At 45.2% G+C, this 72,089-nt stretch overlaps 3 protein-coding genes across 7 annotated transcripts; 1 reads left to right on the top strand and 2 right to left on the bottom strand.

Moving 5' to 3' along the window:
• Positions 1–16,547: 16,547 nt before the first annotated feature.
• On the bottom strand, positions 16,548–20,758 carry LOC123453148. Of its 3 annotated transcripts, none has more exons than XM_045129918.1 (3): positions 19,273–20,758; positions 18,467–18,591; positions 16,548–16,926 (listed from the first exon to the last, which is right to left on the bottom strand). In XM_045129918.1, exons 1-3 carry the CDS (start codon positions 20,571–20,573, stop codon positions 16,922–16,924), a joined length of 1,431 nt encoding a protein of 476 aa, XP_044985853.1. In that variant the 5' UTR covers positions 20,574–20,758; the 3' UTR covers positions 16,548–16,921. The 3 variants fall into 3 exon arrangements, with proteins under 3 accessions (XP_044985853.1, XP_044985851.1, XP_044985852.1); XM_045129916.1 differs by having other exon boundaries at positions 18,467–18,645; positions 19,273–20,740; XM_045129917.1 differs by having other exon boundaries at positions 18,482–18,645; positions 19,273–20,734.
• A 10,339-nt stretch (positions 20,759–31,097) lies between these two features.
• On the top strand, positions 31,098–34,532 carry LOC123453147. 3 transcript variants are annotated; one of them, XM_045129913.1, is made up of 3 exons: positions 31,098–32,484; positions 33,025–33,181; positions 34,071–34,532. In XM_045129913.1, exon 1 carries the CDS (start codon positions 31,184–31,186, stop codon positions 32,303–32,305), a length of 1,122 nt encoding a protein of 373 aa, XP_044985848.1. In that variant the 5' UTR covers positions 31,098–31,183; the 3' UTR covers positions 32,306–32,484; positions 33,025–33,181; positions 34,071–34,532. The 3 variants fall into 3 exon arrangements, with proteins under 3 accessions (XP_044985848.1, XP_044985849.1, XP_044985850.1); XM_045129914.1 differs by having other exon boundaries at positions 33,006–33,181; XM_045129915.1 differs by lacking the exon at positions 33,025–33,181.
• A 3,153-nt stretch (positions 34,533–37,685) lies between these two features.
• On the bottom strand, positions 37,686–40,604 carry LOC123453146 (EEF1A lysine methyltransferase 3). The gene is made up of 7 exons (XM_045129912.1): positions 40,496–40,604; positions 40,311–40,393; positions 39,300–39,433; positions 38,540–38,682; positions 38,351–38,422; positions 38,164–38,268; positions 37,686–38,077 (listed from the first exon to the last, which is right to left on the bottom strand). Exons 1-7 carry the CDS (start codon positions 40,572–40,574, stop codon positions 37,923–37,925), a joined length of 771 nt encoding a protein of 256 aa, XP_044985847.1. The 5' UTR covers positions 40,575–40,604; the 3' UTR covers positions 37,686–37,922.
• Between the last annotated feature and the right edge of the window lie 31,485 nt (positions 40,605–72,089).

Genomic DNA, 72,089 nt, shown 5'->3' with positions numbered 1-72,089 from the left:
TTTATGGTCATGCACCAAATGTGAGAGGATTGTTCATATTGAATCTTGATAGCGATACGCATATACATAACATCGAGACCAAAAGAGTTAGAGTAAACAATGATAGCACCATATTTTTATGGCACTGCCGTTTGGGTCATATTGGTGTAAAGCGCATGAAGAAACTCCATGCTGATGGACTTTTGGAGTCACTTGACTTTGATTCACTTGACACGTGCGAACCATGCCTCATGGGCAAGATGACTAAAACACCGTTCTCCGGAACAATGGAGCGTGCAAGTGACTTGTTTAGAAATCATACATACAGATGTATGTGGTCCAATGAGCATAGAGGCACGCGGCGGATATCGTTATTTTCTCACCTTCACTGACGATTTAAGTAGATATGGTTATGTCTACTTGATGAAGCACAAGTCTGAAACATTTGAAAAGTTCAAGCAATTTCAGAGTTAAGTGGAAAATCATCGTAACAAGAAGATCAAGTTCCTACGGTCTGATCGTGGGGGTGAATATCTGAGTTTCGAGTTTGGTGCTCACTTAAGACAATGTGGAATTGTTTCGCAGTTAACGCCGCCTGGAACACCACAGCGTAATGGTGTGTCCGAACGTCGTAATCGTACTTTGTTAGAGATGGTGCGATCTATGATGTCTCTTACTGATTTGCCGTTATCATTTTGGGGTTATGCATTAGAAACAGCTGCATTCACTTTAAATAGGGCACCATCAAAATCCGTTGAGACGACACCATACGAACTGTGGTATGGCAAAAGGCCAAAGTTGTCGTTTCTTAAAGTTTGGGGATGTGATGCTTATGTCAAAAAACTTCAGCCTGAAAAGCTGGAACCCAAAGCGGAAAGGTGCGTCTTCATAGGTTACCCAAAAGAGACAGTTGGGTACACCTTCTATCTCAAATCCGAGGGCAAAGTGTGTGTTCCTAAAAACGGAGCTTTTCTCGAGAAGGAGTTTCTTTCGAGAGAATTGAGTGGGAGGAAGATAGAACTTGACGAGGTTGTCGAACCTCTCATCCCTCTGGATGGTGGCGCAGGGCAAGGGGAAACCTCTGTCATTGCGACGCCGGTTGAGGAGGAAGTTAATGATGATGATCATGAAACTCCAGTTCAAGATTCTGTTGAACCACGCAGGTCGACGAGATCACGCGCTGCTCCAGAGTGGTACGGTAATCCCGTCTTATCAATCATGTTGTTAGACAACAATGAACCTGCGAATTATGAAGAAGCAATGGTGGGCCCAGATTCCAACAAATGGCTAGAAGCCATGAAATCCGAGATAGGATCCATGTATGATAACAAAGTGTGGACTTTGGAGATACTGCCTGAGGGCCGCAAGGCTATTCAGAACAAATGGATCTTTAAGAAGAAAACGGACGCTGACGGTAATGTGACCGTTTATAAAGCTCGACTTGTGGCAATGGGTTTTTCACAAGTTCCAGGAATTGACTATGATGAGACTTTCTCTCCCGTGGCAATGCTTAAGTCCGTCAGAATCATGTTAGCAATAGCTGCATTTTTCGATTATGAAATCTGGCAGATGGATGTCAAAACGGCGTTCCTTAACGGTTTCCTTAAGGAAGAGTTGTATATGATGCAGCCCGAAGGTTTTGTCGATCCTAAGAGTGCTACCAAGGTGTGCAAGCTCCAGCGATCCATTTATGGACTGGTGCAAGCATCTCGGAGTTGGAACAAACGCTTTGATGAGGTGATCAAAGCATTTGGGTTTATACAAGTGGTTGGAGAATCTTGTATTTACAAGAAAGTGAGTGGGAGCTCTGTGGCGTTTCTAATATTATATGTAGATGACATATTACTGATTGGAAACAACGTAGAGCTTTTGGAGAGCATAAAAGGTTACTTGAATAAAAGTTTCTCTATGAAGGACCTAGGAGAAGCTGCTTACATTCTAGGCATTAAGATCTATAGGGATAGATCAAAACGCCTGATAGGACTTTCACAAAGCACATACCTTGATAAAGTTTTGAAGAGGTTCAAAATGGAACAGTCCAAGAAAGGGTTCTTGCCAGTGTTACAAGGTACGAGATTGAGTAAGACTCAGTGCCCAGCAACTGATGAAGATAGAGAGCATATGCGCTCCGTCCCCTATGCTTCAGCCATAGGTTCTATCATGTATGCGATGATGTGCACTAGACCGGATGTTAGCCTGGCCATAAGTATGGCAGGTAGGTTCCAGAGTAATCCAGTAGTGGATCACTGGACAGCGGTCAAGAATATCCTGAAGTACCTGAAAAGGACTAAGGAGATGTTTCTCGTGTATGGAGGTGACGAAGAGCTCGCCGTAAAAGGTTACGTCGATGCAAGCTTTGACACAGATCCGGACGACTCTAAGTCGCAAACCGGATACGTATTTATTCTTAATGGGGGTGCAGTAAGCTGGTGCAGTTCCAAGCAAAGCGTCGTAGCAGATTCTACATGTGAAGCGGAGTACATGGCTGCCTCGGAGGCGGCTAAGGAGGGTGTCTGGATGAAGCAGTTCATGATGGATCTTGGAGTGGTGCCAAGTGCACTGGATCCAATAACCTTGTTCTGTGACAACACTGGTGCCATTGCCTTAGCAAAGGAACCAAGGTTTCACAAGAAGACAAGACACATCAAACGACGCTTCAACCTCATCCGCGATTACGTCGAGGAGGAGGACGTAAATATATGCAAGGTGCACACGGATCTGAATGTAGCAGACCCGTTGACTAAACCTCTTCAACGGCCAAAAACATGATCGACACCAGAACTGTATGGGTGTTAGATTTATTACAATGTAATTCACATGGTGATGTGAGGGCTAGATTATTGACTCTAGTGCAAGTGGGAGACTGTTGGAATTATGCCCTAGAGGCAATAATAAATGTATAGTTATTATTATAATTCTTGTATCAAGATAATAGTTTATTATCCATGCTATAATTGTATTGAATGAAGACTCATTTACATGTGTGGATACATGGACAAAACACCGTCCCTAGCATGCCTCTAGTTGGCTAGCCAGTTGATCAATGATAGTTAGTGTCTTCTGATTATGAACAAGGTGTTGTTGCTTGATAACTGGATCACGTCATTGGGAGAATCACGTGATGGACTAGACCCAAACTAATAGACGTAGCATGTTGATTGTGTCATTTTGTTGCTACTGTTTTCTGCGTGCCAAGTATTTATTCCTATGACCATGAGATCATATAACTCACTGACACCGGAGGAATGCTTCATGTGTATCAAACGTCACAACGTAACTGGGTGACTATAAAGATGCTCTACAGGTATTTCCGAAGGTGTTAGTTGAGTTAGTATGGATCAAGACTGGGATTTGTCACTCCGTGTGACGGAGAGGTATCTCGGGGCCCACTCGGTAATACAACATCACACACAAGCCTTGCAAGCAATGTAACTTAGTGTAAGTTGCGGGATCTTGTATTACGGAACGAGTAAAGAGACTTGCCGGTAAACGAGATTGAAATAGGTATACGGATACTGACGATCGAATCTCGGGCAAGTAACATACCGAAGGACAAAGGGAATGACATACGGGATTATACGAATCCTTGGCACTGAGGTTCAAACGATAAGATCTTCATAGAATATGTAGGATCCAATATGGGCATCCAGGTCCCGCTATTGGATATTGACCGAGGAGTCTCTCGGGTCATGTCTACATAGTTCTCGAACCCGCAGGGTCTGCACACTTAAGGTTCGACGTTGTTTTATGCGTATTTGAGTTATATGGTTGGCTACCGAATGTTGTTCGGAGTCCCGGATGAGATCACGGACGTCACGAGGGTTTCCGGAATGGTACGGAAACGAAGATTGATATATAGGATGACCTCATTTGATTACCGGAAGGTTTTCGGAGTTACCGGGAATGTACCGGGAATGACGAATGGGTTCCGGGAGTTCACCGGGGGGGGCAACCCACCCCGGGGAAGCCCATAGGCATTGGGGGAGCCACACCAGCCCTTAGTGGGCTGGTGGGACAGCCCACAAGTGCCCAATGCGCCAAGAGAAGAAAAATCAAGAGGAAAGAAAAAAAAAAGGGAAGGAGGTGGGAAGGGAGGGGGACTCCTCCCACCAAACCAAGTCCAACTCGGTTTGGGGGGGGAGTCCTCCCCCCTTTGGCTCGGCCGACTCCTTGGGGGTCCTTGGACCCCAAGGCAAGGCCCCCCTCCCTCCTCCTATATATATGGAGCAATTAGGGCTGATTTGAGACGACTTTCTCACGGCTGCCCGACCACATACCTCCACGGTTTTTCCTCTAGATCGCGTTTCTGCGGAGCTCGGGCGGAGCCCTGCTGAGACAAGGTCATCACCAACCTCCGGAGCGCCGTCACGCTGCCGGAGAACTCTTCTACCTCTCCGTCTCTCTTGCTGGATCAAGAAGGCCGAGATCATCGTCGAGCTGTACGTGTGCTGAACGCGGAGGTGCCGTCCGTTCGGTACTAGATCGTGGGACTGATCGCGGGATTGTTCGCGGGGCGGATCGAGGGACGTGAGGACGTTCCACTACATCAACCGCGTTCTATAACGCTTCTGCTGTACGGTCTACAAGGGTACGTAGATCACTCATCCCCGCTCGTAGATGGACATCACCATGATAGGTCTTCGTGCGCGTAGGAAATTTTTTGTTTCCCATGCGACGTTCCCCAACACCACATACCTCCACGGTTTTTCCTCTAGATCGCGTTTCTGCGGAGCTCGGGCGGAGCCCTGCTGAGACAAGGTCATCACCAACCTCCGGAGCGTCGTCACACTGTCGGAGAACTCTTCTACCTCTCCGTCTCTCTTGCTGTATCAAGAAGGACGAGATCATCGTCGAGCTGTACGTGTGCTGAACGCGGAGGTGCCGTCCGTTCGGTACTAGATCGTGGGACTGATCGCGAGATTGTTCGCGGGGTGGATCGAGGGACGTGAGGACGTTCCACTACATCAACCGCGTTCACTAACGCTTCTGCTGTACGGTCTACAAGGGTACGTAGATCACTCATCCCCTCTCGTAGATGGACATCACGATGATAGGTCTTCGTGCGCGTAGAAATTTTTTTGTTTCCCATGCGACGTTCCCCAACACCCCCACCAACCCCAAGTTCCTCAAATGGTCTCAGACTGCGATCACCTTCGACCAGTCGGATCATCCGGCACATGTACCCACCCCGGGGAGACAAGCTCTGGTCGTCGACCCGGTGGTGGAAGGAGTTCGACTGCGCAAAGTCCTCATGGACGGCAGCAGTGGCTTGAACATCATGTATGCCGACACACTCAAGGGGATGGGCATCCCGATGTCCAAACTCAGCGAGAGCAGCATGCAGTTCCATGGAGTCGTCCCTGGACGGAAGGCCAAGTCACTCGGCCAGATCACGTTGGACGTCGTTTTCGGCTCCGACAAGAACTTCCGCAAGGAAAAGCTGACGTTCGAAGTGGTTGACTTCCGAGCGTTTATCACGCAATTCTGGGCCGCCCAGCGTATGCACGTTTCATGGCCCGTCCATGTTACGTATACCAGAAGCTGAAGATGCCAGGCCCGAAGGGTGTGATCACCATCACAGGCAATCGGCAGCGAGCCGAAGAGTGTGTGCAGCAAGGATCAAGAATCGCCGACCAGCAGATGGCCGTCCTCGAGCTTGACGAGTACAAGAAAACAGTCGACCCCGCCGACCTGATGCGCTCGAAGAAGCTAGCTTCAGAGTCTGCATTCCAGTCGGCAGGAGAGACGAAGAAGGTCAGCATCCACCCGACGGACGCCACTGCTGCCCCGACGAACATCTCCACCACCCTCGATCCTAAATAGGAAGCCGAGCTCACCCAATTCCTCCGTGAGAACTGAGACATCTTCGCATGGAAACTCTCTGACATGCCAGGTGTATCCAGGGAGTTGGCTGAGCACCGACTGCACGTGGATTCCACCGCTCGGCCTGTCCGACAGCGCCTGCGCCGGTCCGCCGCGCACAAGAGGAAGGCAATCGGGGAAGAGGTGGCCAAGCTGCTGGCGGCCAACTTCATTCGTGAGGTTCACCACTCCGAGTGGCTCGCCAATGTTGTCATGGTGCCCAAGAAGGATAAGTCGCTCCGAATGTGCATCGACTTCAAGCATCTCAATAAGGTCTGCCCGAAAGACCATTTTCCGCTCCCCCGCATAGATCGAATTGTCGATTCGACTGCGGGTTGCGAGCGTCTGTCATTTCTTGATGCCTATTCGGGCTATCATCAGATCCGTCTGTATGGTCCCAATGAGTTAAAAACAGCCTTCATCACCCCATTCGGGTGCTTCTGCTACATCACTATGCCATTCGGTTTGAAGAATGCAGGAGCTACCTTTATGTGCATGATCCAAAAATGTCTCCTCGGCCAGATCGGTCGGAATGTGGAGGCGTATATGGATGATATCGTAGTCAAGTCACGCAAAGGTTCCGACCTGCTGACTGACTTGGTAGAAACATTCGCCAACCTTCGTAGGTACGATATCAAGATCAACCCCGCCAAATGTTCATTCGGCGTTCCCAGCGGAAAGTTACTCGGTTTCTTCGTTTCCGAACGAGGGATCGATGTCAACCCCGAAAAGATCGGGACCATCGTCCGAATGGAGAGGCCGGTCAGAATACACGATGTTCAACGGCTCACAGGTTGCCTAGCGGCTTTGAGCAGGTTCATCAGTCGACTCGGTGAGAAAGCACTTCCTCTGTACCGACTCATGAAGAAATCAGATACTTTCGAGTGGACAGACGAAGCCCAAGTCGCATTCGACGACCTCAAAGTCCTACTTTCCACCTAGCCGGTTCTTACTGCTCCGCTCAGTAAAGAGCCCCTTCTTCTGTACATCGCGGCTACAAATCAAGTCGTCAGTACTGTTCTTACAGTCGAACGAGAAGAAGAAGGCAAAGCATACAAAGTTCAGCGGCGAGTGTACTATGTCTCCGAAGTCCTGACTCCTTCCAAGCAGAGGTATCCCCACTATCAAAAGCTTATCTACGGGATCTACATGACTGCGAAGAAGGTGGCCCATTATTTCCAAGACCACTCGGTGTCTGTCGTTTCTGATGCTTCGTTGTCGGAAATTCTCCACAATCGAGACGCGTCAGGCCGAGTGGCGAAGTGGGCGATGGAGATGTTGTACTGCGATATCAAGTTCGAGGCCAAGAAAGCTATTAAGTCTCAAGCTCTGGCTGACTTCATAGCAGAATGGGTAGAACAACAGCAACCGACCCACATCTACTCGGCCCATTGGACAATGTTCTTCGATGGGTCCAAGATGTTGAATGGCTCCAGCGCTGGCGTTGTGATCATATCGCCAAAGGGCGACAAACTCAAGTACGTGCTACAGATACACTTCGATTCCTCCAAAAAACGAGGCAGAGTATGAAGCTCTCCTCTACGGATTGCGCATGGCCATCTCACTCGGCGTCCGTCGCTTGATGGTCTACGGCGATTCGGATTTGGTGGTCAATCAAGTGATGAAAGAGTGGGACGTCAGGAACCCCACCATGACCACATACTGCAATGCAGTGAGGAAGCTTGAGAAGAAGTTTGAAGGTCTAGAACTTCACCATGTTCCGAGACTGAAGAACCAAGCAGCTGATGAGTTGGCAAAACTCGGATCCACTCGGAGACCAGTCCCGAGTGACGTCTGCCTCGAGCACCTTCACCTTCCCTCATTCAAAGAAGATCCTTTTACAGAGGAACCATTACAACCAAAGAGTTCAACAGATTCGACTGAAGTCGATGTACCTGTTGTGGTTGATTTGATCATGGAGATTCTTGCTGTCATCCCGATTGGACTGTGCCGATCATTGCATATATCCTGAGGCAGGAATTACCAGAAGACGAAGTCCAGGCCAGGCAGATAGTCCGAAGGTCGAAGTCATTCACTGTCATTGATGGCCAATTGTACAAGGAAAGCGTTTCAGGCGTTCTTCAACGATGCATCTCTCCAGAGGAAGGGCAGCTGATCCTGGAGGATATTCACTCGGGAACCCGCGGTCATCACGCCTCTTCGAGAGCAATCGTCGCCAAGGCATTCAGGGCTGGTTTCTTCTGGCTGCAGGCAAACGAGATGGCTAAAGATATGGTTGACCGATGTGAGGGCTGCCAGTTCTACTCCAACAACTCCCACAAGCCGACGTCTGCGTTGAAGACAATCCCTCTTGTGTGGCCGTTTGCAGTGTGGGGATTAGATACAGTCGGTCCATTCAGGACAGACCAAGGTGGATACACACATCTGTTGGTGGCAGTCGACAAGTTCATGAAATGGATCGAAGCCAAGCCCATCAAGAAGCTCGACGCCTCAACAGCCGTCAAGTTTGTCGGGGACATCATCTCCAGATTCGGTGTACCTCACAGCATAATCACGGACAACGGGACAAACTTTGACTCGGACAGATTCAAAGGTTAAGCCAAGGTATCCGAGTGGACTTTGCTTCCGTGGCGCACCCGCAGTCCAATGGACAAGCAGAGCGGGCGAACGGACTTATTCTGCAAGGTTTTAAGCCCCGACTCCTGCGAGAGGTAGGACACGCCGCTGGCGCTTGGGTCACCGATCTACCTTCAGTGCTTTGGGGTCTTCGCACAACCCCGAACAGATCTACAGGGCGATCACCGTTCTTCCTCGTCTACGGAGCAGAAGCAGTCCTTCCGACTGACTTACTTCACAACGCTCTACGAGTCGAACTCTTCTCCGAAGCTGAAGCAGAACAAGCAAGGCAAGACGGAGTGGACCTTCTAGAGGAGGAGCGCGAGATGGCACTGACTCGCTCAACCATTTATCAACAAGATCTGCGGCGTTTTCATGCGCGACACGTCAGGAGTCGTACGTTCCAAGCAGGCGACCTGGTGCTCCGAGTGGATCAGCAAATACCTCACAAATTGGCTCCTGCCTGGGAAGGACCCTTCATCATCTCAAAGGTGTTGAACAATGGAGCATACAGACTCTACAACGTCGACAGGGAGATAGACGAGCCGCGAGCATGGAACGGAGATCTCCTGAAGCACTTCTACACGTGACCGCCGACTGAAGCAATGTAAAGAACAAGTATTGGTGAAATAATATAAAGCAGATTGAGTTTTTTGCAGGTTCAAAGTTCTTCCACGGTCGCAGACTCCGGTCTCAAAAAAAAACTTAGCTGCGATCCAGAATCGCCTAAGTATTAACCCTCTCCGAGTGTGCACTTAACGTCACACTCGGGGACTTAGCTGCGATCCAGAATCGCCTAAGTATGAACTTTCTCCGAGTGTGCACTTAACGTCACACTCGGGGACTTAGCTGCGATCCAGAATCGCCTAAGTATGAACTTTCTCCGAGTGTGCACTTAACGTCACACTCGGAGACTTAGTTGCGATCCAGAATCGCCTAAGTATGAACTTTCCCCGAGTGTGCACTTAACGTCACACTCGGAGACTTAGCTACGATCCAGAATCGCCTAAGTATGAACTTTCTCCGAGTGTGCACTTAACGTCACACTCGGAGACTTAGCTACGATCCAGAATCGCCTAAGTATGAACTTTTTCCGAGTGTGCACTTAATGTCACACTCGGAGACTTAGCTGCGATCCAGAATCGCCTAAGTATGAACTTTTTTCGAGTGTGCACTTAACGTCACACTCGAGGACTTAGCTGCGATCACGAATTGCCTAAGTATTAACTTTCTTCGAGTGTGCACTTAACGCCACACTCGGGGACTTAGCTGCGATCACGAATTGCCTAAGTATTAACTTTCTTCGAGTGTGCACTTAACGCCACACTCGGGGACTTAGCTGCGATCCAGAATCGCCTAAGTATGAACTTTCTCCGAGTATGCACTTAACGTCACACTCGGGGACTTAGCTGCGATCACGAATTGCCTAAGTATTAACTTTCTTCGAGTGTGCACTTAACGTCACACTCGGGGACTTAGCTGCGATCACGAATCGCCTAAGTATTAACTTTCTTCGAGTGTGCACTTAACGCCACACTCGGGGACTTAGATGCGATGCAGAATCGCCTAAGCACCCACATGCCTTCGACTGTATCCTACAGGTACACTCGGGTAATCAACTGACAACTACATGAGTTGCAGACCCTCATTGAGGCTCATGTGGATGTCAAAACAACTGACAACTACATGAGTTGCAGACACTCATTGAGGCTCATGTGGAGGTCAAAACAACTGACATCTACATGAGTTGCAGACCCTCATTGAGGCTCATGTGGATGTCAAAACAACTGACAACTACATGAGTTGCAGACCCTCATTGAGGCTCATGTGGAGGTCAAAACAACTGACATCTACATGAGTTGCAGACCCTCATTGAGGCTCATGTGGATGTCAAAACAAATGACAACTACATCAGTACCAACTCGCCCCGAGTGCGACCTGATAGTCGCACTCGACAACCTAGCGGCGATCCTACCGATCCACTCGGTGACAATATAGATCCAATCGGAAATTCCACGGACCCTCAATGAGGCTCATGCAGATGTCAAGACAATTGACATGTTCTGAATGTTTGCCTTTGGCTTCACCAAGAAACGCCAAACAAAAACTCGAGTCAAAATTGCAACAGAAGAGCAAAAGATTCGATTGAAAGTTCAACCAAAGATAGTGGCTCGGTGTGGATCAAGCTTACCCACACCGAAACAAGAATGTGACGGCCAACAGCAGTGGCCAAAGTTTCTTACAAATCAACACTCGGCATACCAAGGATCAAGTTTTCTTACGCGTCGTCTGGAGTAGCGCCAGGACTGGAGGGCTCCACGAAGGTGTCCAAGTCGATTCCGTCGGTGATGTGGGTGGCACTTTCAAGGAAGGTTTCCATGAAGTCTTCGAATCGAAGTTTCTTCGTGTTGGCGACCTTCAACGCTTTCAGCTTCTCCTCGCGCACCTCCTTACAATGCACTTGGACCAAGGACAGAGCAACATCTGCACCACAGCGAGCCGCCGATTTCTTCCATGACTGCACTCGGTTGGGGACCTCCTCCAGTCGACTCATCAAGTTCTCCATCTCCTGCCGCGACTCATCTTCCGGCCAAAGCTCCTTGTCGATCCGGCCGACGACTTCTCTCAGTCGACCGATGAAAGGACCAACTTTGCCCACGCGAATGTGTGCTGCGAACAGATCTCGATTGGCGTCCTCGCCGAGTGGAACGTTCACACAAATCGACCGCTCCACATCAGCTGTTTCAGCTTCAACGTCAATGCAAAAATCTGCAACAACAGGACAAGCAAACAATAAACGCCGAGTGTGACGCACATACCACAACCACTCGGAAAAAGCAGGACTTACCAGCCAGATGCGTCATCATCTGCCGAGCCCAGTCACTGACGTATTTCTCCTGCGCTCTGCACCGTTTGTTCAGCACGTCCATTTGTCCCATCAGAGCAGTCCTTTGTTTCCCCATCTTCTCAACTTCCTCAGTCAACACTTTGTTCGCTTCACGAGCCTCCTCCAACGACTTCTCTCGTTCCGCCAGAACCTCCTTCATACCAGCCATTGCAAGCAGTGCCGCATCCCGCTCACCAGCAAACTGAATCTTCTCCGTCCTCACAGTCTCATATGTTGTCCCCATTTCACAAGTTTTCTGCCAGCCAGCACCAAGAGACAATCAGACAATTCAACAATAAAACTCTAAGTTCTTCAGACCCCTGCCGACGCAAGCAGTTGACAGCGGCCTCGGGGACTACACCCAGTGGGTTCACTAAGAGTGACCCCACTGGCATGCAACTCAAGCAGGCCCGCCCTATTGAGATACATGTTACCACCTACGCCTACGAGGCTCATACTACCCGACCTGAGTAAAATTACTCTCGGAGACTCTTACAGTAAGTGCACCCCGACTGCCACAACTGTTTCCAGTCGACCATATTATTTCCAGATCTGACCAAGGCAAAGACAATATGTATAAAGACAACTGATGGTGCAAGCACTCGACAGAAGTCTCGGGGACTACACCCACTGGGTTCACTCAGAGTGAACCCATTGCAAACATCATCCGATAACCGAGAACACCCAGTGGGTTACAAGAGAAAAGTAAATACTTACTAGCCCACTTACTCGGATATCTTCCCGTAGCTCCAAACTCCGCTGGTACAGGGATGCGATGGAGTCGTATGCTTTTTTGGCTTCTCCCACCATCACCTCCGCCTGCACCATGGCCCCCTTGGCCGCTCCCACTTGCTCCTCCGGGAGACGCTGGATGTTGAACTCGACATTCGACGAGCCTGGCATCGTTGGAAGTTCCTGGGGCATCCCAAGACCCGCTCCGGTAGGTTCATCAGCCACCAGCGCCGTTTCAGTCGGCGGCATCGCCCCAGTCGGCAGAACGTCTGCGGCGAGAGCAGTGACTGGCGGAGCAGCCTCAAGAACAGGCTCTGCAGCTTGCTCAGGTCTCCCCTGGTCGCCCTCGTCCACGCAAATCGCCCCTGATAGACCTAACGACACGAGATCTCAGAAAAAGAAAGAGGCAAGACTTAAGATGGAATTCGCGACACGATAGTATAACACTCTCGGAGTCTCTACAACGCACCTGCCTGGGACGAGACGACGTTGTCCGCGTCCATAGGATCATCCTCCTGGCGCGCCGGAGAGGTGGCAGAGGTGGCAATCCTGTCGAGTGAAATTCATTCGACCTTCAAACAGGAGTTCGACCGAATATCATAAGAAGTTGGAGGAACAGAACACTTACGTCGAGGTGACAGGAACGACGACCCTTATCCGCGGCAAAGCCTTCCGAGGTTTAGACCCACTCGGTGTGGCCACCTTGGAAGGCTGACCCACGGACTCGACAGCAGCGTCCCTGGCCCTCTTGTTGCTCCGAGCACTCGGAACCATGGGAGCAAGAGGCGGAGCACTCGAGGATGCCAGAGGGGCTGAGGGAACCATAGGTTCATGTCGGCGCTTGGTCCGGTGCTCTGGCAGCGGAGGCGGCGAGTCCTGCTCTTCGTCATCCTCCTCTTCTTCACCAGACTCCTCCTCCGTCTCCCCACTGTCGGAGACATACTCGCCGCTCTCCACACTGCCCTCCTGGCTACCTTCTTCCTCTTCCTCGTCCGGGTCCCCGTTCGAGACAGGAGAAAACCAGTTGGTCCACTTTTGCGTGAAATACAGTCGGCGACATCAAACGACAGGCAGAGGTTCAAGAAAACGACGAAACTAAAACAGATACGTGAACTCGACAAATGGTACTCACCTGGTTCGGAGGAGGATTGTCCGCGCTGAAAGCCCTCACTCGCCGAGACCCTCTGGGTTCTCACAGGCGCCTGTGATCTGGAGCACCCACGACGCCACATTCTCCTCGGTCACGCTCAAGACGTTGGTCCGAGTGGAGTCTTCGGGCCCCGTGTAGTGCCACATGGTGTGGTCGCGAGCCTGCAGTGGTTGTATGCGCCGACCAAGGAAAGTCTCCAGCAAATCCATGCCGGTGACTCCCCTTCTGACGACGTCTACGAGTGCGTCGACCAGGGGTTGGATGTCGATCTTCTCCGCCTTCGTAAGCGCGAGCTGCTTAGGTGGAGCGAGACGATCTAAGCTAAAAGGAGGCAACCCTGTCGAGGCATTCGGGCAGGCAATGTCTTGGCAGTAGAACCACGTCGACTGCCAGTTCCTAACCGACCCACTCAGCTGAAGAGCAGGATAACTACTCCGACTCTTTTTCTGGAAACCTAAGCCTCCGCAGAGTTGAAGAAGATGTGTTTTATCATCCGACTGACTGAGTCGTTTGATAGTTTGAGATCTAGCAGAGAATATATGTTTGAACAACCCCCAGTGGGGAGGGCAGCCGATGAAGCACTCGCACATAACTATGAAAGCAGAGAGATGGGCAATAGCATTCGGGGGAAGTGGTGAAGTTGTGCCCCGAAGTGGTTCATAATGCCCTTGAAGAAAGGATGCGGGGGCAGAGAGAAACCTCGATAGACATGGCTGAGCAGCAAGACACGCTCCCCCTCCCGGGGCGCCGGCTCGACCTCATTCTCCACCGGCAGCCTCCAAGACTTGTGCACGATCATCCCGTGCTCCACCAGCTGCAGCAGATCCCCCTCCGTCACCGTGGAGGGGAGGAAGTCGCCTTGGATCCACCCCGCCGGCAACGGCCGCTGCCGCCGCTCAGCAGGAGCCACCGCCTTCCCCTTCTTCTTCCTCGCCTCCATCTTGCTGGTCTGACCCTTGGTCATGGCGGAAGCTACGAACCCGCGGAGAGGAAGGAAGAGTGGAGAGGTTAGGTGCGCTAGAGGCGGCGAGGAGGACGAAGCAAAGGCAAAAGATCCGGCGGACGTAACGAAAAACCCTCACCACTGGGATTTAAATAAGGTTCCGACTAGGCCGCTGGCAGGTGGCCCCGAAACCTTATCCCCCGACCGACCGCGGCGATATCAGTGGAGAAGTTGAAGGCGCGAGAATCGAGGCGTCAGGCACTACTCGAGCGCGCTGGCGTCATCCCCGCTGAGCGCGCGGAAACCAAAATTTGAGGATCCCGGAAAATCCGCTGCTGTCAGTTGACTGGTCACGTCAAGAGATACCCTAGGAGCACTCGGTTTCCGACAGTTTGTTCCACAAAGATTTCCACTCGGATCGTTGGTCAGAGAAGATAAAATGGATCGAGGCAGACAACGCCAAAGTCGCATCCGTTCCAGTCGGATCCAAACTTCAAGCATCGCTTCGTCGTTCCAACCCCAATCCATTCGGGGACTAATGATGGGGTTATAGTCCTAGGGTAGGGTCATAGGCCTGCCCTGTAAGTCCTACCAAAGGACTACCCCTCATAAGGGACAAGGCCCTTAGTCAGTTCCGACTGAATTAAGGAGTCCCCATCGTCCAGTCGGCAACAGGTCCTCGACCATCCAGTCGGAGACTAGCATTAGGAGAACATCCAATTAACCGACTGGCTGCCACTCGGAACATCGTAACCCCCCTAGAGGGAAACGGTCGTACATTTCCCTGTGCATTTATTAGCATTTAGGACGTACGTTACCGGTAACGTACGCATTCAATCGCCACTACTCCACCCCTGTACCGGAACCGTTGTGGAGGGCAGCGCCACTCTATATAAGCCACCCTCCCCCTCTGGTGCAGGGGTTAGAAAATCATTGTATTCCATATTCCACTCGACAACAAGCTCCCAGAGCATTGAGACGTAGGGCTATTACCTCCACCGTAGAGGGGCCTGAACTCATACAACCTCGCCGTAGCTAGGACTCTGCCCATCCTTTTCGTACCCTACACATCTACTGTCAGGCTTATACCCACGACAGGGGGTGAATGGGTGGCTGGTGGGACCCACCAAACCTCCCCTCCCTCATTTAACCAGACTGTGGTGGCAGTAGGCACTTATCCACGTCAGCTAAGCAGACGACGCCGTCTACGTTGACCACTAACATACCGCCAAACGGAGGGCGGTAGCCTGTGGTCTCCTACCGCCACAGCGGATGGCGGTAGAAAAAAGATCGAATCCGAAAATATTTTCCTCTTAGGGTCAGATCTGCCTGAACTTCTCCAAAATGGTCAAAAGAGTGAATTTGACCCCGGCTAGCTACCACCAGGGAGCTGCTGCTGCCGGTCTATGGCTGTTTCCTGCTGCTTGAGAGGGTCGACAGGAAGTTGAGGAATTAATCCACGAGGAAGAGAGAAGCACAAGCGCAATTCCGTAGTAGCTCGTGGCTAACCCACCTCCTCCCGAGCGTAGGAGGGTTGCCGGCTGCCAAGTCGTCCGCCGTCGGCTGCAGGTCGGGAATAAGCGCCACCGAGAAATACCTGGACGAAGAGGGGAAGTGGATATGATTCCAGATAGGGATGAAAACAGAGCGGAAACAAACGGAATTGAGTGCTATCACATTTGTTTTCATTATTTTTTTGCAGAAGTGGAAACAAATATAAAAACCCCGGAAATGAATACGGAAACGGATACTACAACAATCAGACACGGAGTGAATACAGAACGAATACAGAAACAGAAGTGGGCGTTGACCGAAAATTAAAAAACCCCTTAATCATAGAGCAATACATACAACAACAAAAAATAATGACTTGTTAACATGGCTACAATATAATTTGATTGTGTTAGCAACATACCCTAGTATTGTACTAGTACATGATAATTATGTATACGGTCTAGTGTGTCATCGTGTGTTATTTGGTGGTTGAGCTACAAAGCAGCCATAGGCCTATAGTAAAAATAGAAAATTCCATATTTACGGAAACATGAAGTTCCATTTCCATGTATGTTTCACCGGAGAACACACTTCCGTTTTTGTTTCCGTTTTCGCATTAAAAATTCCATTTCCATTTTCGCTTTCATATTTCCTTTCCGTTTTCATTTTCCTTTGAAAAAGCAGAAAGTTTCCATTCCATTTTCATCCCTAATTCCAGAAACGGGGTTTGGTGGTGGAAATATCTCCATGGAAAAGCGGCGGAGGGAAAAGAAGACTGACTGTGCAGCCGCTAAAATCTCAAAGAAGTTAGAAAAAAGAAAAGATAGCAAACATGCGTCATGCTCTCCTACGCATATCTATTCAAACACGTGTCAACCGAAGAGTCGATTCAAGCACGTGTCAACCGAAGAGTCAAACACATGTCAACCGAAGAGAGCTCATGTCGAAACACTTGAAACTCACAAGATTGTGTATCAAAAACAGGTTCACACAGCAAACGGGCCCTGAACCGTTCAATGTTAGGCATCATTGACCCTGATACCGACTCGGCAGCTAAGTTGCATCATAGAATCCTACTTGTTGCGACACTATCCTTCAGACCAGCTCTTGAACATCATTCCCTATTTCACTTCTTCGGGGTGCCAAAGCCTCCACATTCGGTGCCTTAATTCTTGTCTACATTTAGTCTTCTGGAATCTAAACTACAATACCATGACAAAAAAGTGTTTCCCAACTGCGGAGAAGAAAAGGATCCTACTCAAGGCGTTGATGACTGATGAAACATCCGGCCGGACCGTCAACCTAGCGCATAGCAACAGATTGGGATGTTAGTACAACTGATATATATACATATAAAGCAAAGCTCCTGTAAGAGGGATGTAATGCTAGCAGAATAAACTGAGTCAGGCAGATTACAATACATTATGAATTTTACATAAAAAGAAACATTTCACACATGCAACGGAACATGCAAAATGATTTATACAAACCTCTAAGACTGATGCAAAGAATGTCGCATCACAGGAAAGAGCAGAACAATGACAGTCTTTTCAGAGCATGGCAAACATTGCAACCGCGTACTGAACATGGCAAACATTGCAACCGCGTACTGAACATGGCAAACATTGCAATAGCATTGGTAAAAAAGAAGAAGAAAACAGATCAAATGCTGAATGACAACAACACGTATCTAGCTACTTGTATACAAATCAGTAGATGAGTATTGACTATCGAGGCAACATGAAACATGCAGTTGCAACATCTAATGCCGTGTCTCGGGCATATCTTGGCAATTTCAGAACTTAATATCTGGGTGAACCACATTTTACAGACAGTGAACAATCTGTTGCTAGTCTCTTTTTTTACACAGGTTCAACAGAGACCTGACATTACCAAATTTGAAGCGTCTACCTACAACCCCAAGGTTATTTACAGTATGTCTAGGCTTGTGTTGTTACCATTTGAGTTTCCCCTAGTAAACGAGTATATCAATGTTCCTGTCAAAAAACACTATTACCCATATTTACTCTAAGAGGTAGAAAACATATTGATACATGACCACCAATTCTATTAAACGATTGAAAACTCACCAAGAAGAGATCCATACAAATAATTAAGTCGTCCAACTTAATCATTATAGCATGATGATGATGATGATATATTGGTTCGTTTAACACCAACTAATCACATTATTGCATAACTTATATAAGGCATGATTTAAAAGAGGAGACCTTATGTAGTAAATCTATCTTCTGCGAGTACACTATTTAGATAGATGCATAGATGTTCAAACTGGCATTGCTATTCCAAGTCTATAGGCAAGAAAGGTAATAAAACATACGTATGTATAAATGTAAATGGCTGACATGTTGCACCAGACACAAGTCCAAGATATGGTCAACCCATGGCACAAGTTTTTTTGAGAAATGAAAGCATTTTCTGCTTTCAGAAACATCATCTACTATCTATTAGCAAAACTGCACTGATTAAATGGTCTTCTATGGAATGTCGACGAGAATTCAAGAGATAAGTATAAATAGCAAACAGTTCCTCCTTCCAAGTCCCAAGCAAGACTACTAGTAGTTTGCATATGCAGGATTACATGGACATTTTTTTCTGTGGGAGTATATGACTAATTGGGGGCAGTGGCAGTGCCTCTTTAAAATTGTGGGTCCTGTTGATCCCAAAAGTTACTTGTGAAACTATTCCATAGAAGTTAAATTTCACGCGAAATCTTGGGAGAGCAATGCAAACTTCAAAGAAAATAAAGTATTTCACCACGCAGTTGTACCACACTGGCAGCACTGCTGGTCCAAAGGAAGGGACAATGATAATACAGTGCCTTCTTGAGAATCACCTTTCTCCGAAGATGGGGCAGCATCCTCAACATTGCTATCAGAGGTCTTTGAGTCCTCAGCATCATCTTTGCTGGCTGTGCCCTTCACTGATTCTTCATTTGATGCACCCCTGGGAACATCATCCAAAGAATCATTCACCTCTTGAACTTTGCGTGCCCAAACCCTAGGTGAAAACAAACATACATTTTTATTGGTCTATAATTGTTGAGTTTATAGACAATACAAGCACATGAAAGTTACTGCAATCTGAGGTAGAATAGCACAGCTAAAACTATTCCATCAACCATTTTGATGACACGAGGTGGTAACTGTGCTCTGTTCACTGATGTTTATAACAAGAGACTAGCCAGAAGCAGAGGTATATAACTCTTCCCAAATAGGATAATACATATCCCTCCAATATATATACTTTGATTTGATATTCGTGGCAATGCATAAATCATAACAAAAGATGTCAGGTCCTAACTCTCAAGTACTGCCATAAAAAAACTAAGGCTAGTTCGACCCGCTGAATCACTCAAACGCAGTTGGGGTCGCTGCCGAACAAATGAAAGAAAAACATTGCTTGGCAACCATTTTGTCGCAGAACATCTAAAACCGTTGTAAACTCATCTTCCAAACTAAAAGACTCAAAGTCCCAAAGTAACTAAGGGCACATGGAAACAACCAACAACTGATCCTAAAGAGTACCGAACTAATGGGAAGTATTTTTCCCACAATCAAATCCATACACATGTTTCAGCATTGCATAGCTCAGAACAGGGGAGGCATTTGGGAGTAGATCACTCACATGATATCGAGGTCATGGCTGACAAGTTCAAAGGCGTTGATAAATCTACCCTCCTTGATAGTATCAGACCCCTTGTCAAGCAGCTGTTGTGCCTCATCTACTGTTTTCTCCTCATCATCACCTACCTCCTCTCTAGGAACCGACGGCAGAAGATCCTGGTATTCGAGGCAGTCCACAGGAGTGTAGAAGCTGACAACTGGAATCAAATTACAGAAGCCACGATTATCGCACACCTTCTTCACCTGCACGGATTGTAGGTCGATTGTGTAGAGGCCAGCAATCGTGTTAACGAAAATGACATTCACTCCCTCGGCAAATCCCAATACCACCACTTCATGCTCTGCATCCATCAGAGCACCAGCTGGGAGCAAAATCTCCAGGTCGATGACCCGGCTAAGTACCCATTCTTCATCACTCTCCTCCCTTGACCACAACATGAGCTGGGAACTGAAGTCTTCGCTAAGACCTATTCCACCATCCTCCGCCACCATGAGGTTAAACATCGACGCCTGGCCATTGCGCATGTACGCCGTGTCGAACCCAGTTAGGACGTTGCTGGCCAAGTTATAGCACATGATCGTCCCATTGTCGGACAAGAAGTAGAGCAGAGAGCTCCCAATGAGCAGGCTGGAATGACGTGTAAACGTCAACGCGTGGCATAGGTGACTAATCGAGCACAATTCACGGGACCAGGTGCCAGTCTCTGACGAGTAGACGCACACCGACGTGAGACCGGGCCACATGATCACACGTCGGACCACGGTGAAGACGAAGACCACGCGGAAGGGACCCCCGTTGCAGTCGCGGTGGTCGCATCCGTCCGCTGAGCAGAGCACGGCCGCGGTCGGCCACTCGTAGCTGCTGTGCATCGGGGGCACTGGTATGCGCCGCCGGATGCCCGTGCTCAGATCCCACACAAGGAGTTCCTGAGCGCCAGATCCCTCTGACTCGGGCTGGGAGAGGAAGAGGGCGCGGCCGTGGCGGCAGTCGAGGGCGAGCCAAGAGGCGCGGGCTGGGGCGGGGAGGGAGAAGGGCGAGGCGGTGGTGGAGATGAAGCGGGGAACGCTCTCGTCCTTCCAATTGTGGAGGAAACCGATCAAGGGCGGCGCCCGATGCCGATGCTTCTCCATGAAGCGGACGCGGAAGCGGGGCTCGGAGACGGCGCGGCCCCAGGCCTTGCAGGCGAAGGAGGCGCGGAGGAGGCAGGTTGGGTCGTCGGGTGGGAGGCGGAGGAGGATCTCTTCGACGAGCTCGTCCGGGATCACCGGCGGCGAGGTGCGGCGGCGTGGCGGTGCGGCCATGGCGCTCCGCTCGCTGGTCTCGTCTTGTTGGTGTGGATCTGGATAGAGGAAAGAGGGGTGAAGTGGTTGGGCTCAACCACAACCAGATTCAGACTTCATCAGATCAGAGGGTGAAACGAGATTGTTTTCCTTGTGCAACAACAAAAAAAGGAACTGGAAAAACATAGTACGTATCAACTTACATAAACTTTTCCTTTTATAGGCATCAAAGAGATGGGATTATAGAGATCATATGAATTTTGAAAGAATTCTCACACCATTTATCTAAAGCGTCTTAAGATCCAAAGGGCCAACTGATTATAGAGATTATACATATTGCTATTCACCTCCTATACAAAGTGAAAAATGGATAGAAAAAATACTATGTGCCAACGGATGGTTGTATATTATCATTTTTGACCTCAAAAGACTTCTTTATTCAATCAAAGAGGTACAATAAAAGGGTAGGGTCATCCAACCAGACCCTACTGGCCTGGAACTTAGCCAACTGGGCTAGTTCATGAGCTACAAAATTCATTTCACTTTCGCATGTTCGCACTTAATTCGGACAAATTCTGGCTCCATAGACAAAAATCATAAAAAAAAAGGAGCAGCAATACCTGTAGGAGGCCTCTCATCCTTCGTAATTTCTATTAATTCACTATTATTAAAACTCACAACAACTCTATTACAACCCATGAATTCGGCTAAGAACAAGCCATACTTGAGAGCCAAAGCCTCAGCCGAAAGAACATCTAAAACCACATCCAAATGTGCATTACACGCGGCGATGAACTTTTCATTTTTTTTATCATAAATGACTGCACCTGTAGTTCCCCTCAACATGTATGGATCAAAGGAAGCATCAATGTTTATCTAACACAATCACCTGATGGTGGAGCCCATATCTCCTTTCTCACCCTTGCATTAGGAGCTGCAGCAGACCTAAATTTAAGGATCGCACTTTGATTGCCATCGCAAATCTTTTTGAGGACTGTACTTGAATATCGCAGCTAATTTTCCTCCCGCCCACCATAAATACCAACATGCCACCGCAACAAGCTCGGGGAATGGGGCATGTCCCAAATTCAGTGAATGATTAGGGCTTGAGTACAACAATTCCTCTAGGACAGATTGTCCTGGACGATGAACAAGATTTTTTTTTCTCAATTAAGTCATGAACATCGAGTGCTTGCCATATGTGCTTTGCTTAGCTACACTTGAAGAGGGGATGCTTAATGTCTTCCGCTCGACATTGCCCGCTCACTTTGGTATGGCGGTTCGCCAGGGCAACCCAACAAGGAACAATATTATGCATAGCTCTCCAAAGGAAGATTTTAACCTTCACGGGCACTTTGAGACTGTGGATTTATTTCAAATTGGATTCGGATTGATATCAAATGCTTGATGGCCTATGTTTAACCTTTGGCCATATTGGCACTCCCATTTTTCATAATATGTTGAACGCACAGAGAAGGTGTTCGTACGAGTTAGGTTTCAAGCAACAAAGCCTTGCATGCGAGAAGATGATAAAGGGATAGCAAGAATCCTTTGAACATCCACTTGCCACAAAGACTGCTTCATTAGATCCACATCCCAGTGATTTGTGTTGGGATCAATAAGGTTCATGGATGGTTGTATATTCCTTGCAGATTCAGGCACTCTGTAAGGATGGAGACACGGCTCTAAGTAGAAACTAGATGGTGTACTAATCCAGTTCAATAACATAGCAGACTTGCAGTGAAATTAGCTATGTATGATGTCTACTTATAGAGCAACTTTGGACACATTGGAAACACTTGAGCTGGATTGGAATCATAATGTAGGACTGCGGACATGAAATGGTTAGGCATGCTAACGATGTTAGTCATTTTCTAACAAAAAGGCACCGCTGAAATATACTCCCTCCGTTTCTAAATATAAGTCTTTTTAGAAGTTTTACTTGGGAACTATATATTGATGTATATAGACATATTTTATAGTATAGATTCACTCATTTTGCTTCGTATATAGTCTCTTAGAGAAATCTCTAAAAAGACTTATATTTAAGAAGGAAGGAGTATAAAATAACCTTACAATACAACGTAGGAAGTAATTCTTCTCCTGCCCGCCACCTCAATAAATGTAGCATTTTCTAACACAAAGGCATCGGCTGAATTTGCCTACCATGGCTGTAGATGCTCTAATCTATATGTTTTCCCACTTCCAACCCCCGTTCAAGAATTCAGTCAATTAACCAGTTAATATGTCGACTAATGTGTATTTGTAGGGTTATCGAGTAGTCGATAAACTGATAATTCGGCAGATTAAATTGATCAATTGATCGATTAACTAATGTCAATTAACATAGCAGACTTGCAGTGAAATTAGCTATGTATGATGTCTACTTATAGAGCAACTTTGGACACATTGGAAACACTTGAGCTGGATTGGAATCATAATGTAGGACTGCGGACATGAAATGGTTAGGCATGCTAACGATGTTAGTCATTTTCTAACAAAAAGGCACCGCTGAAATATACTCCCTCCGTTTCTAAATATAAGTCTTTTTAGAAGTTTTACTTGGGAACTATATATTGATGTATATAGACATATTTTATAGTATAGATTCACTCATTTTGCTTCGTATATAGTCTCTTAGAGAAATCTCTAAAAAGACTTATATTTAAGAACGGAAGGAGTATAAAATAACCTTACAATACAACGTAGGAAGTAATTCTTCTCCTGCCCGCCACCTCAATAAATGTAGCATTTTCTAACACAAAGGCATCGGCTGAATTTGCCTACCATGGTTGTAGATGCTCTAATCTATATGTTTTCCCACTTCCAACCCCCGTTCAAGAATTCAGTCAATTAACCAGTTAATATGTCGACTAATGTGTATTTGTAGGGTTATCGAGTAGTCGATAAACTGATAATTCGGCAGATTAAATTGATCAATTGATCGATTAACTCATCCATTAGCCTATTAATCATTTTCTCGCCCGCCAACCGAACAACTAGCAGTTGACGATTTTATCAACAATTCTTCCAACAATGTTGGATCGTGATGCACTTTTTTTTCCAATTTTTCCAACAATTCTACCAGTTAACTACCAGTTAGAAGTCATGTTTGTTACATGTAGTTGTGTGATACGCCCAACTGCAGGTACATGCGAGATAACGTTACGATTTTCAGCATTTCAATGTCTTACAAATTTCATTCAAAGAAACATATGAGCCTACGAATTATTGTCCCTCCCCCCCCCCCCCCCCACGCGTCGCTCTTGCAAGCCACGAGGGGCTAACCCTAGCCACCGGTAGCCTCGGCCTCCTCTCTCCCCTCTCCCCTTGTCGTCGCCGAACTGTGCTGGTGGGCAAAGCCATGCCGGCATGAGTGTTGGCGAACTCACGGGACTAGCCGACGATTGGCCCGGGTTGTGGTTGTGTGGGAGTCTGGAGAAATCACTATCGGTTCTTGCCGGCACCGACACGGTGACACTTGTGGGCGTTGCCGCCCTTCTTGAAGGATGTCGGGTGTACCCCTTCCCCACTCCTCTCCGTGTACGAGGAAAAATCTTACGATCAGTCCCAGCAGCAGCGTCGTCGTCGTTCTCGCGGTCTTTCTTGAATGTGTTACTTGGTACACGGCAATTCTAAGGCATATGAGCATGGCAGGAATTCTCCGGAGGACGCAACGGTTGATGGAAATCGTCGCTTTCGTTGATCTGGCGTTGTTGGCATTTGTTTCTTTTATTTTTCTTTTGGGCTTGATTATGATATTAGCCTCAGTTGTGGTCTCTCGGTTTGTATCGGATGGTTGTTATATTAATACAACGGACGAAAGATTGTTTCAAGAGAGATTTCAATTTAAAAAACACTAGTAAATGTGCCTGTGTGTTGCCACGGGGTGATTGAAAAATATTCTTCAATGTCATTTTTGTTTTCATAATATCACTTAACCATTTGAATTGGTCCCTTTTGATATCTGAATTTTTTTGGCTCGCTGCCCAAGCTTTTGGACAGAAAATGTAGGCATGACTCAAACGTTGTCCTAAAATTCAATGGAGGCACCAAATTTGACTCTTTATACGTCAACCTTGAGAGCTACTTTATTGATTTCTTTTAACTTCCAAAACAATATAACACAACATTCCACACACACACAATAATAATTCAATAAAACTTTACAAAAATAATTCAATTATGTTTCAATTTGGTCATCCTTTAATTTGCATTGTGTTTTTCTTTGATATACTAATTTGTACACATTTTTTATTTTTCATCGAACCTATTATTTTAGACTCATTTTTAATTTTAAAAAATATACACCTTTTTCTACTTGTTCTCACTCTTTATATCCCTCTCGCGTTGTAACTTCTTCCGTACCTATCAAATACCTATTTCAAGCACAAACGTTTTGATACTACATGATGGTTCAGAGAAGCAGGCAATATCAACAAAGCATCAGTTTACACTTAACAGTGTTATTATACTGCATCCGTTCTATAATATAAGAGCATAATATAAGTGCATTTTTTACACTACATGGGAATAAAAAACACAAATGTTATACTCCATCCGTTTTATAATATAAAAGCATTTTTTACACTACATTCGAATAAAAACACTTTAAGTAGCAATTTACCAATGTTATGCTCCATCCGTTCCATAATATAAGAGCATTTTTTTACACTACATGGGAATAAAAAACACAAATGTTATACTCCATCCATTCTATATTATAAAAGCATTTTTCACACTATATTTGAATAAAAAACACTTTAAGTAGCAATTTACCAATGTTATGCTTCATCCGTTCCATAATATAAAAGCATTTTTCTACTACATTAGAATAAAAAATGCTTTCGTATTATCCGATAGAGGAAATAGCAATTTACCAATGTTATACTCTAGCGTTTCATAATATAAGAGCACTTTACACTATATTAAAATAAAAAAACACTTTTATATTATTGTATAGCAATTTACCTGCTAGCAAGCTGCAGGCTTGCAGCTACATCAATTTTAGCCGCAGCGCAAAAATACGTACGCGCACAGCTAGCAATCAGCAACCAACAAACACGTGTAGCTACCAATCAACAACCAACAAACACGTGTAGCTAGTAATCAGCGACAACAAAAAACACACAAACCAACATCTTCTTACCATCACATCTCTCGCACACATCAGAGGCAGAGCACGCCATGCTCTCCCCGTGATCTTCTTCCTGCCCTACTCACTACCAAGGCCACTACCTCCCACATCCCCTATGGCTACCTTCCTTCCCGTGCTGGTCGTCCCCATCCCTCCAATCGAGCACACCACCAATTGCATGTACTAACTCACGTGTTGGAGCTCGGCGGTGACATCTCCTGCGCGGGGCGAGCTCACCTCCCTCCCGCTCTTGGCAATCTCCCTTTCTCCATGGGCATGGCCATGGCTACGGCCACAACATGCAGGATGTCCGGCTACACGGCCATGGTGAGTTCTCTCCCCTGACCTCCCCTGCATAAGACTCCATGTTTCGTTCAAATTTAATTCCTCCCTCAGCTTCAACCCCTCTACATTCTTTGCTGCTACCTCAGAGGGATCCGATGGTGGAGTGCAAGAGGAAGGTGAGGGACATGATGGAGTAGCCGGGCCAGCGGCTGTTCTCCGGGCCGATGGTGGGGGTAGCTGGCGCGGCGCGCTGGTCCAACCCATCTGAGAGGGAGCGTCAAGCGTGGGGAACCAGTTCGTGATCCGTCGCGAGCGGACATGGTATTCCGCTGGTGTGTACTCTGACCCGGTGCTGCACTGCCAACAACATCGCCGTGCAGGAATATGTGCTCTTTTTTGGGTTATATGGAACACCAGAAATGGTTGCTCACTTGCTGGGCCATATGGGGAGAGCGGAATAGGAGGATTTTTGAGCATAAGGAGAGGACAGTGTCGGCTGCGGTGGTATTGTTCAGGGATGAAGCATCAATTTGGAAGTTGGCGGGTTGCCCCATCACCTTCGATCCGAGCTGAGTTAGGCTAGTCTTTTGGTTTCATGATCGGTTGTGCAAAGCTACAGCCGAGCTGTTGCTTTAGTTTTTCTTTGGCTGAGTTAGGCTAGTCTTTTGGTTTCATGGTCGGTTGTGCAAAGCTACAGCCGAGCTGTTGCTTTAGTTTTGGCTGAGTTAGGCTAGTCTTTTGGTTTCATGGTCGGTTGTGCAAAGCTACAGCCGAGCTGTTGCTTTAGTTTTTCTTGTCTTGTCTTTTCTTTTCCTCCCTTTTCATTCCTTCCTACTCTTGTATTCCTATTGTTGCCATTGACATCCCTACTGCAATAGAATCTTAGCAGCTCTTCTGCTAACTTTCAAAAAAAAAAAAGGTTTGATTTTTAATGGCAACAAATTCAATAACTTTTTGCAGGTCATTTACAGAGCAACTTATTGGATCCATACGTGGTCATTACTCAGTCATGTGGACTCCAGGGAGCTTATGGATACTGGGTGCAACCGATGAAAGATGGCCGCACGGGTTATCTTCAACCGGTTTGGATGGAATGTTAGTAATAGACTAGGTGTATAGGCATCGGAGTCTATTATTATTTTCGCCGGATGCGGCAGTTCGCTCTTTTATTTTTAATTTGTTCATTGCGAGATGCAATTTACTTTGGAACCAGGATTATACTTTGTTATTTTAATAATATGGCTGCATGCATCGATTGATGCAGAGGCCGGAGGTCAAGCCTCCCTTTCCAAAAAAAAACATCGCCCTGCTTCCTCCGGATGGAACAATGGGCGGACCATGGGAGATGATTGGAAAAGAGTCGGACCGGTGCACGCGGTTGCCCGGCATCTCCGCATCCACACCCCAAACACACACAGCCAAGGCCACTACCTCCCACATCCCCTACGGCTACCTTCCTTCCCGTGCTGGTCGTCCCCATCCCTCCAATCGAGCACACCACCGATTGCATGTACTAACTCACGTGTTGGAGCTCGGCGGTGACATCTCCTGCGCGGGGTGAGCTCACCTCCCTCCCGCTCTAGGAAATCTCTCTTTCTCACGGTCACAACATGTAGGATGTCCGGCTACACGGCCATGGTGAGTTCTCTCCCCTGACCTCCCCTGCATAAGACTCCATGTTTCGTTCAAATTTAATTCCTCCCTCAGCTTCAACCCCTCTACATTCTTTGCTGCTACCTCAGAGGGATCCGGTGGTGGAGTGCAGGAGGAAGGTGAGGGACATGATGGAGTAGCCGGGCCAGCGGCTGTTCTCCGGGCCGATGGTGGGGGTAGCTGGCGCGGCGCGCTGGTCCAACCCATCTGAGAGGGAGCGTCAAGCGTGGGGAACCAGTTCGTGATCCGTCGCGAGCGGACATGGTATTCCGCTGGTGTGTACTCTGACCCGGTGCTGCACTGCCAACAACATCGCCGTGCAGGAATATGTGCTCTTTTTTGGGTTATATGGAACACCAGAAATGGTTGCTCACTTGCTGGGCCATATGGGGAGAGCGGAATAGGAGGATTTTTGAGCATAAGGAGAGGACAGTGTCGGCTGCGGTGGTATTGTTCAGGGATGAAGCATCAATTTGGAAGTTGGCGGGTTGCCCCATCACCTTCGATCCGAGCTGAGTTAGGCTAGTCTTTTGGTTTCATGATCGGTTGTGCAAAGCTACAGCCGAGCTGTTGCTTTAGTTTTTCTTTGGCTGAGTTAGGCTAGTCTTTTGGTTTCATGGTCGGTTGTGCAAAGCTACAGCCGAGCTGTTGCTTTAGTTTTGGCTGAGTTAGGCTAGTCTTTTGGTTTCATGGTCGGTTGTGCAAAGCTACAGCCGAGCTGTTGCTTTAGTTTTTCTTGTCTTGTCTTTTCTTTTCCTCCCTTTTCATTCCTTCCTACTCTTGTATTCCTATTGTTGCCATTGACATCCCTACTGCAATAGAATCTTAGCAGCTCTTCTGCTAACTTTCAAAAAAAAAAGGTTTGATTTTTAATGGCAACAAATTCAATAACTTTTTGCAGGTCATTTACAGAGCAACTTATTGGATCCATACGTGGTCATTACTCAGTCATGTGGACTCCAGGGAGCTTATGGATACTGGGTGCAACCGATGAAAGATGGCCGCACGGGTTATCTTCAACCGGTTTGGATGGAATGTTAGTAATAGACTAGGTGTATAGGCATCGGAGTCTATTATTATTTTCGCCGGATGCGGCAGTTCGCTCTTTTATTTTTAATTTGTTCATTGCGAGATGCAATTTACTTTGGAACCTGGATTATACTTTGTTATTTTAATAATATGGCTGCATGCATCGATTGATGCAGAGGCCGGAGGTCAAGCCTCCCTTTCCAAAAAAAAACATCGCCCTGCTTCCTCCGGATGGAACAATGGGCGGACCATGGGAGATGATTGGAAAAGAGTCGGATCGGTGCACGCGGTTGCCCGGCATCTCCGCATCCACACCCCAAACACACACAGCCAAGGCCACTACCTCCCACATCCCCTACGGCTACCTTCCTTCCCGTGCTGGTCGTCCCCATCCCTCCAATCGAGCACACCACCGATTGCATGTACTAACTCACGTGTTGGAGCTCGGCGGTGACATCTCCTGCGCGGGGTGAGCTCACCTCCCTCCCGCTCTAGGAAATCTCTCTTTCTCACGGCCACAACATGTAGGATGTCCGGCTACACGGCCATGGTGAGTTCTCTCCCCTGACCTCCCCTGCATAAGACTCCATGTTTCGTTCAAATTTAATTCCTCCCTCAACTTCAACCCCTCTACATTCTTTGCTGCTACCTCAGAGGGATCCGGTGGTGGAGTGCAGGAGGAAGGTGAGGGACATGATGGAGTAGCCGGGCCAGCGGGTGTTCTCCGGGCCGATGATGGGGGTAGCTGGCGCGGCGCGCTGGTCCAACCCATCTGAGAGGGAGCGTCAAGCGTGGGGAACCAGTTCGTGATCCGTCGCGAGCGGACATGGTATTCCGTTGGTGTGTACGTTGACCCGGTGCTACACTGCCAACAACATCGCCCTGCTTCCTCCGGATGGAACAATGGGCGGGCCATGGGAGATGATTGGAAAAGAGTCGGATCGGTGCACGCGGTTGCCCGACATCTCCGGACGTGGCGAGGAGAGTCGGAGGCGCCCTGGCAGGATTAGGGGAAGCTAGTAAGAAGGAGGAGTGGTATCCCTCTCTAATGGGCGGCGGACCATATCTCGCCTTCCTCTCGAACGAAGGCCGACAACGGCTATGTCTTTGTGTCTGTTGGGAGAAGAGATAAGGGACCGCGGGCACGGGAGGAAGACACCCTTTTTTTCCCTCACAGTGTGGGTCGTACTGCGGGTTGATTTCTAGTAACCACGGGAAGGGGGGTTGTTCTACAAAAACGAAACGTTTTTCAGTTTGACTTAAACATTAAATGCAGGTTAATTTTAAAAAACTACATGGACTTTTGTGTAAAAATACGACGACGGACGACAGAAGCCATCGATGCTTTTTTATTATTATGGCAAAAAAGGCCCGTGCGTTGCAACGGGAGAAAAAATTTCATAATCTCCAATTGTGATAATCACATTATGTTCTTAAAATTTTAGGACATTTCTTGAAATGCATGAACATTATTTGAATTATGATGAAAATGGCAAAGTATGTTTTGTTAATTAATGATAGCATATGCATAAGAACATTATTTTTTATCTTGCTGATATATGTGTTTGCATTTGTAATCTAAGTAAAGTCTTAATTTGGTTGCAAACATATTAGACAGCTTCATCGAAAACAATCAATTTGTAAGTACATGCATACCAAATGTTCCAGGTTGCGTATAAATATCGATATTCTTAAAATAATAATTAGCAAAACAGTTTATATATATGAAAAATCAAAGCTAAGCCATTTGTTCACGTAAAGCTTGTATAAACAACATAGTATATTTTTTATACATTAGAAACATTTTTTCGCGTGTGACATCAGAAACATTATTCAGTTTTGATGTCTAATTTTTTAATACACATTTTACATATTTTATATGCATCATGAACATTTTTTCTATACATGTTTTACATTATTCAAATACACGATTAACATTTTTGAAAAGTTCATTTTTTGTATATATGGAAACTTTTTTGTCTATAAATTTGACATTTCTTTAATCTATGATTAATATTTATGTAAAGTTTATCGAAATAAAGGCAAAAGAGAAAAACAAGTAGAAAAAGTGCGAAATAGAAGAACAAGAAGGGTTTTCGGCCGCGATAGGGATCAAACCTTGGTCTTCAGGGTGGGACAGCACACACCCAACCGGTTCAACTAGCCTTATACTTGTGATAAAATATGGAAAGCAGGTCCTTTGAAAAGAGCCAAGTCGAAGTTCAAATAACGAATCGTTTTTGTCACTTACGAGTGGTATTGGTGGGTAATTTTGACGAACTTTAGGGGTAAATTTAATGATGTACCACAGAAGCAATAAATGCTTTATTAGTAGGTATATATATATAGATATAGATATAGATATAGAAGAAAAGAAATACGAAATTTACAAAAAACGATGTGTTTGTAAGTGAAAAAGCCAGGCTCCAAAATCCCCAATCTCCTCGACCGGCCGAGCCATTCCAGATTCCACCGTTCTCCGCATCCACACCCCAAACACACACAGCCAGACCTAGCGCCCCCCACCATGGCGGCAGCGCCGCCGCCGATCCCGGACGAGATCTTCGAAGAGATCCTCCTCCGCCTCCCGCCCGACGACCCGGCCTGCCTCCTCCGCGCCTCCCTCGTCTGCAAGGCCTGGGGTTGCGCCGTCTCCGCCCCCGGATTCCGCCGCCGCCTCCACGAGCTCCACCGGACACCCCCCGTGCTCGGCTTCCTCCACGGCTGTGACGACGACCGCATTCCCCACTTCACCCCCACCACCGCGTCGTCCTTCTCCCTCGCCGCTCCGGACTCCCGCTCCTGGCGGGCCCTTGACTGCCGCCACGGCCGCGCCCTCTTCCTGTCCAAGGGTGATGCACAGGAACTCCTCCTGTGGGAGCCAACCACGGGTGCCCAGCAGCGCGTACCCGTGCCCGTGGCGTATGATGTCATCTACCGGTACGAAGAGGCGACGTTGGCCGCGACCGCGGCCGTCTTCTGCGCAGCGGACGGGTGTGACCACCGGGACTGCTCGGGAGGCCCTTTTGGAGTGCTATTCGTCTTCTGCGTCGATGAAGACGATGGCGACGACCAGGGGTGTGTCACGTTGACGCGCCTATACTCGTCGGAAACGGGCACCTGGGATGAGCAGAGCTGGATTTTCCACGACTTGCCCATGTGTTTTACATTTTATTCCAGCGTGCTCGTTGGGAGGTCTCTGCTCTACTTCATGTCTGATGATGGGTGCATCCTAGAGTATGACTTTGCAGGGCACGGCCTGACTGTTTTCGACCCACCAAACTACGAGTCGATGTACGATGGCCGATATAACATCATGCTGGCGGAGGACGGTGGACTTGGAGTTAGCCAAGAGATGAATCCGCATCTCAAATTGTGGACAAGGGAGGTGATTGAAGGTGCCGATGCCCGATGGGTAATGAGCCGGGTCATCTACTTGGAGAATTTGCTCCCAGATGGTGCTCTCATTGAGGCAGCAAGTTCAGTGGATGTGTTGGGCTTTGCTGAGGGAGCAAATGTCATTTTCGTGACCACGGTTGCTGGCGTCTTCACTATTGAACTACAGTCAGAGCGGGTGAGGAGGGTGTGTGATGATCATGGCTTATGTAATTTGATTCCAGTTGTTAGCTTCTACACTCCTGTGCCCTGAGGTGAGCAAAACGATCCATCGTTTGAGCCTAGTGAGGAGGCCGGTGGTCAGGAGGGAAGAGGGGAGGAGGAGAAAACAGTAGGTCAGGCATATCAGTTGTTCGACAATGGGTCCAACATTATCAAGGAGGTGGGCTTTGTGGGCGCCTTCGATTACATCAGCTATGCCCTCGAGAACAGGTTAGGATGCTCTTCCCAGAAGCTGTTAGCCCCGCTGAAGCAAATAGCTTGCAATTAGTTCAGTGCTCTTTCAGATCTGCTGTTGTTTGAATATGTTCATAGTTGCTCTGAGCCTATGACTTTCTGCGGTGATGTGGTTACCCTTGCTGTTTGAGGTGTTGCTCGATAGAGGCTAGTATTTCTATTATGATGTGTGCATTGTAATTGGCATTGTATCAAAGTGCAACTACCGTGCTATCCTATTTGAGAAATGTTATATGCCTCTCTAGTACTAGCTACTTGCAAATATCCCATCACTCTGCAATTTATTTGTACAGTACTCCCCCCGTCCCATAATGTAAGACTTTTTTAACACTAGTGTAGTGTTAAAAAACGTCTTACATTATGGGTAGTTAATAGCTTGTTAGAAAATGCAGTCAATAGAACAAGTTAGCACTATGTGTCATCAAACTGGCTGACAGTAACTGTAGCTGTGCTGCTCTATCATAGATCACAGTATGTTATAACCTTTGCCACTATAGACTGGTCCTTTATTGTCAGGGTTCCACCAAACAGAGAAGTTGCTCTGGAGTCTACAGACATGGTTGTGGTGCTATATGAAGCTTGAGAGGTGACTGGTCCTTTGAGTGATGTTCCCAAGACTGCATGAATGAAGAATCGGTGAAGATCTCAGCTAAATCAGCAAAGATGAAGCTGGGTAGGTGATCCTTTGGGTAGCAATGTTAATGATTCTGAATAATGTGTTGTATGCCATAACCATATACCAGAGAAAGGTGATTCTGAAATTCACTAAAAAAGGTGATTCTGCAATGTGCAGAAAGCATACATATAACTACTTCATTAATCATAAAAAGTTTGTTTATTGGTTGTGCATATTTTGAATATGTGCCTCTAAATATATATTTTGAAATGCCTGGTGCCATGTGCCAGTTACCAAGCAACCGTGAATCTTTGCCTTGAACTTTCCCTTATTTTCTCTTGTTTTGACATATATGTTGCCAAAGCAAAGGATCTGAATTACTTCTATGCCTATGATTACAGTGAGTGAACAGTCAGTCTGTTCTTCCCAAAGAGACCAGTTGTGCATATTTTGTAACCTTGCTCATTAGTTGTATATATTTTATACATGTGCCTCTCAAAAATTATTTTGAATGGGTGCATGGTGCAATGTGTCAGTTATACCAAGCAACTGCCAATCTTCGCCTTGACCTTTTTGCTTATTTCCTCTTGTTTTGGCATTTTGTTTGGCGAAGCTAAGGATCTCAACTACATTCTATGTCTACAATTACACAGTGATAAGTTTGGCAAACAAACCAGGCAACAAAGTACCCGTTGACACAAACTGATTTACCATGATGGTTATGATATGTTCATTGTGGTTAGCATTGTATCAGAATACAGTTACCATGATGCCCTATCCATTACTCTTCAGTTTGTTTTATCGTATTTAATAACCTGTGCAAACACTAGCCAGTTGTTAGGACATGCAGTTAACAGTGTGAAGTTAGCGCCTTGTGTCATCAAATTAGTTGACATGATAACTTTCTTCATTAAGTTATGACCTTAATAATTACTGTCTTTCTCAGGGTTCCTCCACCATATGGAACGGTTGCTCTGGAGTCTACCAGCGCGGTCTATGGACATGGATGCAGCTTGCTATCTGAAGCTCAAGAGGTTACTGGTCCTTTGTGCGATGTTCCCAAGGGTACCCAAAATGAAGAAGCCGTGAAGAGTTCAGGTACAGCCAGCAAATGATATGCTACGAACTGAAAAGGCATGAGGCAGCAATGCTGATGATGCTCCACCTTCAGAGAAAGTTGATCTCATTGCCCCTCTCCCCAGACCAGTGGCGGTGAAATACGTGATTTCGCTAATGTTTGCATTATGCGTATATCTGTATGAAATGAAGTCCGCCCTGTATGGAATGGTTTCAGTTAACCTTGGCATATTACACACAGAAAAATAGTCATGTACTGTTGCGCATGTAAAATGTGTTTGGAACTTGGAAAAGCTTGCTGTGTGGACAATGGATATATCTCTTGTACTTTCATCATCTTTTCATAGGAGACCATTTAATATAAGTTGTTTGCTAATCGTTAGCATTATTCATTTTTACGGTAGATAATACTGTAGAGGCATTATTCAGTATCACTGGATGATGTTGCACAGCAGAGGATCTGAATTACAGTTACAGTGAGTGGGCCGTTGGTCCAACAAAATTTTCCCCACGACTTACTGAAGCCAAGAGTACAAGGCCAAGGCAAGCACAATCGCTGCTGCCTAGCTTCATAAACTATATTTATTAACTTCCAGAAAATCATTCATAACTCTCAACATACCGTATTGACATGATACAAAGATTTGTTACTGAAAATGGAAAGCGCGTGTGGACCCTGATTGTATTTTGGTGTTTACAACGCTATGATTAGGGGACTGATGTCATTTTTCAAGGTTTATATCAGGACATTGGTCTCTTGGTAATAATATATGGAGATGGTTGACCCCACCCCACCCCGTTTCAAAAAGGAAAACAGTGTCGCTCATCCAAAGACTTGGAAGGTATTTTGGTTTTATTTGAGTCGTAAGAAAACTGCACTATTAAAGCGGGTTGAGATGTTCGTGCAAGCTTGGGAATCATTGCAAAACTCATACATCATACATCTCATGTGCCTAAGTGAAAATAGAGTTAAATCCTAGCCAAAGTGCCAAGTTGTTGTGACTCCCGGGTCCCCGGGGTGTAGAGGACGGGTCCCAAGAGTCCAGGTTATTTCATCAACTGTTCATAGAATAATTATATCAAGAATATTTTTGCTATGAGTTTAACACTGGGAGTCCTACGTTGTGACCTGATGCGACTGCCAGAATCTCCCCCCTTGCATGAAACGCAATGGATGCAATTGGCCTCTCTGCCAAAGGAACATAATACATAATTGTGTTGTTTCAGAAATGCCAACAGACAGAAGCTAACAATGATGAATGTGGCTAGAGCTGTTTAAAGGATATTACGGAAATCCGGAGATCCAATACAATCTGAGGTATTAGCATCCCAAAGACGGACTTCATGATCCAAACTCCCGCTGGCAATTATATCAGAATGCAGGGGATGGTATCTGACCTGGAATAGAACAGTAGCTTCGTAAGCACACTTGTGCTATAATATTGGCTAGCAATAAACAGAACTGTAAACTATTAAAATCCATTTTCATATTTTATTTAGACAGGTAAAAAAAGACAAACTGGTGCTGCTTGGTCGAATGATTACAAAAACAATGCATCGCATCGTTATTAGAGCCATATATTCAATAGATTACTACCTGTTCAAATGCACTGCCAAATTGTGCCAGTGTCAGAAAAAACATACCACCCAAGGAGTGCGCCGATGTCCACCCAACACTTTCAAACATTTCCCGGTTTGGCAGTCAATTATTTTAACAGTATGGTCAATAGTTACTGTGATGATGGTTAGTTCTCATACTATGTTTAGTTCATATATTCAGTAGTCAATAAACTTACTGTGTTGATGCAAGTGTTCTCCCATCCAAACTGAATGCAACTGCAATAGTTGACCTAGAGGGTGGCATAAGAGGGCAATACTTTGCAGACCAAGAATGCAGGGACTGTGATTCTGCCCTGTGCACAGTAAGTTCAAAAATATTAGCCAGTGGACGGAAAACGTCAAACCGGAAGTATAACATTCGAAAGCCAGGAGTCAACAGAAACATCTTCTTGGTGAAAGGAGGTCTTCCTTACCATGAAAATAAATCATGTTTAGCATCTGTAGCTGAATATCTTAACTCACTGTAACCACCCCCACAAGTCGGAGGCTTATTCCAATGCCTTTTAGCTTGGTGTTTTGTTTGAGGAGACACCTCTTGATGACTTAACAGATGAAATATGTATATTCAATAAGTGATAATGATAATACAATACTACTACTGAACTTCTAAAAATAGTCTTTGCAGCAAAATTCAGAAAATGGTCTCATGCAGGACTTTTTTTCACAGAATTGGTTACAGAGCAAGAAATAGTAGCACCATTTGAGGCACTAAGAGCTGGTGCCATGTAGGATAACATCATGATAACCCTATAGCAGGCATATCGAAGGACACTAGCAGCAAAAAAAAACAGTGGCAGTAACAATGTTCGAGGTAAAATCACAGGTTGACATTAGCAACTAAATCACTTCTCCAAAAGGATAGATGCCCGGCAGGGCTTATTTTCATGAGTCGGGACATAAGAAAATGTGTAAGTTCCTAGGTCAAAGAACCAAGCTTTTGCTCTGGTGACATTCAGGCCCAGTATTGTCCTAAACTTTGCTAAGCATAGATGCTAATGCCATAGCTCGTGACACTGGCTCCAAACTCACTAACAGCAATTCATGTCACTAGCCACTTCTGACATTTCTGACGAAGAGGATAGTGCACAGCAGATCAATTGACACAGCAGGCATTTTTCTGGTGATTTTTTTTTTTTAAATTCAGTGGAGTCGGCAGCCTGGCACCATGCCAGCCCTTATTGTGCTAGCCTTAGGGTCAGAATAAGATACAAGTTCCATTCTATAAATATTATTTCATAGTGGTTGTCTAATAACAAAACTTGCTACTAGTAAAGTTAAAATCATTAAAAAACATAAAAACAAACCAAACTCTGAAGTTACGACAAACTCAGGAGACTCACCTCATTTCCTATGTCAAATATTGCACATTCATGCAACATTGGTTAACGAGAGTTCTACATACAATCAAAAGTTAGAGGACTGATCATACACGTTGGTCTAGAACATGCAACTTCTTTTAGCTAGTGAATTGACACTTGCTCTCATTGAAACTAATCTGCTACTTTGTGATATTGGCTAACTTGTCTAGCTAATACTGCAAATAGATAACAATGGCATGGAATACTAATATACTATTTACCTTTGCCTTGATCTTCTTGGTGAAGAGGTTTGACAACTACGGGGCGATCCAGAGAATGCCTTCGGAGCAGACAGAGCTGAGAAAGGCTGCGTCCGTCCGTGGCGTGCATGCGCGGGTGGCTGTAGCCGTGTAGCCAGTGCAGGGCCACAGGCCCGCCTGCGTTCCTTCTTTCTACCTCGTCACGTCAACCCGGCAGGCCAGCTTCCCATATGGCTGGTGTGGCAGAGCCACCGAGCCCAATTGCAAATGTTCAGGGGTATACAGGTTTCAGAAATCTTCATCCCAGCAGCAAAATTAGAGCATTTCTCTCAAAAAAATACAGAACAAAATATTCTGTACACAAGTTATCTTTTGCATTCTAATCTAACGATAGTGCAATGCATTCTCGATGAAAATTGTGTTCAGGGAAAACAAAAACCATAATACAAATCATAGTCCAAGTTCATACAGTTCTTCTCACGTTCTAGATAACTGAAGACCAAGCAGATTCGATGTAACTGTCTGAGCAGACCTACTCGACGCTCAGCGTTTCTTGCTGATGAGGTACACGAGATCGCCCAAGTGCTGCACTTCCAAGCCTGCCTTCTCGCATCCATCGAAGAAGATCGACTGGTCTTTCCCTATCCTTCGACGCCAGCTCATCAGGAACATGGGGCACCTGGCAGCCACTTGGGTACCTGCCAGTGGGATTATGGGAACATTCACTCAGCACGCTCTTGCATTCCTGATGTACCGGTTACATAATGGAATGTTTGAGAAGTACCTGCTTTGGTCGTGATGTTTGTGCATACACCTTTTTGACCGTTGAGATCAGATTCTTTCAGAAGAAAGGACAGCGTCGTTATCAGGTTCGGGTACTGTTTCACATCTGCAAAGCCACATGGTGTAACATTTCAGTGAACTGCAAAAGTAGTGAGACATGATAGGCGAAAAATAAGATGTGGACTTACATAATAGAATGTCACTGGCAATAACAATGTTCCAATCTGGTCTGAGAATCGGAAATGGATCTCCCCACGTATCTGGGTTATGAAAAATATCAAAAAGTTAGTTTTCCCCTTATGGGTGGTGCACATATCCCAATCACCTAAACTGTACATATATTTAGTAAAAGTTATATAAGTACATGGTTTCCTTACGTCGGATATGAGGCAACACATCCAAATTATTAACTCTGCAGTTGTGAGCTATGTTTTCTTCAATATCCTTGTCATCATAATCAGAAGTCGTGATATCCACTCCAAATGTTTTTTGCAGGAAAATGGCTAAAGCTCCTGTTCCACTAAGACACACTAAATCATTTATTATAACATACTTCAACAATGAACTAAAAATACTAGTTCAGTTTTCTAAATGGTAAGCAGACTACTTTTTCTTGGCTAGAGGTAAATAGACCGATAAACAGCTTGCTTCATACTGATAAGTCTCGATATTGTGACAGAAGCTCAACTTAAGTGCTAACAGCAAACAATTTGGGAAAGTACAACAAGAAGCCAACGAAGACTTTATTCCCAGAACAAGTTGAGGTAAGCTAGGGATGAAACCCAGTAGGAGCCAGAGAAACACACCCACAAAAACAAGTTGAGACATAATTTGCATAGTTAAAAAAGACGCGCCTAGGCTCTTGGCAATAGCAAAATGCCTAGCACACAATTACACTTAAATGTGCACATAATTGTGCTTAAGCATGCGCTTTGGTCAGAAAATCGCTAGGTAGTAGCAAAACGCACAATTAAAGCCTAGCACTTCCTTTAACTTATAATTTGTAATATATCAATTTAATATTTTTTCTTCAGAGTCAAACAATATATGCATAGCATAAATATAGCCTGCACTAGATAAACTACATTTTTTGAAGGAAAAGATACATTTTGTTACTGCAGAACACAGCTTCCATACCTTCCTAGTTCCAGGATCCGTTGACCATCCAGAATTGATGGGTTCTTAACCAGCCAGTCAGCAAAGAAAAATGTCCCAGGCCATAGCAAATTGGCATTTAGCTGATGAGATGAGAATTCTCTGATGCTCAAGTCCTACACATATTTATTTTTCATGAAGGTGAGCAAATCAATTAGGAATATGAGAGGCATGGTTTGGTCTGAGCTTCTGAGTTCACTTAGATAACTTTGGTTGCAACAATTAAAAAATTCTACAATCTTTGGTTGGACAAGCATATTTTGCTTCCAATCAACAACAAATATTCATGCATCATTAACACAATCAATAATGTCCATGTGAAATGTTTTTGCGCACTATAAAGTAAGGTGGACTAATGCTCCCTCTCACAATACATGTTTTGGAGTTTGTATTCCGAAGGTTTGGCCAAATTTTCAAGCATCTATAACACCAAACTGATAACGCTAGCTAAATGAAATGCACTTGGCTCATATGCGCCTATTTTATTCGGCGAGTCGTATTTCAAGAAAACTGATGTCAACCGTAAACTGGGAGACCATGTCAAAGTCCAAAACGACATTTATAGTGACATTCAGATCCATTATCTACAAACATATGGACTAAAAGAATACGAAATATATATTAATTTGTGCTACACGAATTGCAACCTGCGGAAAATGCAACGGTTGACAATCATCATCAGAAGAAGATTAAACTAAATGCCTGATATTGTTAGCCCTTTTCATCACTGAGACGCTACAGCGCTACTGCTGGTCAAGCTAAATTAGATTGGTCGGCAGTCCAGGTAGGTAGTCAGCTAAAGTTTCAGATGGTAGACTCACGTATACACTCTTTCAAATCATACTGATCAGACATCTATCGACCACATCAAGATTCTAGCTCCTTTCATGAGGTTCAGCAAACACAAGGTTTCAGGTCGATCTGCTTGTTCGCAGGGTGATATGATTAGGAAAGTAGCGAAACTAGGGTCGAGGATTGGGTGGGTAATTTTACCACTCCGGGGAACTTGTGGATCCTCTCCTCGTACTCCAGCGCCGGCTGCTGGTTCTCCCCCTCGGCGCCCACCTGCGCCTCGTCTTCAATCGTGGGGAAAAGGGGGGAGCAGGAAAGGGGTTAGTCATCTAGGAGCATGGGGTTGGAGGCAGAATGGACGGGGACGCGAGCGGGGTTTAGTTTACCTCGAGTGCCGCCGTCGTCGTCGCTGTCGTCGTCGTCGGCGTGGAAGAGGGAGGCGGCGGAGAAGAAGGCCGTCTCCATGGTGGACTCTGCGTTTGGGCAGCTCACTCGGTCGGCCGGGTCCCTGCTTTGGTCGGATGAGTGCGCTGGGCTGGGCTGGGCTGGGCTGGGCTGGATAACACCTCAGGTTTACATGGGCCTTCGAGGGTTCGCGCTGGGCTGGATTTACCGGTATAAAAGAACATAACCATGTGTTAGTTCTAAATTCTCTCGCCCGAAAAAAGTGCTACTCCCTTCGTTTCTAAATTATAACTCTTTTTAGAGATTCCACTCATAGTGTAGTCTTCACATCCGTGTATACTCCCTTCATTTCATAATATAATGTGCTCGTGCTTTTTAAGATTTGAATTTAACCATAAATTTAATCAACATGACGAGTGTAGCGGGAGCAAAAATCATACCATTGAAATTCACTCGTATAATTTTTGTTCCCGCCGTAATCGCCCGCATTGGTCAAATTTATGATCGGACTTAAATCTTGAAAAACACGAGGGCGTTACATTATAAAATGAAGGGAAATATTTAAAAAAAAACTTATATTTAGAAACGAAGGGAGTAGTTCTAAATTAAACCTCATGCAAGAGCCTGCTAGGGTCACTCTAGTGGGACGGGAGTGCGTAAGTAACCAATTAGCTTTACGATGAAACCTAGGAATCGATCACTGATCCAATTTGACTATCTCTACGGGAAAGACCTTCAAAAAACCGTTGTGGAACGGCAACAAATGATTGAGTTTAGTAGTTTCTCATAAAAAAATATTGACTCTAGAGATACGGTAATATGGAGAAGACAAAATTGTTTGAAGCACGCACAAAACCAGAAGCGTCCCTTGTTTTATAGAGAGGAGGATGGGTTATTCCTTTTAATTTGATGGTGAGAGGCAAATTAAGTGGTGTGTCCAGCCGTCGGCACGTGTCACGTGCTCGACGTTCCCTCGGGATTTTTTATTTTTATTTTTGTGTACGTGTTTTTGGGTTTTAGATGGTTTTTTTTGGGGGGGGGGGTCGGTTTTGTAGGGCTTTCACCCAATTATCCATAGGTTTCGGAGCAAAATTAGTATTTTCATGCAAAATGCAAATTTGCTTCTGGGAGAAGCACAGTTGTGCCTCTCGAAAGGGAACATAAAAACTTCTTTTTCTTTTACAAGAAGCACATATTTGCTTTCGTGAGAAACACAACTGTCAGTTATGCCGCCTGAAAATATGAAAAAAGATGTTTTTTTCCTTCCACGATAAGTACATATTTGGTTCTCTTGAAGGCACAGAGTTGCTTCTGGAAGAAGCACAACCATGTCTCTGAGAAGGGCAAAACGGTGTTTCTCTTTGTGCTTCCACAAGAAACACATATTTGCGTCTCATGGATGTACAGATTTGCTTCTATGAGAAGCATAGTTGTGTCTTTCAGAAAGGGGGGGGGGGACGTGCTTCTGGTTTCGGGTTTTACTTTTGATTTTTTTTTTTGGGAGGGGGAGTCAAAATTTATTAACAGGGTTCTAGTTTCAAAGATTTCAACACGAAAAATCTAACGCTGAAGACGGTGAGGGATTTAGATGCACAGTTCAATAGATAGAATGTTTTGAATAAACAAATCTATGAAAAAAGGAAAAACTCCTAGGTTGCGATAAGTGACATGCATGTAGAGCCCCACTTATCGGTGCTAACCTGCACCTCATTTTCAATCGTGCAAAAGGGAGAAGCAGGAAAGGGGTTCGTCAGCTAGGAGCATGGGGTTAGAGGCAGAATGGACGGGGACGCGAGGGGGGGTGGGAGCGATGCCGGAGATGAGCTCAGCGTCGGCCAGAGTTCGGCTACAAGGGCGCGACGTCTACGACGCGAAATCGAGCAAGAGGCAAGGGGAAAAGGGACCAGTGTCTCATCGCGAGTCGAACGGGATGGTCACGCAGCTCGGGGAGGATCGGAAGCTAGCGAATCGATGGCGAGAAGCTTCGGCGCCCGAGGTGGAAGACGAAGACGATTGCAACGATCCCGGCTTCCCGCGGTCGTGTGCTTCGGCTTCGAGCTCCACGGCATCGAGGCGGTCCCGTTGGACAAGGCGGAGGGGCGAGGGATGGCTGGTGGCTAAGCGGATGACGGCGGCTTGGACATGGCGGCTTGGTTGCGGTGGGAGAGAGGACTAGAGGAGAGAAAAGGAGCGCGAGGAGTGAAGGAATCGGTCAGGGTGTCATCCTGATCTCCTGGGCGACGGGACCGACTCGGGACGGCTGCGCTAGCGCGAAGCAGGAGTCTGTTGCGGCGCACGCAAGGGCGACACGCCCTCGTGCCTACTGGCACTAGGTTGAAGACAGCGGCTGGTGGGTTGGGCCGGCTACAGGTAAGGTTCTTTTCTTTTTTTTGTTTCTGTTTTGTTTGTTTCCAATTTATTAGTTCTATTGTTGTTTATTTGGGGAAAAACCCTAAAGGCAAATACCCTGAAATAATTTGTGGGGTTTGTATATATTTTATCTAGGCCCCACAACAATTTTCAGAATTTTTCAAATAACTAGAATATTTATAATATATTATTTCTCATTTTACAGCAACTTTGCTGGTTTAGATAAAATGCCAAATGTGTTAATAAAAAGTGAATCACCCCTTGTACGTTGTTGCCAACATTTATTAGAGAGTGTGAACATTTTTAATGTCATTTTGGGTTCATTGAGAATATTTTTTATTGAACCTATTTGAATTTTATTTGGTGCTAGGGTTTGATCATCCCCATTTCAAATTAAAAAGAAGAAAAAATAAAAAAATCATGCATGAAATGCAATGACAAGCAAGTCTAATCTAGGGTTGTGACATTGTCAGTCCGGATTAGTTTCATTCAAATCATGCAAGTTAGAGTTCAACACAAGAGCAAAAGTGTTTCGAAAAGTAGATATGTTGAAGACATATCAACTCACTCAAGTTTAACTCATTGCTTGTTCTGAAACGATTCGGTTGATATACAAGAGGTGCTATCTAAGCTAAGCACCTATGCATTGAGGAGACTAGTTACTGAGGTTTTTAATATACTTAGCACCTCATCTAAGCATCAAGTTTTCATGAGCTAGCCGCATATACAAGAGTTAAAGAGAGAGAAAAGGTGGGAACGGATGTATATGTAGGTCATTGGTATTCGTGAGTCTACAGAACAAGGACATTTAAATGAAGCTGTGACATAAACTCCTTGACATTGTATATAAATGGTTAGGTACATTACAAAATAAATTATCTTAGGTATAGCTTTTTTGGAAGTTCAATTAAAAATGCGTTTGTAATAATTTTGAGTACTATGGCCGAACATTTTTTTCATATACTTGAATTTTCAGGTGCACAATTACTAGTCCCAATCCAAATGGCAAGCAAATAAACACACTACCTAATCAATCTAATCCTGCCGGTTGTAGGTACTGCCCAGATAACAACTCAAACGTTATACTTAAACATGTGGTAACTTTTGATAATAATAACTAAGTAAGGCCCTGTTTGGAACCATAATATATTATAATAATCTGAATTATAAAGATAGATTATATAATATGGTTTATAAAAATAATCTAGGTGGACATGTTTGGAGGTCAGATTATATAAACTGTAATTCAGATTTTACATTGCATAATGACCTGTCTGCCCTTTGTTTTTTGAAGAAAAAGAAGGGTGGCGGTGACAGGAATGTAATTATCTCCAACTTTACAAGGGTAATGGGTCATTAGCAATCCATAATCTGATTTTAGCTAAGATGGAGTAGATTGTGAGTTTTTAATAATCTGTCCATCTAGTTTTTATAATCTACACCATAATCTGTTTTGTCTGGAGATATAATAGATTATAAAAACTGGATTATATAATCTGAGTGGTTCCAAACAGGGCCTAATAACACACGTATATAAATTATGTTATAATGTGCAAGTAAAGCAGCACAAAGTACTGACATATTCAACTTTAGAGTGGATGCCGATGATTGCATGGTTTAGAAGGAGCCATAATTCAAAGATGTCCTCCGATCAATCTGAGCAAGGAGGCATCAGCCATATCATGAATAGTCCAAACTATCTTTCAAAAAAATAACAGTAATTGAGATACCGAAGAGCTAAAGCAAAAACTACGGATGTTTTGAATAAGTTTCTTAGCTAAGAAGATGGTTAAGAATATGGGATGAATCTACTTGTCCAGCCATCAGAAGATCGCCTCTCATCCCATCGGATTCTCCTCCAGCGTGATTGAACGCATAGAGGAAGAGTATTCTGATGCCGCGTCAAGATAACTGCCATCTGGTCGTCTTCCGATGGTATGAAGCTTTCTCACCTGGATCTCCACATGTTGGGTGGTTGTGTCAAAGAGGTGCTTCCGGTTGCCGGGGAAGGAGACGACACCCTCGATATCTATGAAGGTTCCTCGGCGCATGGTGGAGGCAAAGCGCACCATTCGGGTGCTGACACCCTCTTCGGGGCTGGCTTCAACTATACACGGCACTGTTTTGGATATATCGCACACCCCCACGATGGTAGTTGTCTTGTTCAGTGGTCGGATCCACGACACATAGCCGAAGATAACCACGTGCTTGCCCACCATTGCTTCATCAAGTTTTCCAACGTACGTCAACGGCCGCTGGCCTAACATTCCCAGGAAACGATGCCATATACGGATGCGTATGGATCATGTGCTCTCTTGGCCCTTCCCCTGCTCCTGGTGTGCTTCTTGGTGACGCCGGTGGCTCAACAGAGATGTCTCTCGAGATTCTCCTTTCGCTTGATTGATAGGCTTGCAGAGGTTATACCGATAGAAGATGCCGCATCAAGATGGCTGCCATCTGGTCGTCTCCCGATGGTATGGAGCTTTTTCACCTGGATCTTCACCTTTTGGGTGATGGTGTCAAAGAGATGCTTTCGATTGCCGGGGAGGGAGACAACGCCCTCGACATCTATGAAGGTCCATCGGCGCATGGTGGAGGCGAAGCGCACCATCCGGGTGCTGACCCCCTCTTCGGGATTGGCTTCAACTATACACGCCACCGTTTTGGATATATCGCACAGCCCCACGATGGCACTCGTCTTGTTCAGCGGCCGGATCCACGACACATAGCCGAAAACCACCACGTGCTCACCCACCATTGCTTCGTCAAGCTTTCCAGCATAGGTCGACGTGCGCTTGCCCAACATGTCCCATGAAACGATGCCGTGTACGGACGCGTACGGATCATGTGCTCTCTTGACCCTTCCTCTGCTCCTGATGTGTTTCTTGGTGGCGATCGTGGTCTCCTGCAGCTCCGTCAATATATGAGGAACTGCTGTGTATACGATATTTAGGTTAGGTTAGGTTTGGTTTAGGTTTTGCAATTGATGCCGAGGGCTAGGATTTTATAGAAGGTTTTCGTGGAACCATGGATTTATTTTTGTTCAAAGCACAGAGAGGTTGTAAGAATCGGAACCGGACTGCCTACAACGCGCTCGCCAGGGTCAATGGGGATTTGCTTCGCACACGAGACTAATCGGAAAAAAGAAATGATGCTTGATGCAATCCTACGGCAATATTCCTGCGACGTCTCGGTTCGGCTTCAGCGCGTCCGCGATACCGTCGTCCCTCCCGGTCGAACTCGGCTCCACAATGATCCCATCCCATCTGCTCCAGCGCTAGCGAGCACGATCGTCGTAGCCGCCGGCAGCGCGGGCGATACGCCCCCTCGTGCCGCAAGTCGTCACGCGAGTACAACTTGAGCTCGCCGGCGTCTGAGCTGCCGCCGCTGCATTTACTGCTAAGCCCTCATGAGCAGATGATAAATTGATAATTACCAAATGCTTTCCATTTGAGAAAAAATAATATTGAGTTGCAGTTCTTACAAATAATATTGAGTTGTAGTACAAGAGATCATCAAATCAAAGTACGAACCGGCTGAAATTGATCTTATCAAGAAACTGGTTGAATTAATAGAGTTCCTGTGTATTAATCTCGTTATTAATTAGTTGTTGACTTATTGTGAACTTTTTTTTTGGTATTAGCTATCAAAAAACAGTCCCAGCTGCTACTACTCCCCCCGTTTCAGTTTATAAGTCCGACATTTGTATCTAGGTTCATCAATTTGACCAACTTAATGAGAGGCGTATATTACAAAAAATATATCATTAGAAATTTTAGATGTTCTATTTTCTAATGATATAATTTTTATGTTAAACAATATATTTTACTCCCTCCTTTCCGGTTTATAGGTCTCATCTTAAAATTTTGAAATTCCTATTATATTAGACTCATTTTGAGTCTAATTGAGAAAAAGTGCTTTGAGTCCCATGCCATATTTAATATATAGAATTTAGAGAAAGGAGATGACTGGCTATGTATGCATCGTTTTCTACATTCATCCTGCAAGTCCAATGAGAAGGAGGATGCTACATTTATTGCCTTGGAAATTGAATACTTCAATGAGAAGGAGTATTCTACATCCATCATGCAAGTCCAATGAGAAGGAGTATATGAAAAATATTTCATTGGCTAGTTAAAACTAGTGTCATCCATTCACAATTCACCTTGGTTATTGAGATTTTAAATTTAAATCCTATAAATTAAAAAAGAAGAAGTATATAAGTTAAATAAACGATCTAGATACACACGCATGTTTTATAAACCTAGAGTGGAGTACAATCGAATAGTTCGATTAATTCCCCGACGCGCACATTCGGCCATGTCATTTATCATCGGTGTCTCCCTGCTGCTATTGAGTCAAACCTGATCTCCGGATGCATGTCGGCAGGAGGAGATGCTACAACAGCTAGGGCTAGAAAATATCTGAGATGCATGCATGTAGATGTAGTTGAACAGTAAAAATGAACGAGGCTACGAGCGCAACTAGAACACTACTCAGGTGCTCCTGAGACAAAAAAAAACCACATGTATTTATTAGCGTTTTGAAAAGTTGAAAAAATTATAATTCTTTTTTCAAGTGTCAGAATTTAGATTCGTTTTCATTATTAGGTTTCTCAAATACTGTAAAATTGCTTAATTGCATATTACTTATGGTCAATTACTTAATTCATTACTGTTGACGTTCACTTGCCTACCATTAAAACCCAGTTGTCTGCTATTCGTGAATAGTTGACATAATTGCACTCGAATATCACAAAAAAGTTAACAATTTTTAGTGTGTTTTTCGCAACTTCAAAACATTCAACAAGCAACTCATGTGTATACACACGATGCAGTTCATCTAGCATCAAAGCTGCTTCTGTTTAGTACTAAAGTTGCCTCATCTAGGATCAAAGTTGTTTTTTAAAAAAATTCTTCAAAACATATTCATATGGAAACTCGTTTTGAGAAGTTCGTCACGAGGATCCCAACGATAAAAACATATCATAATCCCGACACACGGTTTGATAGTTATAGCTTTTTGAATTTTTTTCATATAGAAATTAATGCACATCCAACGCATAAAAAACCGAGCATGCATATCCGACACATAATTTAACCATTTTAATTTGGAAATAGCTGACGACATTCGCCGTGTGGTTGCTAAAGGGTGAAGTTAGTTAACCTTCAAGTCATGATAGCCAACTTCAAAGAAATTTTCCTTGATAGCCGATCATACTACGCACACTAATAAAAAGTTGTTTTTTACACTAAAGTTGTCTCAATATCACCCCAAAGTTGCTTAAGAAAAAGTTTGTCGAAACCTGTCCATATGAGATCTAGTTTTTGAAGTGCTCATCACGACAATCACAATGGCAAAAACGGATTTGAAATTCGATGCTAGAGTCAAAAGTTATAGATTTAAAAAAAAAAACTCCAAATAAATGTATGCGCGTAGAATCTGAATTGGTCAGCACCGATGTTGCTTGGTAATTGATGTGAGTGGATGCATATTTTGGTCGGTTCGACAGTCCTATACAAGGAGCTGCACTCTCCCGTTGTAAATTATTTCATTCCCATCCACCAAAGAAGCAAGCTAGCTTCAGCTCATAGTGTGTTCATGTGTCCACGTCCGCTCGTGAGAATACCAGCTTCACTACTAATTCGAGTGTACGTACTAGTGTGCACTAGGATTTATCTTGCACCAGTCGACCTTTAGTCTGTAGTTGGGCTAAAAATTGACATCAGTGCCTCAGGGTATTCCTAAGCATATGGCCAACGACGATGTCCCCAGCGACCCCTCCAAAACCGCTGAGCAGATCTCGACTGAGCAGGCGCATGCGGCAGAGACGCTCGTGCTGCAAGGCAGGCCGGGAGGCGAGCTGGGTGCGCCATGCGAACCAACTACCCAAGTTGGTCACTCCTGATGAAAGTCATCATGGAGGCGCAGCATATGTGAAAAGCCGTGAAAACCGGCTATGTCGAGTTCGAGGAGGATCGGCTGGCGGTGGAGGTGATCCTACGCTCCGTCTCACTAGAGATGGTGCTCACCCTTGGCGTCAAGAAGACGACCAAAGAAGCATGGGACACCATCAAGACTTTGCGCATCGGTGTAGAGCGCGTAAGGGAGTCAAAGGCCGAGACCTTGCGCCTAAGTACGAGGAGATCCGATTCAAGGCCGGTGAACAAGTCGACGACTTTGCATTGCGGTTCCAAGGTCTCAACAACGAGCTCGCAACGCTTGGGGATCACATCGATGGCGATTTTCAAGTTTCTCCGCATCGTCCTGAGGCAGTACAAGCAACTAGCCTGGTCCATCGAGAGCTTGGTGGATCTCTCGACCATGACGATCGAGGAGATGGTAGGGCAGCTTAAGGTCGTCGAGGAGCGCCGATGAAACCGACAACCATGTTGGCGGTGAACTACTGCTCAGCAACGCGGCCACAACGGTGTAACGCCCAAGATGAAATCCTATTCTTATTGAAGAGCCCTAGCCATCAGACTATAGATGGAATCTATCCATCAGCCCACCTATGCACCGTACGATTGAAGGAAGGAGAGACGTCTGATTTACCTCGCATGACATCCATGAGAGGATATGATTAGCACTAATTATGGATGCTTCCCGTTAATTACGTGTTTTTTGCATTAATCACTTGTAATTAGCTTCCTAACTGCTTGTGATTTGCTTCCGACGAACAAATATACTTTTATTTTTGCAGATGTGTTTTGTGCAAGGAAACATTTTTTTAGATGGCGATGTGCTTTTGGTAAATGCATTTTTTCACCAGAAGTTTGCAAAGCATTAGTTTTTATCAATGGAAGCATACTTTCACGTTGTAAACATATTATTCAATCATAGAAGCGTTACTTTTATCGATGGAAGCACCCTTTCATGCACTGCAAGCATATTATTCAATCATGTGATAGAAATCCTTTTATTTTGTATGCATGGAAGCCTTATTTCTATCATACAAAAGTATCTTTTTGGTTGCTTTAGAAAAATTATTTATTGTACCAAAGAAAATATTCACATTTGATAGAAACATTTGTTTCGTCAAAGTAATAGTCCGAAACACAAAACAAGGATAGACATAACCTCAAATTCATCTGATCCAAACAATATACAATTCTTTCTACAACACCACTAATTTCACTTATACGTAGGCAGCTTCGATGTACATTTTCAATTACTGATCATACAAGAGCTCCTCACACGTCACGAGTTCTTCAACAAGGTCGCCTTCGATAAGAAGTGATCTCTGGTCGAGCACACTCAACACAAGTAGCATTCTGTTGAAATAAAGTACGCCTTAATCGGGTGGGAAAATATCTGTATAGAAAAAATATGGGAAACAAACAATAAGCTAACATCAAGAGTGGTTGGAAACAAAATATTGCCGCAAGAAGCATGTACAATAATATGTGAAAGAAGAATCACCGATGTTTGTTCAAGCACCCACTTGCTCGAACGAATGTGTAGACAGCAACAGAAGCACACATTTGCAATGCTTGAAGTCGGGATTCACTACCATGGAAACATATATAAGTAAATCTTAGGAGCATCTTGTATGTTTTTCATGGAAACATAAATGACATTCAATGAATCATAGATTGGTAGTGGTTCAAAAAAAATTGTTGCAAGAAGAAAAATATATGAACAATAATTTTATTATAAGAAGCAATGTTTCCGTCGTCGTAGCACAAACTAATATTAGTTGAAGCAATTGAGGTGTGATTCGGAAGCACAATTTGCAGGAACCATGGAAATATGTTGATACATATGATTCATCTGTAATTGAAGCATAGAGCATTGGAAATGGAAATCTAGCCCAAATAAACAAAGCTCAATGACAAAGAAGAATGAAAAGATAGTTCAAGTAACAGAATAAGTGTTATCTCCAAGCATGGAATTTTGTAGTTACAACAAATCAATATGAAGCATGAAAAGTTCCAGTTGAGGAATTGTTCGTAGGATGCATGTTGTATGTCAATAGTAGCCAATTTAACTAGAAGATAAAATTAAAATGAAAATTAAACAAGGTAGACACTAACATGCAGATGCATCTTTCTTCCAACAGTACTAGAAATCCAACAATAATTGTTAGCATTTTCATGAGAAAAAATATATTTATAGGAAGCTACACATATGTAGGAACCATGTAAAGGTTAATATCTCAACAATTCTCAACTTCATTAGAAGCATTGAACTTCGACACTACAAAATAAAAAATAAAAAATAAAAACGACAGTCGTCAACATAGCTATGGAAGTTTGGGTGATCAGAAAACCAACAACACTTGATGATTTAATGATGTAGTACCTAGATAGAACAATTTCAGGCCAACAATAGTCAATATTTGGCGCACATTGGACATGTGTAACTATGAATATTCCACACACAACACTAGACACCTATTACAATTTTGAAATTAAAGATCACCACACGGAGAACAATAGTAACCAAGGAAAAACAATCTTCGAATGAGAGGGGATTGATGCACTGCCGATACCTTCTATTATGAGAGGGAGGGCTTCAAAGAGGGGAAAAGGACCGGATGCATCTGCTTGTTCTCCGACGGACGCATCGAACACATAGGAGGTGGCAGACACATTCAGGATGGCTCACCGGCGAGGTCTCCCTCGGGGGCCATCATGTGAGAGATGGAGCGGAGAGGAGGTTTTCCTGTGGATCCAGGAATCGCAGTTGAGATGGGGGCCTGGACACCACCGATCTCAGCCAGGGAACACATCGGTGGAGTAGAAGATGGGGTTGCCGGGCTGCTCGACGACGAGGAGAAAAGGAGGAGCCAGGGGCGCAGCTGTTTGGTGAGCTCGATCTATTGCTGGACGGAGAGGGGAGAAAAAGGATCAAGGGCGGCACAGTAGGGAAAAGGGACCTGGCAAGGCGAGGGAGATATGCTCCATTCGGGGTGAAAGATGAGCTCCAGAAAAGAAAACTGGGATTAGGGGAAAAGATCCTGCACGGACGTTGCGGGGTGATTTCTTTAACTTCCTTAATTACAAAAGAGAGATAGTTTTGAGCGTAGCATATGGAATTGATTGACGACGTTTAAGTGGTCTGATGCTTGAGTCTTGCCAGACTATGGATACAAAGCGTTTCCCATTCTTATTTGGGCATAAGGGCTTCAGCAGGTATTGAAGCGCATTCATTATTTTGCAAGAATGGATATCGTTACAAGTACATGTATAGAAGAGGTGAGTATATGGAATTGGCCTACACTCGCCAAAAGCTACAACATGAACAACACAATACAACAATATATTCAATCATCATGTAGAAGGGCAGGGTCCGACTACAGACGAAAACAAACGATAAAAGAACGATATCATCTCTGCTATCCCAGACTGTCGGCCTGGAACCATCCTAGATCAAAGAAGAAGAAGAAGAAGAAACTCCAAATAGCACAATCATCACGCTCACGTCAAAGTATCGCTTCACCTGTACCTACAACTATTATTGTAGTAATCTATGAGCCATAAGGACTCAATAATCACATTTCCAAAGGTATCAAGACTAGAAAGCTTAATGGGTGAGGTATGGTTAAGTGGTGAGGCTGCAGCAAGCAACTAAGCATTTATTTTAGTGGCTAACTTACGAGTACAACAATAAAAGGGAATGATCTACGCATAACCGGTTGTGAACTAGAATGATCGTGAAGTGATCCTCAACCCCTACTTACGTCAAACATAATCCCACAGTGTCCTCTTCCGGATGCAGAACTCACGACAAGAGACAATCACGGTTACGCACATAGTTGGCACATTTTAATTAAGTTTACTTCAAGTTTTCTATGACCGGGTGTTAAACAAAGTTTCCAAGTTGCCACATAACCGCGAGCATGGCTCTAAGAAAGATTTATACCTGCAAGGGTGCTCCAACTAGTCCATCACAAACTACCACAAGCTGCGCCGGAAACCTCGACCACGGAAAACCTGCGATCTCCTAGGATTCCCGATGGAAAACCTCAACCTTGAGATAGCCGAAAGTATCATCGGAATCCCTCACACGAGATGTTCGAGAAAGGTAAAACAAATCCAGAAACGCCGCCCAAGGTGCCGACAATCCCCGTAGAAGCAGTGTATCTCATTCTCAGGGCACACCGGATGAGCGATTGTTACCATGCAAAAGCACCGAGTTGCCCCGAGGGGCATTAATAAGTTGGTGTGGGTTGGACCAACAATCATGAGGAGCACTGGCCCGGGGTTGATTAATTATCCACGGTTTAATTACTCCATATGTGGTTCATTAGTTATTAGGCAGATGTAGTACCAATGTTGGGCCTTGCTAGCAGAGTTTTATCCCAAAACAAAAATCAAGGGGGTCCCCATACCACCCCAAGCATAGGAGCCCTCAATTATGGAACATAACACCGGTACACAAGTAACTAGGAAGGCAAAGATGGAATAAAACACCAAGCTGAAAGGCCAAGCCTTCCACCTTTTACATAATATATAGGTGCATTAAATTAATTAGCAATAATATGGCGATATAACAAGGAACCCATGTTATCACATGGAAAGATATTGCACCTCCAACTAGCAACGGTATAAAAACGCCGAGCAAGCGGTAACATAGCCAAACAATGGTTTGCTGGGATATGGAGGGGTTAGAGGTTTTTCATGGCGATGTTGGGAGGCTGACATTTAAGTGGTTGGCAGCGAGACATAGCGATAGAAACGAGACAACTAGCATGGCAATGATAGTAATGGTATCTAGGGAAATGATCATCTTGCCTGTGATCCCACTTGGAAGAAGAACAAATCCGTGAAGCAGATGAACCAACGTAGTCGAACGAATCCTCAAACTCCAACACGCTTGTGGAACTGAACGATGCATGCAACCATTTTATTGATTATTCGCAAAAGACCTTACAAAAAATACAACAATAAGTCTGAAGCCACTGTCTAGGCAACAATTGTCGCTACTCCTATCCATCTGATGAAGGGATGTCGATAGTCCGGGCCTAATACCACAGACCTCGCAGACAAGCCTAACATCTAAGACCTGAGGCCCCAACCAAGCCACTTGTCGGGTATGGGGCACCCACCGGTCCGACGCGCTCTCAGAGGCCGCCGCCACCAACTGCCACTACTCCATCTTCAGAGCTATACTGACGCATCATCCTTGTGTGGTCTAGTTGTCGTCAACGCCACCACGGCGCCCAACGACACCACCACCCTGCGCGTGAACTACAGAGCACGTCGCGGTCGCCACCGGTACATCTCAGCCCCATGCCGCCAAGTACCACCAACCGACACAACTTGAAGTCTCACGAAGATCTGTCATCCGTAGCACCTGCCGATCAGGCATGGCAAAGCGTAGCACCTGTCGGCCAGGCATGACTTGACATCTCCACCGAAGCTCCGTGCAAGACGAAGCCGCTCCACCTCCTCCCTATGACCACCAGCACTGCTCCACAAACGATGCTCCCAAGAGAGAAACGCCACCGCAGTGTCGTCATCGTCCGATCTAAAAGACCAGATCCTAGGGTTTTCCCCCAGAGCAGTACGAATGGGTCGACGTAAGTCACACAACGATGCCTTCATCAAGATAACAACGTAGAACGCCGCCATCGCTCGTCGTCGGCTCGGTTTTCACCAGCAACTATGTCTCCCCGACTCGCAGCCAGTACTGGATCACAGATCCGAAGATCCAAACACCCACCCTCAGGCCGACCACCTCTGATGGAAGAGATTACCACCACCGCCGATAGCATCAGCCAGAACATATCTGACCGAATGTGCTGCCGATGAGACCACCGGGCCCTCCACGCCGCGCGATGTCGATCTGAAGGCAGTTTGCACTTCACCGCAGACTACCTGGTCGCCGCTGACGCAAGGCCGAGCGCTACGCCCGCAGCCCACGCTGTCGTCCGTGACTGGGCCGCCCGCCGCGCCTAGTCGCCATCATCCGAGGACGGGCCGGCCACCCGCCACCTGCCGCACCGCAGAATCCAGATCGACCGCGCCACCACACACCTCGGGGTCCCGCCCCAACCCGGAGACGCGTGAGAGAGGAGATCCCCCGCCACCGCCGTCGGCCCGGCGACGTCCCTCGGCGGCGACGGAGGGAGAGGAGGAGGTAGTGCTTGGTGGCGGCGAAGGGAGAGGAGGAGGAAGTGCTTGGTGGCGGCGGCTAGGTTTCTGGCCTCCGCCCGAGTCACCCTAGGGGGAGGGCGACGCAAGGGGTACCGACTCGTTATCTCATGCTATACCTCCTAGTGTTTGCCATAGAGAAGCTAATATGACGACAAACGAACTTGCTGCTTTAGCACACACACAAAAATCACCTCCTAGTGTTTGGATTGATGATGCTCCACCATCAAACATCCTTCTTACTAGAAAGGACCGGGCGTGCTTTGCTGCGCTGTTAGATTAAAAATCCTAATCATTTTGTTTTAAAATAGAATAGGTATTACTTTTCAAAAATGTCAAACCTTTTAATCTGATTAAATTTGTAGATAAATATATCAAAATCCGTAATATCAAATTATTATGATTAGATTCATCGTTACATGAATTTTTATATTTTTATTTAATATTATGGATGTCGAATTTTTGCTCTTAACTTGGTCAAAGTTGAAGAATATGACTTTCGAAAAGACTAATACCCCTTATATTTGAAACTAACGGAATATTTCATTTGATGTTTGAAGGGAATGACATGTTTTTTTTATAATTCGGTAATTTGATGGGCCATTTATGATATGATTCTATATTATATGCTAACCAACTTGATATATGTGGAGAAATTTATACATCGACGGTTGCATGGGCATGATTGATATGTTTTTATAGGTTTGTTGCTCCCATTGATTTGTAAAATTGTTGGTTTGATCTACGTCGTAAACTGATAAACCAGACCTATTAGAAAGCATTGTATATTTGTCTAAACAATTGAATGAGTCGGTTTTCGGAAATTGTTAACCCGGTCAAAATCGGATGACCCGATTTTAATTGAAGTCTTGAACACCTCAATTGAATATGACTCTTTAAGATTAAGGAGTATAATGTTATAGAGGTATAAATGAAATAATTAAATGATAGACCTTTGAAAAATCATTGACCATGTCAAAATCGAATGTTACAATGTTAATTGGAGACCTCAATTTAATATGGACTCGTCAAGTCTAGGAAGATTAGTGTTATAGTATACTAGCAAAAGGGCCCGTGCGTTGCAACGGGAGAAAAAAATACCACACGCTTTTAATCTTCTTGTAATCATTTTGATTTATTAGAATAATAAGCTAACTAACTAATGTAGTCAGTCCTATCCTATTTTGTTGAGAAATCAACCCGTCCATTGTTAATTCCACCATGATGAAAAATCGAGCGGGACAAGCAAAGCAAAACAAAGAGGCTACGTGAATTGATCAATGGACTGTTATCTTATTTCACTCATGGGGTAGAGAATGTGGGATCAGATGACAAACTGAAGGTGGTGTTCCATTCTCTCTCTCTACAACAATGCAATCTTACATTCAATACATTCATTCATCAGCAAACAAATTCCCACAAAACAAAATTTCTTGTCGGTGCTTGGCACACGGTTGGAGGCATGGGGAGGGGAACTCACCAAATGATGAGTTCCTGCCGGAGGAGGGGATACGATGAGGGGAGCAAGGGTTAGGCGCCTCTATCTAGCCATAAGGAGTCGCCGTTGCCGCGCCATAACCTCGGAGTTCCTCGTGTGAGCCATGGAGGCCCGCCTCCACCTGCAAGTACTTCGCTCCGTCGCGCCTTATCCGCGCGCCGAGGCCGTTCTGCATCGAGCAGACGCATCTGTGACAGCCCGATGCCGACGCCCTAGAAGATTCCCCCTTTATTCCGTTTTCGTCGTGTGGTTATTTTAATTTGTTGCATCATCATCGCATAATGCGCATCATCAGCATTGCATCGGCATCTCCGTTGCCGCCAGTTTTTGAACTTGCATCCGTTGTTAGTTGCCGATTCTCGTCGTTCTCCGTTCTGAGCCCGACCGCACACGCACGCGCCCGCGGCATCGTTCGAATCTTGTTTTTAACTGTGTGCATAAAACTTTCTCTGATTCGGGTGAGATTTGACGTGCGGTGTTATTTTAATATAGGTAGGCCGCCTGTCGAATTTCGTCGCGATCGGAGACCGTCTGGTACCCGAACGGTCGACCGTAGCGGCACCGTCTTCGGGTATTCGTCGGACGTTTGTCCGTGTTTTAAAATTCGTTGCCACACCGCCCGTTTTCCCTCTCGTCTCCGGTAAACAACCCTACACGACCACGTACCCATTCCCGCGTGCGGAATCGTCCGAATCCAACCGCACGGTTGGATCCGGATCGAAATTTCGCTAAACCTAGCCCCCCATTTGTCTATAAATAGACGCCCAAGCATTTATTTCAGCCCCCTCTCTCTCTCTTCCTCGATTCCCGTGCCCAACCCTCGCGCAACCTCTCTCCCACCTCCTGCCAGCCGCCAGGGCCCGCGAGCCCAGATTGGACCCGCCCGGGCCCGAGCCGCGCCGCCCACGGTCTGCCTCCCCGTGCTCCCCCGTGCCCTCGCCGGAGCCACCACCGGTCGGAGCCCCGCCGCCCTCGGACCAGTGCCGCCCCGCCTGCTCGCCTGCTCGCCTGCTCGCCGCCCCACTCAAGGTGCGCTGCCGCCGCCCTGTGCCTTCCGCCGGCGAGCCTCTCCGTCGAGGTTCTGTCACAGTTGACGCCCGCCGGTCCCGAGCGCCTCCAGCGCCGCCCGCCATCGCCGGTGAGCAGGGTCGTTCAGCCTCACCTCGCCACCCTGCTCTCCGCCGCCGGGAGCTGTGCCGCCTCCCCGCGCCGGCGATCCCGTCGCCGCCAGGTTCCTCGCTTGATTTGGAACGGCGCCAGATCGGGGAGCGTCGAGACGAGGCCCACCAGCACGAGCAGCGACCCAGGCCCAGTTGCTGCCTCGATCCGCCTCGCCTCTCCCTCTGCTGGCCCAGTTCGGCCTCCCCTTCGGCCCAGCAACCGACCCCCACCATCTCTTCCTGCCAGGCCGGCCCGCAAGGTGAGGTCCCCCCCTGCCTTTTTTCCCTCGCCCCAGGCGAGCAATTGCTATCTTGCGCTGCCCTTTCGGCCCATTTAGATTTTAGGAAATTTAGGAATTAATCTATATTCCAGAAATATTACGATATTAAAACGTCCGTAGATTAATAACGGTAAGTCGGATCGCGAAGTTTTAGATATGTATCTCGTGTAGAATTTCGCGTAGAATACGATTATCCAACAAGCATATTTGTTTGACGTCGTTTGGCGTGCCGTATGCATAGATTAGTGCGCTGTCCAAATAGAATATAGCCCGTATTATTTTTCCCGCGCGTGTTCGAATTGCCCGCATACCGTAGATTAAATATCCATGTTTTAGGGACCATTTTTCCATGTATTTTAGAGCGGTCATTGATATTTTTGCCTGTAGGGATTGCCGGTAGTTTATTTTCCCGTGAATAGGTTATTTTCTCGCATTTTCGTGTGGCATTATATTATTGTGCAACCCCACATATTTTATATGTTTTCGGGGTAGAAAAATCCATAGGATTTTTCTGTGCAATTGGTTTTAGCATTAGAGCAAGTTAGTTCGCGCGATATTTTGCCGTGATGCCCTTTTGTTTAATTCGTAGAATTTATTCCGTGCTTCGTTTGAAGGAGTTGTCAACTAGAGAGTTGTTCTTGGGTGTTTAGACTAGCCCCTGGTATTTTTGGTTGCAATAGAAACGCATGTTTAGGTGTGGTTTGTTTGCTCTCAAGTTTCTAGAAATAGTGCTGATTTGGAGGTGCTGAAATATTTCTAAGTCTGGAATCTGTAATATTTTGTTGCTGTCTTGTCTTGCTTGTGTCTTTTGATCTGTAGCTCTTTTGAGGTTGGTCCAATGGAGTTAGTTGTACCCATTGTGTTTCTCTAGCATGCTGTAAATTTTCATGCCATTTGAAGTCCTATAGCTATAGGTTTGGCTGCTGTCAATTTTGCTTCAGATCGAAAACTGCACTTTCATGAGGTGTAATTTTCACTAAGTCTGAAATAGTGTGTGGGAAGCCATTTTGTGACTTCTTTTCCTAGTATTCCATGATGTCATGCTAGTTGTTGTTAGTTTTTTTGTAGTAGTGCTTCTTTCCCTCTTTCGTTTCATGCCTTGCTTGAGCACATCGGAGTTGTGTAGCTCGTAGTTGTGGGATGTAGAAGATGCTATGTAGCTTATTTTGGCAGATTGTAGTCATTTCTTGTTTTGCTCGTAGTTGTTGAACCGTAGCTCCGATTTGATCGTGTCCTACATGAAACTTGCTTAGAATCTCGTGTAGTTTTATTTTCTCTTGCTGTTTGTATGTTTTGAAGTGCTCGTGACCGTCGTTGCACACATATTGCATTCATGCCATCATATCTTGCGGTGCTTGTATCTTTTGATCCGTAGCTCTGTTGGAGATGTTCTTTATGTCTAGATTGCTTGCCATGACGCGTAGAATCACGTGAACCTATTTGTTTTGCTGTTTTACAACTAATTAAATGTGTTAGTATAGATCTGGACAGAATTATAAATTAACATGTGAGGTCGTCTCGAAGATGCTATATGTCATTTCCGACCTCATTTAAAATGTCTAGATAGGTAGTTTAATTACGCTTCACCTCTTGCCATGTTTAACCACATTTAATATTGTCGTCTACCTAATCGGGATAGAACTAAATAATTAAACGTGGAGTTTCGTCAATATGCAACTCGTGGCATATTGAGCTTCACTTAACGTGTAGTGTTTGATTGTGTGAATTGTCATGTCGTGACTTGCATATATTGAGCTGCTCATGCATCGTATGTGTTGTGCATCGTGTGCTGAATTCCGTGTGTTGATTTGTGTTTCCGGTTTGCTTCGTCTCGATAGAGTTCCGCAGCGTGCCGGATTGTGAGGACCCGTTCGACTACGTCGGTTCGTCTGCTTCACGGAGGCATTCTTCTTCCAAGCGGGATCTTAGGCAAGATGACCATTTCCCCAGATACCATTACTATCATTGCCATGCTAGTATTACTGTTTCTATCGATTATGTCTCGTTGCCTGCCACATGTTAAATATCACCCTCTTAACAATGCCATGAAACCTTCAACCTGTTCAACCTAGCAAACCACTGATTGGCTATGTCACCGCTTGCTTAACCCTGAGTAACATTGCTAGTTGTAGGTGCAGTTGCTTCCATGTGAAAGCATGCGTTCCTTGTTATATCACCATATTAAATGCTATTTAATTTAATGCACCTATATACTTGGTAAAAGGTGGAAGGCTCGGCCTTTCTAGCCTGGTGTTTTGTTCCACCTTTGCCCTCTTAGTTTCCGGCTACCGGTGTTATGTTCCATAATTGAGCGCTCCTAACACGATCGGGGTTGTTATGGGGACCCCCTTGATAATTCGTTTTAGATTAAGGCTGGTATGACAAGGCCCAACATTGGTACTATTTGCCCAACATAATAATTTTGATAATACTGAAATGCATACGGAGTTAGCGCTACCCGAGGAGTAATTCTACATAATACAGGGGGGCCAGTGCTGTTGGTGCTGGTCCAAAACTAGAGCCGTTTGCGGGGCCAACTAGGGGCAACTCGGGAGATTTCTATCAGGCCACCGTATGCTGTGCTTATCCGTCGTGTCCTGAGAACGAGATACGCGGCTCCTATCGGGACCGTCGACACGCCGGGCGGCCTTGCTGGATTAGTTTTACCTTTGACGAGATATCTTGTGCATCGGGATTCCGGTGATGCTTTGGGTAATCTCAGAGTTGAGGTTTTCCACTAGGGAATCCGACGAGATCGCGAGCTTCGTGATTGAGGATTTCTATGCGGCTTGTGGTAATTTGTGATGGACTAGCTGGAGCACCCCTGCAGGGTTAAATCTTTCGGAAAGCCGTGCCCGCGGTTATGTGGCAATGTGGAAGCTTTGTTTAACACTGGTTCTAGATAACTTGAGGTTAACTTAAATAAAACATGCCAACTGTGTGCGTAACCGTGACTGTCTCTTTCGTGAGGTCTTTCTTCGATCGAGGACACGGTGGGGTTTTGTGTGACGTAGGTAGGTGTTCAGGATCATTCATTTGATCATCCATAGTTCACGTCCGCTATGCGTAGATCTTCCCCCCTCTTGTTTCTTGTACTCGTAAGTTATTCACCAAATATATGCTTAACCGCTGCTGCAACCTCACCACTTAACCATACCTCACCCGTTAAGCTTTGCTAGTCTTGATACCTTTGGAAATGAGATTGTTGAGTCCCCTGTGGCTCACAGATTACTACAACACCAGTTGCAGGTACAGGTAAAGATTACTTGACGCGAGCGCGTTGATTGTTCATTTGGAGTTGCTTCTTCTTCTTCTTCTTCATCGATCTAGGATGGGTTCCAGGCCGGCAGCCTGGGATAGCAAGGGTGGACATCGTTCTTCTTTTGTCGTTTGATTTCATCCGTAGTCGGACACTGCTCTTACTCTTGATGATTATGTAATGTACTGATGTGACTCTGATGTATCTTGTAGCGAGTGTAAGCCAACTCTATATGTATCTCTTCTTTTCAGTACATGTACTTGTAACGATATCCATTCTTGCGACACGACGAGATGCGCTTCTATCCCTGACGAGGCCTTCGTGCCATTCTTGGGCGTGACAAGTTGGTATCAGAGCAGTACCGACCTAGGAGCCCCCTTGATTGATCGAACTTGGCCGAGTCGAGTCTAGTGAAAAAATGCTTTGAGTCTAGTTATATATCGGAGAGTAGGATTCTTTTTTCTCCTCTTCTATGCTGTGGTGAGGAATCTTGACGTAAGAATTTAATTCTACTCCTTTTCTCACTCAAATTTTTTTTTAGGATCACGCGGATATTTTTGGAATCTATATGATGCCGATGTGACGGAGTTCTGTCTTGGTGCCTCCTATCTGCTTTGAGTCTCAGGGGAGTTGAGCTCTAGGGGATTCTTGAGCACATCGTTATCATTCAGATTTCTTAGTATCTCAGAACGAAGGATGTTCGTAATTGCTTCAATACTAGTAGTGGCGAGATAACCCCGATGTCCCCAGTACTGGTGCAGATTGTTCGGTAGTACTGCCATACTTTGTATCATTGTGATCACGAGGGTCTGTTGTAGATGAAGGTCCGAGATTCTGGTTGTGTGTTGACGGATGTGATACAGGTGACGGGTTAGTATAGGAGTTGTGTGATATTACTCCTTGTATCCGTGTACCAGATTGCATGACCAGATATTTCGGGAATTCATAGGTGGGAATTCAAGTAGTTGCTTATAGGACAATCTTCCAACAAATGCATGATGTTAGGTTGGGGTTCGACATCTAGTGGATTCCTGTTCACGAAAATATCGGACGAAATCTCTCTCATGAGTTTGTTCTGGCTTGTTTCATAAGCATCATCCCTTTGTTTTGCTGAATATGGTAATTCGTGTTGCTTCGATGTCAAATGGTGATTTCAAATCTTTCCTAAGAGGTGTTCTCATATTTTTATGAGAGTACTAATTCTTTTGTTCAATCAGGTTGTCATATCAAATCTTGTCAACCGGAGTTGTTATGTTAATTCTTTTCCAACCAGTGTGCGTCTCTTCAGTGAATTCAATCCTCTCTAATTTTTGCAGATCATTCTCTCAATCCTTTCCGGAGTTCATCTCATATGTCTCAAGTTGTCGTTGTTTTTCCCGGCCCTCCCTCCCTTTTCTTCAGTAATTGGATTTCATCCAAGTGCATTTCATTTCTTTATAGCTTCCGTTGTTTGTTTTTCCTCTCTTACCCGGTGATTCGTTGTGAAGGTTCTCAGGAGATTCGTGTCATATTTGTTCATTCTTGTCATCCTTACCGATAAATTTAATTCAGTTGTCCGTGTTCATTATATCATATTCATCCTTGTAATTTTTCCCATGTTGGGAATTCTTATGAGTCTTCTTGTTATTCGTTCCTCTCTTTTCTATCCGGAGCGTTGAAGTTATCTCAGAAATTCTTGTTTTCAATTCTTCCAATTATTTCGGGGTGCTAACCTCATCTAGTTTTCTTATTCCGGTGCAATATCTCTTGTTCTAGCAATTGTTTCAACGGTGGTTTCTTTGAGTGGGCCCATAACCCACATGTTTTTCCCAGGATCTGTTATAGCTCTTGTAATCTTCCGGAGATCTTTAATTCTTTTCAACTATGACGTAAGTATGAATTTCATCAGTCATATCCCTTCATCAAGATCTATTTGAGTTAATTCTCATAATTTTTGCTCAACCTTGCATTCTTCTTTATTCCGGAGTGTCTCAGCTATTCTTGGTGTTGTTCCTCGTCATCGTTCTCAGCTTGCAAATTCGGAGGAGTGTTTCTCTCAAATCTTGGTTCATTCTTGTGGAGATTATCATTTCAGCTTGGTGCTATCATCTTCAATTGTTTCTATCATGAGTATCCCTTTCTTGCTATCTGGTGCATTTTTGAGTTGTTTTCATTCTCGTTCCTCCAAAGGCCATCATTTCAGAAGATTCTTCGTTCTCAGCTTTCAGCTTCATCCTCAATCTTCTCAATTGTTGCCTCTTCGTTCGTCTCTCGTTTTATCCGGTGCCTTGTTCAAGTTTTCTCTCAGGTGGCTCATGATCTCTTCCTTCTCATGTATCTCCAGTCATTCATGGTTTCCTCATTCATTTCAATTCTCATCGGTGCCTCTTTCAAGATTTCTTCTAGTTTGTGCTCATATCTCTCCTCAATCATTTCAAGAAGAATAAGTGGTATGCTAGATCCGTTGCTTGTCATCAATTTAACTTGATGAAGGATAAGCATAACATAATTCTTATTCTTGTTCATAGTAATCTGAATTCTTCTTCCGGAGGGCTCATGATATCAATTATTTTCTCAAGTACTTATCTTTCTTTTCCGAAGTTCCAAGTCTATCAGTATCTCTTTGTGTAGCTTCATCTAAATCATTGCAAGGTCTTTAATCTTATTCATTTCTACCTTGATATCTTTGCATCATTCTTTTGTATACGGAGGTCCTTCATGGCGGTTCATCATCATATCAATCCATTCTCAAATGTTCTTCAAGATTCTTGTTGGAGAACCTCAAGTATTCTTTCTCTTGCATCTCTAGTGCATTTGTTCTTCCTTCATCCTTTGAGGTGGTATTATAGCATTCTTGTTAGTGTAGGAGTCTCGAAGAGATTTTCTTTTAGGAATGAGATAATTAAACCCACCAATTCTATGATCATGAGATATTTTCAACCCATGATTCCTTCATTGAGCTATCTTGGTTTGGATTTCACCTAAAGCTTTTCCTATGGATTGTGCTATCATGTGCTTTTCATTAATGCTAGTTTTCAATGTATCATCTTGGTGTAAGAAGTGTTTATTTGTTGTTGCTCCCAAGCTATCCTTGTTTATTTTAGTGGTTGGCTGTCACATCATATATGTTGAGATGATTGTCATAAACCCACTACTATCTTGCTCTTCGTTGTTGGTTTTTCCAACTACTACGTCAATTCTCTGTCCGGAGGCTCTTCAATCCTATGGTGATGATAGTTGTCATTCTTTCTTCATCCTCTTCTTCCGCTTGAGCTAGTTCCTATTCTCTTTGAAAGGACGTGGATGTCGCCTAGAGGGGGGTGAATAGGCGCTTTAGAATAATTAAGGTTTAGGCTTGAACAAATGCGGAATAAAACTAACGTTTAATATGTCAAGCACAAAACCTACAAACAACTAGGCTCACCTATGTGCACCAACAACTTATGCTAAGCAAGATATGTTGGAATTATGCCCTAGAGGCAAAAATAAATATAGTTATTGTTATAATTCTTGTATCAAGATAATCGTTTATTATCCACGCTATAATTGTATTGAATGAAGACTCATTTACATGTGTGGATACATAGACAAAACACTGTCCCTAGCAAGCCTCTAGTTGGCTAGCCAATTGATCAAATATAGTCAGTGTCTTCTGATTATGAACAAGGTGTTGTTGCTTGATAACTGGATCACGTCATTAGGAGAATCACGTGATGGACTAGACCCAAACTAATAGACGTAGCATGTTGATCGTGTCATTTTGTTGCTACTGTTTTCTGCGTGTCAAGTATTAGTTCCTATGACCATGAGATCATATAACTCACTAACACCGGAGGAATACTTTGTGTGTATCAAACGTCGCAACGTAACTGGGTGACTATAAAGATGCTCTACAGGTATCTCCGAAGGTGTTCGTTGAGTTAGTATGGATCAAGACTGGGATTTGTCACTCCGTGTGACGGAGGGGTATCTCGGGGCCCACTCGGTAATACAACATCACACACAAGCCTTGCAAGCAATGTAACTTAGTGTAAGTTGCGGGATCTTGTATTACGGAACGAGTAAAGAGACTTGTCGGTAAACGAGATTGAAATAGGTATGCGGATACTGACGATCGAATCTCGGGCAAGTAACATACCGAAGGACAAAGGGAATGACATACGGGATTATCTGAATCCTTGGCACTGAGGTTCAAACGATAAGATCTTCGTAGAATATGTAGGATCCAATATGGGCATCCAGGTCCCGCTATTGGATATTGACCGAGGAGTCTCTCGGGTCATGTCTACATAGTTCTCGAACCCGCAGGGTCTGCACACTTAAGGTTCGACGTTGTTTTATGCGTATTTGAGTTATATGGTTGGTTACCGAATGTTGTTCGGAGTCCCGGATGAGATCACGGACATCACGAGGGTTTCCGGAATGGTCCGGAAACGAAGATTGATATATAGGATGACCTCATTTGATTACCGGAAGGTTTTTGGAGTTACCGGGAATGACGAATGGGTTCCGGGAGTTCACCGGGGGGGCAACCCACCCCGGGGAAGCCCATAGGCCTTGAGGGTGGCGCACTAGCCCTTAGTGGGCTGGTGGGACAGCCCAAAAGGGCCCTATGCACATTGGAAGAAAAATCAAAGAGAAAAAAAAGGAGGAGGTGGGAAAGGAAAGAAGGACTCCACCCACCAAACCAAGTAGGACTCGGTTTGGGGGGGAGTCCTTCCCCCCTTTGGCTCGGCCGACCCCCTTGGGGCTCCTTGAGCCCCAAGGCAAGGTCCCCCCTCTCCCACCTATATATATGGAGGTTTTAGGGCTGATTTGAGACGACTTTTCCACGGCAGCCCGACGACATACCTCCACGGTTTTTCCTCTAGATCGCGTTTCTGCGGAGCTCGGGCGGAGCCCTGCAGAGACGAGATATTCACCAACCTCCGGAGCGCCGTCACGCTGCTGGAGAACTCTTCTACCTCTCCGTCTCTCATGCTGGATCAAGAAGGCCGAGATCATCGTCGAGCTGTACGTGTGCTGAACGCGGAGGTGCCGTCCGTTCGTCACTAGATCGTGGGACTGATCGCGGGATAGTTCGTGGGGCGGATCGAGGGACGTGAGGACGTTCCACTACATCAACCGCGTTCACTAACGCTTCTGCTGTACGGTCTACAAGGGTACGTAGATCACTCATCCCCTCTCGTAGATGGACATCACCATAATAGGTCTTCGTGCGCGTAGGAAAATTTTTGTTTCCCATGCGACGTTCCCCAATAGTGGTATCAAAGCCAGGTTCATGCGTAGATGTCTTCTCGAGTAGAACACAAAAGTTTTTGTGGGCGGTGATGTGCGTTTTGCTGCCCTCCTTAGTCTTTTCTTGATTCCGCGGTATTGTTGGATTGAAGCGGCTTGGACCGACATTACTCGTACGCTTACGAGAGACTGGTTTCATCGCTACGAGTAACCCTGTTGCTCAAAGATGACTGGCAAGTGTCGGTTTCTCCAACTTTAGTTGAATCAGATTTGACCGAGGAGGTCCTTGGATGAGGTTAAATAGCAACTCATATATCTCTGTTGTGGTGTTTGCGTAAGTAAGATGCGATCCTACTAGATACCCATGGTCACCACGTAAAACATGCAACAACAAAATTAGAGGACGTCTAACTTGTTTTTGCAGGGTATGCTTGTGATGTGATATGGCCAATGATGTGATGTGATATATTGGATGTATGAGATGATCATGTTGTAATAGATAATATCGACTTGCACGTTGATGGTACGGCAACCGGCAAGAGCCATAGGGTTGTCTTTATACTAATGTTTGTGCTTGCAGATGCGTTTACTATTTTGCTAGGATGTAACTTTAGTAGTAATAGCATGAGTAGCACGACAACCCCGATGGCGACACGTTGATGGAGATCATGGTGTGGCGCCGGTGACAAGAAGATCGTGTCGGTGCTTTGGTGATGGAGATCAAGAAGACGTGATGATGGCCATATCATGTCACTTATGAATTGCATGTGATGTTAATCCTTTTATGCACCTTATTTTGCTTAGAACGACGGTAGCATTATGAGGTGATCTCTCACTAAAATTTCAAGACGAAATTGTGTTCTCCCCGACTGTGCACCGTTGCTACAGTTCGTCGTTTCGAGACACCACGTGATGATCGGGTGTGATAGACTCAACGTTCACATACAACGGGTGCAAAACAGTTGTGCACGCAGAACACTCGGGTTAAGCTTGACGAGCCTAGCATGTGCAGACATGGCCTCGGAACACATGAGACCGAAAGGTCGATCATGAATCATATAGATGATATGATTAGCATAGGGATGCTTACCACTGAAACTATACTCAACTCACGTGATGATCGGACTTGAGCTAGTGTAAGTGGATCATGAACCACTCAAATGACTAGAGAGATGTACTTTTTGAGTGGGAGTTTAGCGAATTATTTGATTAAGTTAAACTCTAATTATCTTGAACATAGTCTAAGTCCACTTTGAATATATCTGTGTTGTAGATCATGGCTCACGCGACAGTCACCCTGAATTTTAATACGTTCGTAGAGAAAGCTAAGTTGAAAGATGATGGAAGCAACTTTGTAGACTGGGCTCGTAATCTTAAGCTAATCTTACAAGCTAGGAAGAAGGATTATGTCCTTAATGCTGCGCTAGGAGATGAACCACCCGCTACGGCTGATCAGGATGTTAAGAACGCTTGGTTAGCACGTAAGGAGGACTACTCAGTAGTTCAATGTGCAGTCTTGTATGGCTTAGAACCGGGACTTCAACGTCGCTTTGAGCGTCATGGAGCATTTGAGTTGTTCCAGGAGTTGAAGTTTATCTTTCAGAAGAACGCCCGGATCGAGAGGTATGAGACCTCCGATAAATTCTATGCTTGCAAGATGGAGGAGAACTCGTCTGTCAGTGAACATGTGCTCAAAATGTCTGGGTACTCAAACCGTCTAGCTGAGCTGGGGATTGAACTCCCGCAAGAGCCTATCACTCACAGAATCCTTCAATCACTGCCGCCAAGCTATAAAGGCTTTGTGTTGAACTACAACATGCAAGGGATGAACAAGTCACCCGGCGAGTTGTTTGCGATGCTGAAAGTCGCAGAGTCTGAACTCCGTAAAGAGCATCAAGTGTTGATGGTGAATAAGACCACTAGTTTCAAGAGAAATGGCAAAGGCAAGAAGGTTAATTCAAAGAAGAGCGGCAAGCCTGTTGCCAATCCGACGAAGAAACCCAAAGCTGGACCTAAGCCTGAAACAAAGTGTTACTATTGCAAGGGTATGGGTCACTGGAAGCGCAATTGCCCCAAGTATCTGGCAGATAAGAAAGCAGCCAAAGAAAAATCAGGTATATTTGATATACATGTTATTGATGTGTACTTAACCGGCTCTCGTAGTAGTGCCTGGGTATTCGATACCGGTTTTGTTGCTCATATTGGCAACTCGAAACAGGAACTGCGGAATAGACGAAGGCTGGCGAAAGATGAAGTGACGATGCGCGTAGGAAATGGTTCCAAGGTTGATGCAATCGCCGTCGGCACAGTTTCACTTCAGTTACCATCAGGATTAGTTATGAACTTGAATCATTGTTATTTAGTGCCTGCGTTGAGCATGAACATTATATCTGGATCTTGTTTATTGCGAGACGGTTACTCTTTTAAGTCAGAGAATAATGGTTGTTCTATTTCTATGAGTAACATCTTTTATGGTCATGCACCCAATGTGAGAGGATTGTTCATATTGAATCTTGATAGCGATACACACATACATAACATTGATACCAAAAGAGTTAGAGTTAACAATGATAGCGCCATATTTTTGTGGCACTGCCGCTTAGGTCATATTGGTGTAAAGCGCATGAAGAAACTCGATGCCGATGGACTTTTGGAGTCACTTGACTTTGATTCACTTGACACGTGCGAACCATGCCTCATGGGCAAGATGACTAAAACTCCGTTCTCCGGAACAATGGAGCGTGCAAGTGACTTGTTGGAAATCATACATACCGATGTGTGTGGTCCGATGAGCATAGAGGCACACGGCGGATATCGTTATTTTCTCACCTTCACTGACGATTTGAGTAGATATGGTTATGTCTACTTAATGAAGCACAAGTCTGAAACATTTGAAAAGTTCAAGCAATTTCAGAGTGAAGTTGAAAACCATCGTAACAAGAAGATCAAGTTCCTACGGTCTGATCGTGGGGGTGAATATCTGAGTTTCGAGTTTGGTGCTCACTTAAGACAATGTGGAATTGTTTCACAGTTGACACCGCCTGGAACACCACAGCGTAATGGTGTGTCCGAACGTCGTAATCGTACTTTATTAGAGATGGTGCGATCTATGATGTCTCTTACCGATTTGCCGTTATCGTTTTGGGGTTATGCATTAGAAACAGCTGCATTCACTTTAAATAGGGCACCATCAAAATCCGTTGAGAGGACACCATACGAACTGTGGTATGGCAAAAGGCCAAAGTTGTCGTTTCTTAAAGTTTGGGGATGTGATGCTTATGTCAAAAAGCTTCAGCCTGAAAAGCTGGAACCCGAAGCGGAAAAGTGCATCTTCATAGGATACCCAAAAGAGACAGTTGGGTACACCTTCTATCTCAAATCCGAGGGCAAAGTGTTTGTTGCTAAAAACGGAGCTTTTCTCGAGAAGGAGTTTCTCTCGAGAGAATTGAGTGGGAGGAAGATAGAACTTGACGAGGTTGTCGAACCTCTCATCCCTCTGGATGGTGGCGCAGGGCAAGGGGAAATCTCTGTCGTTGCGACGCCGGTTGAGGAGGAAGTTAATGATGATGATCATGAAACTCCGGTTCAAGTTTCTGTCGAACCACGCAGGTCGACGAGACCACGTGCTGCTCCAGAGTGGTACGGTAATCCCGTCTTATCAATCATGTTGTTGGACAACAATGAACCTGCAAATTATGAAGAAGCAATGGTGGGCCTAGATTCCAACAAATGGCTAGAAGGCATGAAGTCCGAGATAGGATCCATGTATGAGAACAAAGTGTGGACTTTGGAGGTACTGCCTGAGGGCCGCAAGGCTATTCAGAACAAATGGATCTTTAAGAGGAAGACGGACGCTGGCGGCAATGTGACCATTTATAAAGCTCGACTTGTGGCAAAGGGTTTTTCACAAGTTCAAGGAGTTGACTACGATGAGACATTCTCACCCGTAGCGATGCTTAAGTCCGTCAGAATCATGTTAGCAATAGCTGCATTTTTCGATTATGAAATCTGGCAGATGGATGTCAAAACGGCGTTCCTTAACGGTTTCCTTAAGGAAGAATTGTATATGATGCAACCCGAAGGTTTTGTCGATCCTAAGAATGCTAACAAGGTGTGCAAGCTCCAGCGATCCATTTATGGACTGGTGCAAGCATCTCGGAGTTGGAACAAACGCTTTGATGAGGTGATCAAAGCATTTGGGTTTATACAAGTGGTTGGAGAATCTTGTATTTATAAGAAAGTGAGTGGGAGCTCTGTGGCGTTTCTAATATTATATGTGGATGACATATTGCTGATTGGAAACAACGTAGAGTTTTTGGAGAGCATAAAGGATTTGAATAAAAGTTTCTCTATGAAGGACCTAGGAGAAGCTGCTTACATTCTAGGCATTAAGATCTATAGGGATAGATCAAAACGCCTGATAGGACTTTCACAAAGCACATACCTTGATAAAGTTTTGAAGAGGTTCAAAATGGAACAGTCCAAGAAGGGGTTCTTGCCAGTTTTACAAGGTACGAGATTGAGTAAGACTCAGTGCCCAGCAACTGATGAAGATAGAGAGCATATGCGCTCCGTCCCCTATGCTTCAGCCATAGGTTCTATCATGTATGCAATGTTGTGCACTAGACCGGACGTTAGCCTGGCCATAAGTATGGCAGGTAGGTTCCGGAGTAATCCAGGAGTGGATCACTGGACAGCGGTCAAGAATATCCTGAAGTACCTGAAAAGGACTAAGGAGATGTTTCTCGTGTATGGAGGTGACGAAGAGCTCGCCGTAAAAGGTTACGTCGATGCAAGCTTTGACACAGATCCGGACAACTCTAAGTCGCAAACCGGATACGTATTTATTCTTAATGGGGGTGCGGTAAGCTGGTGCAGTTCCAAGCAAAGCGTCGTAGCAGATTCTACATGTGAAGCGGAGTACATGGCTGCCTCGGAGGCGGCTAAGGAGGGTGTCTGGATGAAGCAGTTCATGACGGATCTTGGAGTGGTGCCAAGCGCACTGAATCCAATAACCTTGTTCTGTGACAACACGGGTGCCATTGCCTTAGCAAAGGAACCACGGTTTCACAAGAAGTCCAGACACATCAAACGATGCTTCAACCTCATCCGCGACTACGTCGAAGGAGAGGACGTAAATATATGCAAAGTGCACACGGATCTGAATGTAGCAGACCCGCTGACTAAACCTCTTCCACGGCCAAAGCATGATCAACACCAGAACTGTATGGGTGTTAGATTTATTACAATGTAATTCGCATGATGATGTGAGGGCTAGATTATTGACTCTAGTGCAAGTGGGAGACTGTTGGAATTATGCCCTAGAGGCAATAATAAATATAGTTATTATTATAATTCATGTATCAAGATAATCGTTTATTATCCATGCTATAATTGTATTGAATGAAGACTCATTTACATGTGTGGATACATAGACAAAACACTGTCCCTAGCAAGCCTCTAGTTGGCTAGCCAGTTGATCAAAGATAGTGAGTGTCTTCTGATTATGAACAAGGTGTTTGTGACATCCTCGACTTTTGCTACAGTAGTGATTGTAATTAAGCTACAGTGATCGACCGCTAATGATGCCACGTCATCGAATTCCCATCTCAGACCCGCGTTGATTCGCGTCTGTCCGGATTAAAAGATTTGGAAACAAAAGAAGAGTACCTTATAAGTTCATTACGAA

Source organism: Hordeum vulgare, chromosome 5H (assembly GCF_904849725.1).
Source record: "Hordeum vulgare subsp. vulgare chromosome 5H, MorexV3_pseudomolecules_assembly, whole genome shotgun sequence".
Lineage (NCBI taxonomy): Eukaryota > Viridiplantae > Streptophyta > Magnoliopsida > Poales > Poaceae > Hordeum > Hordeum vulgare.
Note: the sequence above shows the minus strand (reverse complement) of the source record. Positions and strands in the feature narration are given on the sequence as shown.

Bases quoted from the DNA above. Each gene is read 5' to 3' on its own strand.
- LOC123453147 (XM_045129915.1), top strand. From the start codon at position 31,184: ATGGCGGCAGCGCCGCCGCCGATCCCGGACGAGATCTTCGAAGAGATC.
- LOC123453148 (XM_045129916.1), bottom strand. From the start codon at position 20,573: ATGGCCGCACCGCCACGCCGCCGCACCTCGCCGCCGGTGATCCCGGAC. The intron at 18,646-19,272 runs GTGAGTGATCTA...GTTTTCACCTAG, and splicing joins AGCCATGACCTCGATATCAT to GGTTTGGGCACGCAAAGTTC.
- LOC123453146 (XM_045129912.1), bottom strand. From the start codon at position 40,574: ATGGAGACGGCCTTCTTCTCCGCCGCCTCCCTCTTCCACGCCGACGAC. The intron at 40,394-40,495 runs GTAAACTAAACC...CCACGATTGAAG, and splicing joins CGACGACGGCGGCACTCGAG to ACGAGGCGCAGGTGGGCGCC. The intron at 39,434-40,310 runs GTAAAATTACCC...AAATATGTGTAG, and splicing joins TCCACAAGTTCCCCGGAGTG to GACTTGAGCATCAGAGAATT.